At 34.9% G+C, this 72089-nt stretch overlaps 4 protein-coding genes across 5 annotated transcripts; 1 reads left to right on the forward strand and 3 right to left on the reverse strand.

Annotated features, from left to right (window-relative positions):
* Positions 1–7969: 7969 nt before the first annotated feature.
* Positions 7970–18666, reverse strand: LOC132551829 (U11/U12 small nuclear ribonucleoprotein 48 kDa protein-like). The gene is made up of 8 exons (XM_060215976.1): positions 18616–18666; positions 17361–17508; positions 17072–17188; positions 16547–16616; positions 10583–10636; positions 9828–10013; positions 8869–8999; positions 7970–8524 (listed from the first exon to the last, which is right to left on the reverse strand). Exons 2-8 carry the CDS (start codon positions 17481–17483, stop codon positions 8045–8047), a joined length of 1161 nt encoding a protein of 386 aa, XP_060071959.1. The 5' UTR covers positions 17484–17508; positions 18616–18666; the 3' UTR covers positions 7970–8044.
* A 3262-nt stretch (positions 18667–21928) lies between these two features.
* LOC132551819 (uncharacterized) lies at positions 21929–26825 on the reverse strand. Its single transcript, XM_060215963.1, has 4 exons — positions 26497–26825; positions 25434–25649; positions 24811–25017; positions 21929–24006 (listed from the first exon to the last, which is right to left on the reverse strand). Exons 1-4 carry the CDS (start codon positions 26773–26775, stop codon positions 23815–23817), a joined length of 894 nt encoding a protein of 297 aa, XP_060071946.1. The 5' UTR covers positions 26776–26825; the 3' UTR covers positions 21929–23814.
* Positions 26826–27022: 197 nt separating this feature from the next.
* Positions 27023–37093, forward strand: LOC132551822 (polypeptide N-acetylgalactosaminyltransferase 16-like). 2 transcript variants are annotated; one of them, XM_060215968.1, is made up of 15 exons: positions 27023–27204; positions 28257–28414; positions 28648–28743; positions 29292–29359; positions 29749–29814; positions 30404–30525; positions 30691–30784; positions 31734–31809; positions 32150–32253; positions 33219–33345; positions 33480–33572; positions 34964–35047; positions 35505–35631; positions 35814–35930; positions 36263–37093. In XM_060215968.1, exons 1-15 carry the CDS (start codon positions 27055–27057, stop codon positions 36425–36427), a joined length of 1647 nt encoding a protein of 548 aa, XP_060071951.1. In that variant the 5' UTR covers positions 27023–27054; the 3' UTR covers positions 36428–37093. The 2 variants fall into 2 exon arrangements, with proteins under 2 accessions (XP_060071951.1, XP_060071952.1); XM_060215969.1 differs by lacking the exons at positions 35505–35631; positions 35814–35930; positions 36263–37093 and having other exon boundaries at positions 34964–35051.
* Positions 37094–48860: 11767 nt separating this feature from the next.
* LOC132551827 (estrogen receptor gamma-like) lies at positions 48861–64762 on the reverse strand. The gene is made up of 9 exons (XM_060215973.1): positions 63669–64762; positions 59593–59819; positions 57612–57722; positions 52540–52653; positions 52294–52415; positions 51195–51375; positions 49924–50065; positions 49437–49567; positions 48861–49138 (listed from the first exon to the last, which is right to left on the reverse strand). The coding sequence occupies exons 1-9, from the start codon at positions 64760–64762 to the stop codon at positions 48861–48863; spliced, it is 2400 nt and encodes a 799-aa protein (XP_060071956.1).
* Positions 64763–72089: the final 7327 nt, after the last annotated feature.

A 72089-nucleotide genomic window follows, 5' to 3' on the forward strand; every position in this document is an offset into this window, starting at 1 on the left:
TATATATAGCACTACATTTTTTGTCCATTCATTGTCATTTTTTTGTCTTTCTTCTGATTAACTCATCTAGAACTAACACCTCTAAGATAGTTCAAAAGAAAAGAAAAAGTTTAAAAATAAAATTTAGCAAGCTGCAGGATAAGTATATGGCATGCAGCTTACCAGATGCAAGGTCATCAGGTGAACTTGGATAAATGACCATAACCTACTTTTGAGGTCATAGAAGTCTAACAGTTAAAAGCATTTTTTCTGCAGCTTCGATTTTCTTAAAATTGCCCCGACTTGCATAGTATCAAAATGATAAGGGTATTTCAAGTCTTCATATTCATTTTGCAATGACAAACACCAGTTGAAGTTATGGGTCGTTCAAGTTAAATCCTGATTTCATATCTTTAGTTTTTTGGACTTACATAAGTCGTTCAGTGTTAAGATATACTTTCAAATTACATGTACCATAAAACTGAACAATTCAGGCCCCTGATACCTTTCGTTCAGTCAGAACATGAACTACAGTTGCATAGTTAAGTACATATAGCATTATTTTTTCAAAATAACTGTTAAGAAGGGAAAAAAATTGCAAAGGGGTAAAAAGTTATGAAACATTTTCTGAAAATAGACAACTGGAGGTATGATTTTTTTCTTTTAAGAAATTTTCAAAGTGATATGAAAAGGTATGAAGTGTCATCAAATTTCATGTAAATTACTCTTGTGAATCAATACACATTCTTTTCACAACTCAGAACAGGACCTTAATTAAGCAATTATATTCTTAGCCAAATATAGAACACTGTCTTTTTTCTGTAGAGAATTTTTCAACATTCACTCAGGACAGAAAAAAAGTATGCAATTACATTGCATATGAGAGTAAGCTCATGAACTGGTACAAGCTTTTGTTTGAAGCAGATTTTTTCTTGATTTCACATGACACATTACGGAGTGGTAGAATCATTGTCTACATTGATATTATCTCACCGTAGGAGGGATTTGTCTCGTAGGACGTTGATGTCATCTGAAATTATCATCCACAACAAAATCCACCATTTGTTATGAAATTGTACATTTACATTTGCATTATATACATTATACTATACAAGTTAGAGAAATGGAGAAAGATGTACATGTTTGTATAAATGATCTTGCAATGCAAGTTTTTTTTTGTAAAAAAAAAATAAACCTATCAATCTCACCTAATTCGTTAATCAAAACATCAATTTTTTAAGTTCGGATGTAGTTCAGGAAATCCAACCCTGGAACAGCATTACATTTTATCAAAAAGGAAATTGTTGTTTCTATTCATTATTTTCCTTCGAGAATTTCATCATTTGTGTGCCTTTTTGTACTGTAATTACAAGAACCAATAATGTACTCTTGTCAAATAATTTAAAATATACCTATTTTACTGCCCATTTTTATTTGTATTTACACTGTAGTTCAAAAAGCATTCTCTATTTTATTTCTCAGTAGTTGTTTCAGATCCTTACATTGTTGTCTCCCTTCTCTTTTTTCAAACATTTCAGAGATATCAATATATGGATTGAATGTCTTCACTTTATCAGTCTTGTTAAGATATATTTGTTATTGTCTTGATTTGATTCCATGCATTGACACCATTTTTTTCCCTCCTCCTCCTCTTTTTTTTTTTTTTTTTGTTTAATATAAATTTCCATGTTTCCCTGCAATTGTGCATCATACAACGATTATTTAGCCAAACACTTATCTTGTAGAAAATGTTAATCAGTATTTAGCTCTCGACTTGTGAATCGATATGACAATATTATCTCATATTTACAGTATATATTTGGTGTTAGTATCATTAAGCATAGACAACTCTACAAGAGTATAGATTGTTTTCGCAGCCAGCTATTCCCTCAGTCTACAGACTGCTACTCAAAGAATCCTCGGTGTTCATCACTAAAGCTGGGATAAGGGGCGATTATCCAGTTGTGTTTCATTACAATTGGTATGTATAGGGCTTTTGACATAATCTCTCTAGGATAGTTCCTCACAGAGTTCAGTTTTTAAGGTGAAGTTTATACTGGTCTTACTTAACAAAATATTTATTCACTGTAAAGGCTTTGCAAATCATTAACCCAAATTGTTTCCCTGAACAGTCTAATATTATAAAAGTATGTCTTGGTTCAATCTGATGTCCTGTATGGGCCTTACTTAAGTTATACCATAATGTCCTGATTTAATGATATCAGCTTGTTGTAAGGTTGAGAACTGGTTGAACATATCAAATTGTAAAATTTGTTCTATATCATACAAAGAAAATGGAAAAAAGACATGATGCTTCAACAATGGCGTTGAAGTTGTTTCCTGTTGGTGTGGATTCCATAGAGCATTGCTATGTAAATTAATTATGAGAAATTGCTGATGTGTTACTGAATACTATCCATTAGAACAATTTCTATTTGTGTAAAATATATTGATTACATGTGGTCATTACTTAAGTCAGTTAAGAATTCTTAGACTTGCAACAAATATTTGTACTTATGATATTTTCATTAGTATGGATTTTTACAGTCAATGCTCAACTCTTGGAATGGAAAACAGCACTGTACTCTGTCCAGTGGGAAATTTGAACAGAGTAAAAACACTATCCAGTGAGAAATTTGTACCTGGTGAAACAATATTCTACACTCTACAGTGGGAAGTCTGTCATATTGATTACCCGGGGTAGTCATCACTTTATTTTCTGTAGGTTGTTTTTTCAATACCTGTATGAGATGATTTTAACTGGTAAATTCTGATAATACTGCAACAATTATACATATTTTTCAAATCTGGTTTTAATTACAGTAATGTGCAGAAACTTTTGCTGACTATTTTGACCTGAATACAAAATTATCCTTATCCTCAAACTTGTGCTTTTTACCATTTTTTGGCAACATAGTGAAAAAGATTTAGTTGGGAAAATTGACAGTGTGTCATGCCAAGTACTTCACATGTGATGTGTAGCTCTTGTATACCTTCCTTTTCCAGCAATGTAAAATTTGTTCAAAGTTTCACATACATAAGGATATAATCAATCCATCCATATTTCGTCGATTTTTGTCAAAGATGTTAGAAAGTAATGATGTGTAATCATTTGAATATAAATATGGAAGATTTCTGATTTATAAGATAAAGTTTCCGTACTGCATAATGCATTCCAGTGTGTTAACACTATAGAACCGTCAGTGATGATGACCTTGTCAACTCTCCTGTCTCTAGGTTCATTTCCCTTCATGCTAGAAAAAAAACCAATCAACATCTTTCTTTCAAGTTTCTGGCAAAACCTGTCCCTGGATGGAATGGGGGATGGAATGTAGAATTGCAAAAGTTTTATTTCAGATAAATAGGTGCAATGCTTGTTAAAATATGTAGTATCGTATTGTTTTAGATATATTGTAGCTCAAGTTATTGTTTATATTAAATTGTTATGAACAAACAGAAAATTCACTGTTAAAACCAACGAACAACTTGTGATAGGTATATGTGCCACATAATGTAGATACAGCAGTACCGCAATTAGACACAGAAAAATCTTGTGCCATGTAGTAATTGTCAACATTTAAAAAAGTGGGAAAAAAATACACAAATAACCTATGTTCAACTTTTTTTAGCCTAATGAATTTAAGTAGAAAGATTAGATATATGTTGTAAGATTTAAGAAATTATGATAATCACAACCACTTGGAACAATGCTGGAACTATCTTAATTTAGGCAATGAGAAAACATGTTTATAGTTTTATATTCTGAAAAGAAATGTACTCCATACTACAATGTTTTATATTCCTCGTCAAAAAGTTATATTAATTACTTTGGCAATTAGTTAAGTCTTCAAAAAAAATTGAATTCAATAGGAATGCAATACATTGTACTTAAAAATGAGAAAAATTATTTCCCATAGGGACATTTCAGACTTTGTGGTGCTTGGTTCAGATTTAATTGGTGCTGGTTTGAAATTAGCCACAAACAATCAGGGAAATAAGTACGATAAAACAAGACGAAGTAGGAAAAGTGGAAAAAGATGGATGTTTCCTCCAAAACATACATTTTAAGTTGGTGCTGATACTGACAATGTGTTGAAATGAATGTTTCTCTGTAAAATGTGGAAATGAAATATCACAGAGAAATTATCTGGAGTCTGACACCATTTAGAACAGAACAAAATGTTCAAACTGAATTTGAATAAGGAAGTATTTCATATCAAATTTTATCACAGTGCAAACTAAAAGTTTGGCATGTGTGATTTCTGTTATAGTATGTCATACGGGAAGAATGACAGTCCTTGTCACGAATAAAGTTGCATCATAAGCGTTTATCCAAACAGAACGCTGATCCAGATTCACATTTTCACAATAATGTTTGAATATTATAATGGACTTTGAGAGGGATGGCTGTTGTAGTTTTTTCTGTCCATATTTCTTTTATGATTAGAACAAAAATGAAGAAAAATCTTAACATGCTATGAAATCGACTTCTAAGCTTATTGTCTATAAGTTAACTTATTCATACTTTTCAATTCCTTATGAATGCTTTTGTCTGTTAGACATAATGTACATATCATTTCAGACCAAGTACTTATCATTGCTTGCTGTTTATATTGCTGCTATATTATTTTTTATTTGAAACCAATATCAGCAAATAGCACCGAGTCATTATGCTTTGTATATTGCAGATCTTTATCTAACCCACATTACAGGTCATATATTTTATGTATGTGGAAAGGGAAGAATTAAATATTAAATGCCAAAAATGTCAATAAATAAATAAAAAATATGTACAACAATAAATGTGTTTTTTGTTTTGTCGGATGGTTTCTGGAGGCAAAGGTTCTAGATGCAGATGTTAAATCCTAAGGTAAAGATTATAGACACAGATATTGTATTCTGAGGTGAAGGTTCTAGACACAGATATATTCTGAGGTGAAGGTTCTAGACACAGATATTGTATTCTGAGGTGAAGGTTCTAGACACAGATATTGTATTCTGAGGTAAAGGTTCTAGACACAGATATTGTATTCTGAGGTGAAGGTTCTAGACACAGATATTGTATTCTGAGGTGAAGGTTCTAGACACAGATATTGTATTCTGAGGTGAAGGTTCTAGACACAGATATATTCTGAGGTGAAGATTCGAGACACAGATATTGTATTCTGAGGTAAAGGTTCTAGACACAGACATTGTATTCTGAGGTGAAGGTTCTAGACACAGATATTGTATTCTGAGGTGAAGGTTCTAGACACAGATATTGTATTCTGAGGTGAAGGTTCTAGACACAGATATTGTATTCTGAGATGAAGGTTCTAGACAGAGATATTGTATTCTGAGATGAAGGTTCTAGACACAGATATTGTATTCTGAGGTGACCGTTCTAGACACAGATATTGTATTCTGAGGTGAAGGTTCTAGACACAGATATTGTATTCTGAGGTGAAGGTTCTAGACACAGATATTGTATTCTGAGGTGAAGGTTCTAGACACAGATATATTCTGAGGTGAAGGTTCTAGACACAGATATTGTATTTTGAGGTAACGATTCTAGACACAGATATTGTATTCTGAGGTGAAGGTTCTAGACAGAGATATTGTATTCTGAGGTGAAGGTTCTAGACACAGATATTGTATTTTGAGGTGAAGGTTCTAGACACAGATATTGTATTTTGAGGTAACGATTCTAGACACAGATATTGTATTCTGAGGTGAAGGTTCGAGACACAGATATTGTATTCTGAGGTGAAGGTTCTAGACACAGATATTGTATTCTGAGGTGAAGGTTCTAGACACAGATATTGTATTTTGAGGTGAAGGTTCTAGACACAGATATTGTATTCTGAGGTGACGATTCTAGACACAGATATTGTGTTCTGAGATGAAGGTTCTAGACACAGATATTGTATTCTGAGGTGACCGTTCTAGACACAGATATTGTATTCTGAGGTAAAGGTTCTAGACACAGATATTGTATTCTGAGGTGACGATTCTAGACACAGATATTGTATTCTGAGATGAAGGTTCTAGACAGAGATATTGTATTCTGAGATGAAGGTTCTAGACACAGATATTGTATTCTGAGGTGACGATTCTAGACACAGATATTGTATTCTGAGGTGAAGGTTCTAGACACAGATATATTCTGAGGTGAAGATTCAAGACACAGATATTGTATTCTGAGGTAATGGTTCTAGACACAGACATTGTATTCTGAGGTGAAGGTTCTAGACACAGATATTGTATTCTGAGGTGAAGGTTCTAGACACAGATATTGTATTCTGAGATGAAGGTTCTAGACACAGATATTGTATTCTGAGATGAAGGTTCTAGACACAGATATATTGTATTCTGAGATGAACGTTCTAGACACAGATATTGTATTCTGAGATGAAGGTTCTAGACACAGATATTGTATTCTGAGATGAAGGTTCTAGACACAGATATTGTATTCTGAGGTAAAGGTTCTAGACACAGATATTGTATTCTGAGGTAAAGGTTCTAGACACAGATATTGTATTCTGAGATGAAGGTTCTAGACACAGATATTGTATTCTGAGGTAAAGGTTCTAGACACAGATATTGTATTCTGAGATGAAGGTTCTAGACACAGATATTGTATTCTGAGGTAAAGGTTCTAGACACAGATATTGTATTCTGAGGTAAAGGTTCTAGACACAGATATTATATTCTGAGGTGAAGGTTCTAGACACAGATATTATATTCTGAGGTGAAAGTTCTAGACACAGATATTGTATTCTGAGGTGACGATTCTAGACACAGATATTGTATTCTGAGGTGAAGGTTCTAGACACAGATATTGTATTCTGAGGTGAAGGTTCTAGACACAGATATTGTATTCTGAGGTGAAGGTTCTAGACACAGATATATTCTGAGATGAACGTTCTAGACACAGATATTATATTCTGAGGTGAAGGTTCGAGACACAGATATTATATTCTGAGGTGAAAGTTCTAGACACAGATATTGTATTCTGAGGTGACGATTCTAGACACAGATATTGTATTCTGAGGTGACGATTCTAGACACAGATATTGTATTCTGAGGTAAAGGTTGTAGACACAGATATATTCTGAGGTGAAGGTTCTAGACACAGATATATTCTGAGATGAAGGTTCTAGACACAGATATTGTATTCGGAGATGAAGATTCTAGACAGAGATATTGTATTCCGAGGTGAAGGTTGTAGACACAGATATTGTATTCTGAGGTGAAGGTTCTAGACACACATGTGTCAAGAGTAGCTACATTGTAGTATCTGTTCCCTACAGTGGATTGAGCCGTCCATCTGTTGGTAGATACAGGGGAGAGGATTATGAACTATGGTAGTACCCTAGAATAACTGTTCAGTTGCCTTCTAATATATATCCTCATTAGGAAATTACCTGAATAATATCTTACAATATCAGAAAACAACAGCACTCACTTACTAGTAAGCTTTAGAATGAATTAAATGTGGACAAAACCTTTCATTATACATTTTTAACAAGAAAGTGAAATGTCACAGTATATTCTCTTCTACATATATTTTGTCTCCCAAGCACATATCGCTATCAAATTCATTAGGTCTAAGTGTTGTTTGATTTAGATAGAGTCAACAGAATGTCATGTAGTAAGGCTAAGGATCACTGGACACTGTGTCGTACTTGCCCATCCCATACATCACCTTACTATGGTAGATACCCTAGCAGTGAAACAAAGTGCTTCAATTCAATGTAAAATGGTTCGTAAGATCAGTTCTGTCCCCATTGCTAAATGTTGTACTTACAAAAGTGTAACAGTTGTAAGTTACAGTATATGTGATACGCTTAAAAATGTAACTCATAGTTAACAAAGGGCCACAACTTAGAGCATAACTGTTTTCAGAATGCAGCACATAAACTGAAGAGGAGCATGTGTTACAGAGGAGTTTGAAACCCACGTTGTACTTGGTTTTTTAGAAAATAACATAGATAAGAAAAAACACATGTAATGATACATTTATTGATTTATTTATTGGTTGACTTAATGTGTTCCATTGTGACTTACCCTACACAACATGGAACTATTTTGACTTATGTTTGTGTTTATGTTTATGCTTCTTGTGATGTTTTTTGTGTTTTTTGCTGGAGTCACTTTCACTGCTTTCTGTCACCGACTTTGACCTTTTTCTCCTCTTTGCTTGCTCCTCTTCTCGCAGACCTATTTCTCCTGAGCTTTCTCTCTCCAGTGATTGTTCTGTGAATCTTTCCCTAGATCTCCCCACCCTGTGATCTGAATTCCTTGACCGACGACTGTCTCGTTCTCTTGATCTAGCTAACTTTCTTTCTTTAGACCTGTCTACGCTTCTCTCTCGAGATCTATCTCTAGAAGAGGAATATCTCTTCTTTTTGTCTGTGGACATTTCTTTAGACCCAAAATCAATGCTAGTTCTTTCATGGCTTTGAGCCTTTGAAGTGTCTTCTTTATCTTCATTTTCTTGACTTCCCAGATTCATGAAAGATGCAAAAAGATCTGTTTGGTTTTCTATTACATCTCTGATCACCTGGAACAATCAACATTTTAAATGAAAAATTCAATAATTAACAAAGGCAGATTTTGATGATTTCTTACAAAGAATGTAAAATATGACAACGAATTACAAAATGGCACTGATCACTCATTCCTTGGTCCATTTAACAAAACAGGTAGTTATTCCTGAGTTAGACAATTCAGAAAATTAAAAAAAAAACATGTCTTAGAGAGTAAGCTGTCAACACATTAATATGTTGTCTAAGAACATAAATAATGGTGGCTTCAAGCCTTTTAAAACTATTAAATGGAAATAAAACAATTTTGCACATTAAACTGTATTAGAACAGATTATTTCGAAAGATGGCCTGTTTCTACCTCAGTGTAGGACTTTTTGGTCGTGTAAACATTCTTGGCTCTGTATGTCTGTCGGCGACGCTTGTAGTCTCGTTCAGATTTGATGTATTCTAAGTAGTTAGACGGTTTACTGTCGGAGGCATTGTCCTTTCCTGTGTGCAAATATACAGCAAAAGTTATGAATATTTTTTCCTTCATGATAGAGTGTTTATGAGGAATAATTAGTCATCTCTTTAATTTAAATCTTAACAGTTATACACACACAAAAGCGACTACAATCAATGCCTGCATATGAAATGTATCATTCTATCTATGAGCAACTAATCAGATACTTGTTTATATAAGACAGCAAATTTGTATGAATGTTGAGACCTGAATAAAAACAGTCCAGGTCTGCCAATTATAAGAAACACCAAGCTGGGTTGTTAGTGACAAATGATTTTTGAAAGTAGTCAAATATATCTAAATTATCCATAAAGAAACATTTTTTTACCCATTCACTGTCATGAAGTTCCACAAAAACTTCTTAAGAATAAATGGAAATTACATTAAAAAAATAGATCTTCAAGAGGCTCGAATTTTGATTTCATTAAAGCTTTGTTGGGATTCATAAAAACTAGAAAATGTCTGAAAGACGTAATTTCCTTCACTCTGATACAAATTATGTGCAGTAGTTGTCCAATGTGATTCATGAAGGTGTAGAATTTTATAATATTTGGGTTCATATAAACAAAATCTGTTACGAAATTTTCAATATATGAGATTGAGTCAGGTAGAATGGAAATGGACAGAAAGCAACAAGACATGAGGGAATGAAAGCATATGGGCAACACTTTATGATTCACATAAAATGACAGAATATATAGAGATATAAAGCTGTCCTCGTTTTGAGCAATGATAAGTTTACTCAAATCATACCCTATAACATGTTCCAGCTTTGTGTAATCTTCACCATCTTAAAAGATTCCCACATTACACACCTGATATTTTGTTCTTGACAAATTCCTCTAGATTCATGGTGAGGAACTCATCTTCTAGAGGTGTAAATTCTCGCTCCTCTTTTGCTTTTGTCACAACATACTCATAAAGGGCAGCTCTTTCTGCTGCAGTTAACTGGACTTCTTGGTCATCTCTGGTCAAGCAATCATCTTTGTGACCATAAAATACTACAAAAACACAAAGTTGAATTTTCAGTGACACTTGCTGGGCTTGTTAATACGTCTCCTGTAATGTCAGGATATCACAAAAGATCACAGCAAAGAAAGATATACACTGGAAATTTGTAATCTTGAGTTAATTTTTCATGGGAAATATTTCCAAACAAATAAGCTTGTCTCTGTTTGATATACTGCTAATTCAATTGAACAATTAAATTTCACTATCAAAAAATCTGTATTTGTGGTTTGTATTCTATGAACAAATAAAAAGATTTTTTCAAACAAGAAAATCACTTTTTGAAGAACAGTAGAAAACAACCAAACATTAATTCAAATACCAAATTTTGATATTAACTATCATACTACCCCTACACAATGATCCTCTTTACTGAAAGACTACAACAAACTATCAATAATCACTAATACTATCTTATATTTCTCCGTTTATCTTTTTTCAAAATTTGTCTGGATTCCTTCTCTTGTGTCATACTGTTTGGCTAGCCGAGCAACAGCCATCCAGTGCAGTATACAGTGAGAAATGATTCAATAAATACACATGTCTACAGTGGAATTCTTACTTGATCGGTTCTTTACGTGATGATCCCAAAGAATCTTATTCATCATTTCCTGATCTGAAATCAAAACAAGCAAAGAAATAGATCTAGATTTCTAACCTATCTATTTCAGCAATTTCTTACTATAATTGAGAAAATAAACTAGTTATATTTGAGTAAAATTTCATTCGGCCTTTGATCTCTTGTGTCCAAACATTGTTGACATCTATAATATAACAACTGACAAACTGCCTAGTGATGCTGTGTGTATGACATCTATAATATAATAACTTACGAACTGCCTGGTGATGCTGTGTGTATGACATCTATAATATAATAACTGACAAACTGCCTGGTGATGCTGTGTGTATGACATCTATAATATAACAACTGACAAACTGCCTGGTGATGCTGTGTGTATGACATCTATAATATAATAACTTACAAACTGCCTAGTGATGCTGTGTGTATGACATCTATAATAGAATAACTTACAAACTGCCTAGTGATGCTGTGAGTATGACATCTATAATATAACAACTGACAAACTGCCTAGTGATGCTGTGTGTATGACATCTATAATATAATAACTGACAAACTGCCTGGTGATGCTGTGTGTATGACATCTATAATATAACAACTGACAAACTGCCTGGTGATGCTGTGTGTATGACATCTATAATATAATAACTTACAAACTGCCTAGTGATGCTGTGTGTATGACATCTATAATATAATAACTGACAAACTGCCTAGTGATGCTGTGTGTATGACATCTATAATATAATAACTGACAAACTGCCTAGTGATGCTGTGTGTATGACATCTATAATATAATAACTGACAAACTGCCTTGTGATGCTGTGTGTATGACATCTATAATATAATAACTTACAAACTGCCTGGTGATGCTGTGTGTATGACATCTATAATATAATAACTGACAAACTGCCTGGTGATGCTGTGTGTATGACATCTATAATATAACAACTGACAAACTGCCTGGTGATGCTGTGTGTATGACATCTATAATATAACAACTGACAAACTGCCTGGTGATGCTGTGTGTATGACATCTATAATATAATAACTGACAAACTGCCTAGTGATGCTGTGTGTATGACATCTATAATATAATAACTGACAAACTGCCTAGTGATGCTGTGTGTATGACATCTATAATATAATAACTGACAAACTGCCTAGTGATGCTGTGTGTATGACATCTATAATATAATAACTGACAAACTGCCTAGTGATGCTGTGTGTATGACATCTATAATATAATAACTGACAAACTGCCTAGTGATGATGTGTGTATGACATCTATAATATAACTGACAAACTGCCTAGTGATGCTGTGTGTATGACATCTATAATATAATAACTGACAAACTGCCTAGTGATGCTGTGTGTATGACATCTATAATATAATAACTTACAAACTGCCTAGTGATGATGTGTGTATGACATCTATAATATAACTGACAAACTGCCTAGTGATGCTGTGAGTATGACATCTATAATATAATAACTGACAAACTGCCTAGTGATGCTGTGTGTATGACATCTATAATATAATAACTTACAAACTGCCTAGTGATGCTGTGTGTATGACATCTAAAATATAACAACTTACAAACTGTCTAGTGATGCTGTGTGTATGACATCTAAAATATAATAACTTACAAACTGCCTAGTGATGCTGTGTGTATGACATCTATAATATAATAACTGACAAACTGCCTAGTGATGCTGTGTGTATGACATCTAAAATATAACAACTTACAAACTGCCTAGTGATGCTGTGTGTATGACATCTATAATATAATAACTGACAAACTGCCTAGTGATGCTGTGTGTATGACATCTAAAATATAATAACTTACAAACTGCCTAGTGATGCTGTGTGTATGACATCTATAAGCTCACAACTGACAAACTGCCTAGTGATACTGTATGTATGACATCTATAATATAATAACTGACAAACTGCCTAGTGATGCTGTGTGTATGACATCTATAATATAATAACTGACAAACTGCCTAGTGATGATGTGTGTATGACATCTATAATATAATAACTGACAAACTGCCTAGTGATGCTGTGTGTATGACATCTATAATATAATAACTGACAAACTGCCTAGTGATGATGTGTGTATGACATCTATAATATAACTGACAAACTGCCTAGTGATGCTGTGTGTATGACATCTATAATATAATAACTGACAAACTGCCTAGTGATGCTGTGTGTATGACATCTATAATATAATAACTTACAAACTGCCTAGTGATGATGTGTGTATGACATCTATAATATAACTGACAAACTGCCTAGTGATGCTGTGAGTATGACATCTATAATATAATAACTGACAAACTGCCTAGTGATGCTGTGTGTATGACATCTATAATATAATAACTTACAAACTGCCTAGTGATGCTGTGTGTATGACATCTAAAATATAACAACTTACAAACTGCCTAGTGATGCTGTGTGTATGACATCTAAAATATAATAACTTACAAACTGCCTAGTGATGCTGTGTGTATCACATCTATAATATAATAACTGACAAACTGCCTAGTGATGCTGTGTGTATGACATCTAAAATATAACAACTGACAAACTGCCTAGTGATGCTGTGTGTATGACATCTATAATATAATAACTGACAAACTGCCTAGTGATGCTGTGTGTATGACATCTAAAATATAATAACTTACAAACTGCCAAACTGCCTAGTGATACTGTATGTATGACATCTATAATATAATAACTTACAAACTGCCTAGTGATGCTGTGAGTATGACATCTATAATATAACAACTGACAAACTGCCTAGTGATGCTGTGTGTATGACATCTATAAGCTCACAACTGACAAACTGCCTTGTGATGTTGTATTTATGACATCTATAATATAACAACTGACATACTGCCTGGTGATGCTGTGAGTATGACATCTATAATATAACAACTGACAAACTGCCTAGTGATGCTGTGTGTATGACATCTATAAGCTCACAACTGACAAACTGCCTTGTGATGTTGTATTTATGACATCTATAATATAACAACTGACATACTGCCTGGTGATGCTGTGAGTATGACATCTATAATATAACAACTGACAAACTGCCTAGTGATGCTGTGTGTATGACATCTATAAGCTCACAACTTACAAACTGCCTTGTGATGTTGTATTTATGACATCTATAATATAACAACTGACAAACCGCCTAGTGATGCTGTGTGTATGACATCTATAAGCTCACAACTGACAAACTGCCTTGTGATGCTGTGTGTATGACATCTATAAGCTCACAACTTACAAACTGCCTTGTGATGCTGTGTGTATGACATCTATAATACAATAACTGACAAACTGCCTAGTGATGCTGTGTGTATGACATCTATAATATAATAACTTACAAACTGCCTAGTGATGCTGTGTGTATGACATCTATAATAGAATAACTTACAAACTGCCTAGTGATGCTGTGAGTATGACATCTATAATATAACAACTGACAAACTGCCTAGTGATGCTGTGTGTATGACATCTAAAATATAATAACTTACAAACTGCCTAGTGATGCTGTGTGTATGACATCTATAAGCTCACAACTGACAAACTGCCTAGTGATACTGTATGTATGACATCTATAATATAATAACTTACAAACTGCCTAGTGATGCTGTGAGTATGACATCTATAATATAACAACTGACAAACTGCCTAGTGATGCTGTGTGTATGACATCTATAAGCTCACAACTGACAAACTGCCTTGTGATGTTGTATTTATGACATCTATAATATAACAACTGACATACTGCCTGGTGATGCTGTGAGTATGACATCTATAATATAACAACTGACAAACTGCCTAGTGATGCTGTGTGTATGACATCTATAAGCTCACAACTGACAAACTGCCTTGTGATGTTGTATTTATGACATCTATAATATAACAACTGACATACTGCCTGGTGATGCTGTGAGTATGACATCTATAATATAACAACTGACAAACTGCCTAGTGATGCTGTGTGTATGACATCTATAAGCTCACAACTTACAAACTGCCTTGTGATGTTGTATTTATGACATCTATAATATAACAACTGACAAACCGCCTAGTGATGCTGTGTGTATGACATCTATAAGCTCACAACTGACAAACTGCCTTGTGATGCTGTGTGTATGACATCTATAAGCTCACAACTTACAAACTGCCTTGTGATGCTGTGTGTATGACATCTATAATACAATAACTGACAAACTGCCTAGTGATGCTGTGTGTATGACATCTATAATATAATAACTTACAAACTGCCTAGTGATGCTGTGTGTATGACATCTATAATAGAATAACTTACAAACTGCCTAGTGATGCTGTGAGTATGACATCTATAATATAACAACTGACAAACTGCCTAGTGATGCTGTGTGTATGACATCTATAAGCTCACAACTGACAAACTGCCTAGTGATGCTGTGTGTATGACATCTAAAATATAATAACTTACAAACTGCCTAGTGATGCTGTGTGTATGACATCTATAAGCTCACAACTTACAAACTGCCTAGTGATGCTGTGAGTATGACATCTATAATATAACAACTGACAAACTGCCTAGTGATGCTGTGTGTATGACATCTATAATAGAATAACTTACAAACTGCCTAGTGATGCTGTGTGTATGACATCTATAAGCTCACAACTGACAAACTGCCTAGTGATGCTGTGAGTATGACATCTATAATATAACAACTGACAAACTGCCTAGTGATGCTGTGTGTATGACATCTATAATATAACAACTGACAAACTGCCTGGTGATGCTGTGTGTATGACATCTATAATATAATAACTGACAAACTGCCTAGTGATGCTGTGAGTATGACATCTATAATATAACAACTGACAAACTGCCTAGTGATGCTGTGTGTATGACATCTATAATATAATAACTTACAAACTGCCTAGTGATGCTGTGAGTATGACATCTATAATATAATAACTGACAAACTGCCTGGTGATGCTGTGTGTATGACATCTATAATATAATAACTGACAAACTGCCTAGTGATGCTGTGTGTATGACATCTATAATATAACAACTGACAAACTGCCTAGTGATGCTGTGTGTATGACATCTATAATATAATAACTGACAAACTGCCTAGTGATGATGTGTGTATGACATCTATAATATAACTGACAAACTGCCTAGTGATGCTGTGTGTATGACATCTATAATATAACAACTGACAAACTGCCTAGTGATGCTGTGTGTATGACATCTATACAATTAAGAAATCCTCTATGTATCTGATGCAAGACAAAAGCAATTGGACCTTTCATGAATTTGATCTTAAAAGGTCAAGAAAAGCCTGCACATCTTGTGCACAATGCCTTATACAATTGCATATGTATCTTATTCTTCCAAATAACATATTATGCTTTTTTCAACTGTTACCATCCATTTTGACCATAAAAATTGACCTTGAAAGTGACCTTGACAATATTAAGGTCTGTAAAATTCCAAACGCCAAAGAGCTTCTCAGTGATATTATGATATTATGATTATGTATAAATGTATTGCATGTGTATACACATTACAGCACAGTTTCCTGGTACAGAATCTAAGGGATGAGACAGTGTTTAGTAACCAGCACATGTCATATGATAATTGATATTAAAAAGATGATCTATGTGAGACTATGATCGGTAACATGTACCAGTATATACTTTGATATCACTGATATTGAATTAGCATTGGAATTCAGATGTGAACATTGAATGTATTTAAAACCCCACCACCTTGATATTGACGTCCAAGAATTTACATAATATTTGCTATAGGACATTTATACCTGATATTATCAATATCCATGGTTTCATCCTGTCCCTAGTTATATTAAATGCAGAATAATAGACATCTACCACTCAGTGAGAGTATACATACTCACCAATATTCACTGTTGGCACCTTGGCTTCGATCCCTTCATAGAAATATCTGTTGCTTTGTCTCTGTTGTATCTAAAACAAACAAAGTATCTCAAAATAACATTTCCTTAGTAAATTAGACGGAGAAATATCATCAGAAGTTCTGATAGAATGTGCATCAAATTGGATAATTAGATAATTTCATAAGTGAACATTATGTGAGCTTGGTTAAAGTAAAGTGTATGTTGGTGAGCTTGATTAATGTACTGTGTACATTGAATAGTTTGGTTAATATAAATTGGACATTGGTAAACTTGGTTAATGTAATGTGTACATTGAAAAGCATGGCTAATGTAAAGTGTATATGGTGAGCTTGGTTAATGTAAGTTATAAATTTGTGAGTTTGGGTAATGTAAAGTGTACATTGGTGAATTTGGTTATTGTAATGTGTACATTGTTGTACTTTGTTGATGTAAAGTGTACATTGTTGTACTTGGTTGATGTAAAGTGTACATCTGTCTTTTTATCAATATGAAAGGGATGCTTACTGCTTCTTCCTTGGTATAACCCTTCTTAAGCAATGGACATATGGCTGTATGTTTCTCCAGTGAGGCAGCAGGCATCACATGATTACTGTCGTGTGGACATAGACTTCGATCTCCATGCTGTGCACAAAAACGCCAAAATATCAAGTTTACCAGAATCTGAGCAACAAGTTATTAAGAAAAAAGATATCATATATTTCAGTAGAAAGTTGACAGTAAATATCCCCTTACTTCTGAAACTACTTGATGACAAATTGGTACTATAGATTACATATCCCAAACTGTATCTTACCTCTAAGATTTTTTCTGGTGTCCATCCTACTCTCTGGAGAACATTGTGGAGGTCATCTTGACACACATCCACAAACTGTTTGAGGTCATTGATAAATGACTCCTTCTTCATAGCAACATCCATTTTTCAGTCTACCATTTTTTCAAACCTGTAAAATACATTTTAACTATTTGTTACATAGTTACAGAACAGATGCATTTTACCATGACATGAAATCATTATATTATAAACTAATTACATATTTGTTTACTCACAACTTTATACCTGTCATTTTTATATTTTAAAAAAATACACTCAAAAAACCTATAAAATCTATATTCCAACATTCTGATGTTAGACTACAAGTATTTAATTAACAGGTATCATTCATAATTGCCATTTTAGTAAGATTCTTTCCCATGATAGAGAGTGGTGTCGCAGGCAGCCATGACTAGAATATGAAACATAACAGATTACCCAAAAGTACTTATCCAATCTGATTCATCTAATTGTACTTGAAATTGATCACTTACTGAAACTTAGCGAATACAGGAATTTGTGATAGCTACTAGTAATGTCAAACTGTGATCCCAGCAAGTTGTTCTATCAACAGTCTAAAGTTATGCAGATTGTAACAGTGTGTAAAAGTTAGAGAGGACAACGAAAATGCATTTTATAATGCAGATGACGTTTGTGAATATTTATTTTGAAATGCACATATCTTTTATAAACAAGACACTGGGCAATTTCAGCACACTGCTGAGGGTAAAAATCAAAGCACAATTAAATCCAAACAGTTAGTAAAAAATCATTTTCATGTTTAAAAAAAAGGGAAAAAATACTGTTCCATAGCAGTCACAGGCAGACGACAATATATTGAAGAAAGGTGTCTAATCAAACGCATTGTTCAGACAACAACATATTATGTGTATTGGTTGTAACCAAATTTGATTTATACTCAATACTGGACATACCACGAATATAATGGATCCTAATCCAGTTCATGATCTTCATAAGAAAAAACGGCAGATAGACATATATCGAACGAAAGATATTTAAAGCAGATATGTTCATGTGTATACTTTTGTGTAGGTTGCAGTATGTTGTCTGAAATGCGGGAACTTATTTCCCGTCAAAACTGGTCACGCTCACAATGACATCTACATCTTATCACACCTATTCATTTGATAGGTCTACTATAATATGACGATGTTTCTACATCTTCATTACCATTTGTGTGTAGTATATACCAAATATGTTCATAATGTTTGGTTACCTGCACCGGTATGGTCTTCTCTGTTTTCATCCGGGGAACTGTAAAGGCGCACTTCCGTAAGCGTTATGTATGCGCTATTCTGATTGGTCTGATTGGCCCAAGACAAGTTAAGAGCCAACAACCCATAATAAAAAATTTACCGAGTTGTCTTGAGTGAGCTGTCGAATCTCACTGACTATGATTGCACTGTAATTTAAGCCCACACATATGTTAATGGACAATTTTTATGATTTTAAGCAATCAACAGCACACACATTATTATATAAAGTGTACTACCAATTAACAAGTGCAGAGTATATGGACTTTTGGATCCTCGCCAGTGGCGTAGCAAAACATTTTTAAGAGTGTATGCTTTCAAGAGAGGATCCAAGGGCGAAGCCCCGGTTAAGGGGATCTAGGGGCGCAGTAAGGTTAAAAAAGTAGGGCAAATATATCTCAATGGAATTCGAGTGTATATTTAAGCATACAAGCATTCATTATTGCTACGCCTCTGCTCGCTCTCGGGTGAAAATCACCGACACTATCACTTATATAATAGATAGTGTTATTTTCACCCCCGCACCGAGGATGTAATTTGGAGGCCTTTCAAAAACTTACCCCAGAATATCACAAGAGAACTTGATATAAGAAATTCGACGTTCAAAACATCTAAATTTTGCCAAGGTATAGAAAAATCAACATCGGGTAAATTATAATGTCAAATGCCACATTTTAATTCACTCGAATGATTGCACGGTTCAAAATGTACACAAGACGTTCTAAAATAACTAGACATGAGGCCCTTAGTATTTGAATTTAAACCAACAACAGCAACAATAATAAGCATTTGATATGTTGTCATTACTGTGCAATTATACAGTAGAAATGATATTTGGTGGTGATGTCTGTATAACTCAGAATGCTCGACTTGAAACGCAGATCTTCAACGCGAAAATGGATGAACAAGTATATGACCACTTGCGATGTGAAGTGACTGTGAAAGTAAAGGTCATTCAGTTCAGGTACAGTTCCATATACATTGTACCTCCTGGTATGTTATCACAACCCTGGATCATCTTTCCTTAAAATATCTCAAAGACTATTCTCAAAAGTTTCAAGCACAACTCTGAACTAAAGAGGTCAATGTCATTTACAAATATGAACAAGTTAAAGAGCTATCTATCGCAGGTACCAGCTCGCAAAATATGTTGATGCCATATGTCTATTACCTGTAGAACTGGAGATTTTCAAACAGTTCTTATACTTTTTGACCACTGGGACCATGAAAGTAGGTCAAGGTCATTGATGTATTAATCAAAAATGGGGTGCGTATTATACGCAGGAACATGCCATTCTTGGGGTTATCATTACCGAGTTCTGCGTCCGCCATATTGGATTACCTCCCTTCACATAGTTATATGTAAAAGTCGTCGGTCTTATATGATAGTTTGGAGATAAAAACAACAAAAAAATAAAATTATATTAAATAAATTTCGAATGTTTTAATCATCGGCCATTCACGCCAGCATTACGGTGAATCTTTTTTTTTTTTTTTTTTCGTTTCCCGTCGTTCAAATAGTCGGGGCTATAGTAGCGTCTGAATTTCTGCCTCATTTTGATGATGTATCTGTGGAATTCAATGAGTCCGGAGGTTTTTAGGCAATTGTCGTTCTGTTCATAAATCGGACAGCCCATCCCACCGATCCGATCAAGTTGGTGACCCCATGACCTCTCTTGATGTGCATGGCCTGCACGCGCAGTTCTGTTGTACTGGCAGCGATGCCGGGATCTCGGCGATCGCATACAAAGTTGAACGGTGTTTCGCTGTCGCACCTATGTCAGCCCTTCTGGTCAGTGGTTGGGACTTTAGACGGTCTTTTCTTTCTTCCGTGCCTTGATGTTTCACTCTGGAATGTCGAAGTGGCGACCGGCGGCACGAAACTCAAGTCTCTCGGCGTAGTCAAATGGCGTTCGCAGTTTCCCCATGTCGAAGTCGGTGTAAACAATCTATAATAAAGTACCTTCGGATACCGCGGTAGGTACAGATATGGGGACAAGGTATGATTGAAACTTTTCAGACAGTTAAAACAACATCGTTTTCTGAGCATAGGACGCGTTCAGCCGAAGCCGGGTGTCATCAATCTCCTCATACTCAACGTGTTTGTTACCTGTTAAGAACCGTTAATTATCCAATTAGCCAAGCCTTTCACACTTGTTAAGTCAGGTACCTGTGTGAATTTGTTTATATAAGGTAATTAACTATGATAGGGTCACGTTGATTGTGGTTTCCTAATTATCAATGGATTAAACCACAACTGTTTCATCGCGGTAACCAGTAATCAATTAATCTTTCTGTAGAAAATCTTTTTTTTTTAATCTGACCCCAAAAAAGTACCTGCGCACTATACCTGAGTGCGCACTATACCCGCAAATTTACGGTATATCATCCCTGGTAAAGTACCAAATGTCACTAGCCTGTAACTTGAGTGTAACTTGAGCAGACGATGGAGACTCTTACATCTTTTAAGAACAATTCACTCCTGTGGTCTTTGAAAAAAGGTTAAGGCCATTTACATGACATTCTATATTAATTCATTTCAAAAACTGCATAGTATCTTAATCCCTGGTCTTCTAGAACTGGAAACAATTAGGCTTAGAACATATTTAACAACTGTGAGTTTTGAAAAAGGAGAAGTTCATCACATGAGAAAATGTCCAACACTCTAACCAAGGTACCTGCTGGCAAAATAACAGTAGCCTGGGTCTTTAGGAACTTATTGTGAAGAGAATTTAGAGACGGTTTTAGTATATTTGACCTCTGTGACCTACTAAATAGGTCAAAGTTATTTGAATGAGAAAATCTTGTGGTACTTCATGCCAGGTAACTTCTGGCAAAATGTATAGACCTGTGTCTTCTGGAAGTAGAGAGATTCTTCAAAGTTCTTAAGGATGTTAATGACTCAATGGTTATCGGCACTGGAGAAGAAGATTATTTAAAAATTTTATCCTATGTGACCATAATGAAAATAGGTTATGGCTGTTAATGGGGATATAAACCCAGCAAACAAACAAATTCTTAATCACGAAGCGTGACATAATTTTATGGCCATTTTTTGTGTCATTGTTATCAGGATGAAGGAACTTGTAAGCAAGATGGCATTAGCATATTCAATGATTATCATCTGATATGTTTTATATTCAATACATCAGAAACCTCTATTTTTGCTGCAAACTACCCTTAAAGGACTCAAAATGATGGCATCAATTGCTTAGGACCATGTCCAAAGGTTTGCACAACAAATTCAAACATTGTTTTTATTAATTCATTGTTTATTCAACATAAAAAAACTAGAAGCCAACATGGAATGAATATTTCAGTAAACTACACGTCTTTGGCAACTATTTTCTGCATAAATGCAACTGACAACAACAAAAGAATGTGGACAATATAACATAGAGAGCAAAACCGAGTGAATACCACAAACTTAAATATCCTTATATATATATGATAAATATTGGTACTACAAACAGTTCCATCATTACAATCACAGTTCCATCAAAAAATAATGTGAACAGAACTTCCAGGCACAAATTTGCACAGTGGAGTGTGTACAATTACACGAGGCACAAGCATATTAGTTTCAACAGTACATATCAAATGAAGTTACAATGTCAATAGCTTTCTCCATCCATCAGTTCAACATACATTAAAAATGTGACAATTATGTAAAAAAAATGTACGCTGTAAATATAGAATATTTTATATTGTCAAAATATAGTAGGAATATACTTTTTTCGATGATTTATCAATGTCCAAATCACAATTATTTCCACAACTGATATTGCAATAGTGTTGACTTATTGACAGACATATTTTCAATCTGCCATGTTTTCCTCTACAAGAAATATAAATATCTTCCCTAATATATTTCTGATTAATAGTGGGAGTATTAAAAAAACCAACAACAACAAATATAAATTCCTCATTCAAAAATACATTACCCTAAAGTATTTTGCAGGCAGTATTACAATTTTGCCATTTATAACATAACATTATGTAATGTGTCAAGTTGCTTTAGCTCATTTTGTACTTATTTTTAAAAGACAATAATCAAAAGACGAATGAAAGCAAAATTTCAATTCATTTAGGACTATGCTGATATATCGATTTTTAGTGCACATTGTCAAGATCAAGATGCAAGTTCTGCAAGAAATAAAAGCCTTTGAAAACCTTGATTTATCAAATTTGACTAATCATAAATAACAATCAATATATCACAAGGACATTAAATTACGCTAATATACAATTAATGACTCGTTTCGAGGTTAATATGAGGATTTATCAACCCTCGGAGGTGATATTTTCCAAGGCAAAAGTTGCAGCATATAATACAGGATTGTAATATTCACACGTGAGATGCCAAACAGGGTGTTGGACTGTTGTTTCTGTTATATTCACCTCACTTTCTGATTTTGTTTGCTTCATAATACATATTACATTAAGACCTACGAGAGATGTTTTGACGAATCAATGGGTAAGAAAATCCACAATCACATAATAAAGCTGGTTATTTTCATATGGATGATATTTTTGCTAATTCCTGGGGCATAAACATATAAACAAAAACACTGATTGTGATATATTATCATTGAAATAATATGACAATTGCAACCACCATCCATGATATAAACTACAAATTCAGACAGCTATAAAATAAGAATTGTCTTAGTAATCTACAATTACAAAAACAGAATTAGATACATGCTAAATTTACATTGTGCAGAACAACTTTATGTAGAAAATTCTATTAAATCTTGCAGAATCATACCAGCAGGTATTGCCCATACTCTACCATTGTTTGACTTTAATATACAAAAACTAGATATTTCCACATCTCAACTTCAAGGTATGCAGGAAAACTTCCAATTCATAGAAAAGGAATTTTCACATTTTAAATGAAAACTTCTAAAATTTACACCCACAAAAATAACAAGTTCTATGTTAATCTGTTTTTCTATTTTAATCTGTGTATATGGAATTCCTTAATTACAATCATAATTGGAGGGACAATTAGTAACAAAATATATCAATATTGCATCAATATTCATGATTTAGCCACAAGCTATAATGGGATAATGATATGTAAGGATTGCCTGGGTACATTTACCGGTACTACAGACATACACCATTCATCCATGACAAGTTTGATTAATGTCAAACTAGTTTGCTCTTCTCTTCCAGACAGTACAATGGGCAACTGTCCATTGATTTTTGCGAGCAGTTTCTCTAATAAAGAATGGCATATTCATAGCCTCCACCAGGTCAAAGTTTGGTCCAAATTCTTTCTTCAGAGTCTCAAATCCTGTCACTGGATTGCCGTCTTTGTCCTTATATCCCCCAAGCCAAATACTCTGCAAAAAGGTACAAGGTATTGGTTAAAAAAGCAATGTGAAACTTATCTTACATTAGGCATGATATGCCATGCATGTGGTAACCCTTCAAGCCTTTCAAAAATCTCTCTCTTTAATGAGCAAGGGATATTCTTCAAGGAACCCTCTGCTAGCCTTCCTATCCTGTTGATTTGTCACCTTCATTCACAAGACTTTCTCCTTGAATCCATAATTTCATTTACCATGTTGATACAAAGACAAGAATTAGCCATCAAACAAAACCTTAAAAGATGATTTGGCAAATTACAGTCTCCCAACATCACATCAAAGTGAACCAATAAATCAAGTATGAAATTTCACTGTTTGGTAGTGTAGGAGATAGGACCAGGACAAACTTTTCTTTGATGTAGATCAAGGTCAAAATGAAGGTCAGAGTGATCTACTTTTGAGACCGGACACACTGTCTCACCATTGTAAACCCATACCCCAATTCTGAAGTACCATTTACTACCAGTATAGATGATAAGGCTCATACAAACTTTCTTATGTTGATGATCAGACATCAAAATGTAGGTCAGATTAACCTACTTTTGTTATGGGACACACCATCTTACCAAGATGAAGCCATATGTTATGACCTGGACAAGATAAGAGAAGGACAAGGACGAAAGGATGAAGGACACAAAGCAAAACTGGTTCCTTGTTGGACACTGGTGGAGTTTGTCACAAATGCCACTGATTATTGTCTACAATTATGTACAATGTTTTATGAAATTTTCATCTCCATCTTAGAACTAAAAAGCTGGATATGATCAAAACAGTTACCTTGTCTGTAAATTCCTGCAGCCAAGTATAAGGTGAGGTAATGACAAGGATACCACCAGGTGCTACAAGATCCTTAAGTCTACGTAGGAAGTTGAATGGTTGGTGGAGACGGCATATCAAGTTTGCAGCAAGTACACATCCAAATTGGCCAAGGTCATTGGGAAGATTGCAGGCATCGCCTTGCTGAAAGCTGGTTCTGGATCGGTCCTAACAAAAGAAGCATACAGTATGTCTGAACTCTGTGATGTCCATGATAGACACACATATGGTCAAATCTTTACCATAGAACAACTCAATATTTCATCTTTACAATAATATTTCTTTTATTTAAATGAAATATTAGCCAATTTATTGTCATAGTAAATGTATCTAAACCTCTAACAGGTACCCATCAAAATACATACATGTACATTTTTTATGCCATCAAGCTAAATTGAAATTGTACACCCTGAAAGTACAAAGTCACTTTCTAGTCAAAAACATCTGTGACATCATAAAATACATTGAAAAGTTACATCTCAAATTAAATAATATAATACACTTTATGACTGAGAAATTAAATTCTCAGTGCAGAGAATGATGAATGTCTGGTTCTTGTTGAAAGGTCTGAACTGGGTACTTACAATATCATCAGCAACTTTAGCCAAATGAGGTGTAGTAAGATGTCCTTCGTCCTGAACAAAGTATACTCGTTCTTTGAGATCCTTCATGTAGATACAAGCATCCACAAATGACTGGCTGTAGTCTATACCGATCACCTCCTTAAACTTCCTGGCCAACTCAAAGCTTGATCTGCCCACAGCACAGCCAATATCTAATGCTCTGGATGGGATCCTTGACTGAAAACAATTTCACCTTAATTAGATTTCAAAATTTGATCAATCATTTGTAATTTGGTATAGAATAGACCTAAATATATTTATATATCTGGTTATCGTCACAACAAGGGTGAATTTCAGAACATTGTTAAATCACAAATCTGAAGGGTCAAAACAACTCTGAAGGGTTTCGACTATCTTAAATATGTACATGTAACCATGGATATATTAATAGTCTGAACTCTCAACCTCACTGGACAACAAACAAGTGCACACCTCTGCCCCTGACATTGGTCATTTTAATGAACCAAAGCAATTTGATGATCAGTTCAGACTCAACGTTGCCAGAACACTGATGTTCATTGGTGAGACAATACCCAGAAAACGAGAGGAGTCACAGACAGAAAACCTGTCAATCAATTAATCAATCAATCAAGTGAAGACCCAATTTTGTCCTTTTAAAATGTTTAGATGTACAAAAATATACACCAAAGATAAATTATCTAGCATACACTGTCTTTTCTTTATGTTTAAATCCCTCTTGTTTCTCTGTCTTATTCTTGTAGCAGACCTCGTGCGTTTCTAACTTTTCATCTGTTGGCATGGGAATAAACAGATGTACTCTTACATAATTACCATACATACATATTTAGTCACCGCCAGTTATGGGAGTGCTTTTACATAAATAAAACGGTGACCGCGTGTGCTAGATTTTTTCCTTAATACATAGTTTGGCTGCACTATTGTATAGAAAAAAATAAAAGTATATATATGTTAGTGTCGCAGCTGAGCGGCGATCTTGGACAAGCAGACGCCCGACGTTTTCGCCACACAGCATACTGCCCAATGTAACCATCAACCAATTTACCTCTAATCCGTCCGTATGCTTCAGACAGACATCTGCACATCGTTTGGGAAAGTCAAGGGCATCAACTGGGCCAAAGTCATAACGACATACTTCTTTCTGCGACCCATAGTGAAATACCAAATATTCGTTCAACAGCTTTTCTGATTCGTACACGTTGTCGGCGGCACTCCTTCTCCTCTCCGACAGCCATTTATACGTAGAGAAAGCTGCGACGCTTGTAGTTACAGCTATAGTCCCGACAGCAAGTGTCCGATGATCGAGGCCGAGCCAGCTAGGCATGCTTGTAATATTTATTTGTTAGCTAAATTTTGGTTTTACTGCAACATGCGGCTGACCCAAAATCTCACCGGTAGGTCAGATTTTTCTGCTGTTACGATAAAGTCCGAAACATTCCGAAGAAAGAAACCGGAACACTTACGCGTTTGTATTTAATGCATGAGGTAGTTGAAGGTAGCCCAAACACTTATCAGAAAGCGATTTGATGCAGATGCTGAGTGCGACGACGAAACTTTTCGAAACTTTTACACGAAGAAGATAAAGAGGCAATGCAAGTTGACCATGAAGAAATACCGACGTTTGTGTGCCCTTCTGATTATCTCAATGATTATCTTGTGTGTGATGCATTATTCAGGAGATCTGCATTTTCTTTATAAGATGTTCTTTATTCCAAGACATTGGATCACAAGCGATACAGATGAAGATGGAAAGGCGAGTATTGTTTACGTGTACACTCCAACCATTTTCTTAATAACGTGTCGAGAAAGAGACACATCGGAAGTTATCTTTTAAACTCAAAATACACAATCATGTATATTTATCAAGATAACTTGACACTTTATATTCTGGCCTAGGACAGTCTAATATAAAAGGAATCGATTTTCTTCTGCTAATGATTCAGAAATTAAATGAAAAAGTACACAAGTTTTTGTAAGGGACAGAATGTCTCACATTGTGGAACTTGAGGATTAAACCAATGTTTTAGTCCTTGCTGCTCATCAATATTATATTTTCCTCATGACCTTTTAATAATATTCTCAAGTAATATGATCATTTAACCAAGATTTAAATACAGTGTACATGTATGTGTACGGAGTTGCATTTGTTTATTATGAGCAAGGTAGAGTGATGGTTATTTTTGTTTTCTTCTATTTGTAATCAACAACTTCAGTTAAGGTTGGGCAAAGTGTCTTGAAAGTCCCAATTATTCTGACATTCTATTGATTTTTTTATATCGGGTTGGGTTTGTTGACTCCAGACAAATATAAAAGTCAAAAGAATATCAAAATAATTCAGACTAAGTGTCATGATGCATTGGGATTTGGAGATTCTGCCTGGTGCTGCATTATATGGATTCCTCGAAATTATTCATTATAAATAAATCTGTGATAGATATATAATAACTGGTCCTCCATTTTAAATTCTTACTTTTGAACAAGGTAGACTCATAACTTGTAATCTATGTACACTCAACCTGTAATTTGTAACAGATATGGATCAGAGCTATGTGGATGTCTCATAGGATAGTGGCGCTTCCCACTGAAAAAAGTTTTCCATTATTAATTATAAAGACATTTGATTGAATGAAAATGTTATATATTACAATTTGTATGTCTTCAGTTGCTGTGGTTTACAATGTTACATGTTTATTAAGACAAAGTGTCACCACCAGGGTTTGAATACAAGACATAAAGATTGTGTTTAGATAAGGCAGTATATAGATAATAGATACAGGTTTAAAAGTTATATCTGTTACATTTCAGACACACAGTGTGAGCCTTGGAACATTTAACCCATCCACTTACCTTCAGCCACCATCAGTATCAGATCAGAAGGATCCATTCCTGAACCATGCATTCAACATCCTCAAAAGTGATGATATACCGTTTGACCGCCCGCTACCAGACAGTAGGAATAAAAGGTACTGTTATTTCACACCCTTACCGCTATGCTGAAAACAAAATGTGCATACCAAGTAATAAATCTGTTTGATTGTGTGGTCATGCATCATTTGAGAAAAAAAGTGATATCTGATCTAACAGATTTTGCAAAAATATATGTGAAAAATTTGCAGCCTAAATTTTGTCACCAACAGTCATTTGAAGAAGTTAATGATTCTGCATATATTTATATATATCAACACTTCTTTTTCAGGTGCAAGCCAAGGCCATTTACAGACCTCCCAGCCACATCTGTGATTATTGCTTATTACAATGAAGCAAGGTCAACTTTGCTGAGAACTGTTGTGAGGTTTGTATATGTAGATCTTTCTTCTGTATTCAAAAAGTTTGAAAACGAGAATGTATTATAAGGACACAAATTCATTGTCATTATTTAGATGCCACAACTGTAGCTCAAAATTTTGATTATGTATTTTATTTAAATGAAACGATAAAAATAATCAGGCATTTTAGCCAGTTTCATCTGCTATAGGTCCAAATAGAATGAGACGTACATGCTCACATTTTCATCATCACATTAATCAAAAGTTATATGAAGAGGAAGTTGGTTTACTACTTTAAATGTATCTCTAAGAGAATTATTTCAGGGGTCATTTCAGACGAAGCAAATAAGTGGGCAATGGGCATACTTAAAAATGGATGCGATTTTCTAACTTGAATATTTCTGGTAAAGATGACATTCTGGTAAGAATGAACATCTATATACATAATTTTTCTAAGTAAATTTATGGAATTGTCAGCCATCTTGTCTCAACCTGTATTAATGGAAAAGCTAATCAAAGTGAATTTCAGTAATTCTGCTGATCTTTAATGTTCAGTTGAATTGTTGTGTTACAGTGTTTTGAGGAGAACACCACCAGAACTGATCAAAGAGATACTGCTGATTGATGACTTTAGTGATGATGGTAAGTAAACAAGATAATGGTAATTCAGTCTTTGAAGAGGCAAACTTACCAGATTACTTTGTAATGTAGCTTCTCAATCATTGTATATAAGTAACTGGTAGGTACTCTATAGTTAATGATATTCATGTCAGATTTAACTTCACTATAAATCATTAGAAATTGCACAAAATTAATTATACTCAGCAAATGTATTATAGTGAATCAAAATATAATGCAGTTCATGTTATATGGCTGTATATATATTCATATCTTGTATTGCTGAATGAGGAGTACATTTTTATTGGAGTTTCATTCATTCATTTTACTTGAATATATTGGAACCAGTAAAATTGTCCCTGATTTTACTTACCACACTTAAATTTATACTTTGTTCAATCTTTTTTTTTCAGCTGAAGTTGGTCGTTTACTTCCTGAGATACCAAAAGTTCAAGTTTACAGGAACAAAAAACGAGAAGGTAGGAATGAAAGAAATGCTGTTAGTATCTTCATATGTACAGAACATGTAAATATAGCTTTCTTTGATTATTACAAGCATATGTCATATTTAAATCTAAACATGTTCTGAAGCATAGTTAGGTATTGATCTATACTAATTATTGGTAGATATAGATGAAGGCTGTCTCACCTTATGAATTCTTCTAATACCCATGACTGAAAAAACTACATAAATACATTTGGTGAAAACTAAGAATTTCCAAGAGATATTTTAGGAGATATATTTAAATTAATCATTTTGTCCAAGGCCCTATGACCTCTTTCCTTTAATGTGATGTTATTTTTAACTTTTAGTGTGGAAATATAAGTTCCCTAGTTAAGTTTCTGGACTTTTAGGGTACATTTTATGAGATGTTTTGACATATTTGAAACCTTATAAGTAGTATCACATTTATTTTTGTGTCATGTTTTGTTGTTTTTTGTTGTAAATTGTTTATGTATTGAGTTTTGAATGATATTTTATGTTGTTTTTTTATTGTATTGTGTTGTAAAAACTTAATGAATTATTTTCAAATCTTTCCATTCCTAAGTTTATCATCTTTTTTACAGGCCTGATCAGATCACGAGTACGAGGTGCCAACTTAGCTGGGAGTGATGTATTGACCTTCTTGGACAGTCATTGTGAGGTCAACATTGGATGGTTGGAACCCCTTCTATTCCGGATAGCAGAGGTGATGTTTATTTACCATCATCTAGGAGTTTTCTTGAGAAAGTGCATTATAAACATTTTATACCTAAAGTGAAAAGTTTGATATCTGGAAACTTGTAACCAAAGTATTCACCAGATTTTGTTTTGTGTAACTTTTGATAACACTTAAATGAATCATCTTCTTCAGTCACCAAAGGCTGTGGTGTGTCCTGTTCTGGATGTGATCAACACTTCCACATTTGACTACGTTGCAGCCCCACACACACCTGTGGTTGTTGGAGGTGGGTTCACCGAATATGATAGATTGTACTGAAGTGTAATTTACATTTAAGATTGTTTAAGTTATGAATTGCTGATGATTACCTACACTGTATCAGCTTCAAATTTTCAAGTGAGTGCCTCACATTATAAAATTGTGTCTTATGTCCTCCCAGTATTCAGAGTTATGTCCCTTCGTTCATCAAGTGTTATTTTATCTTGTGTACTCGTTATATACCAAATTTCAAATGTGATAATCTCTCATGACAACAAAGGGTTTGGTGCTGAAATTGAATCCCTGTCTATAACAGAAAGTTTCACCTCCTTCCCCATCTCTGTTTTCTATTAAAAGTTTTGCATGAATGACCTTGGTACAGCTGTACTCTATCATGTATGTTTATATATAGTTACAAACTGTGATGAAGACAAAACTTTGTCAAATCTTCAGTGTTGAAATAAGTAAGAATACTGAATACAATGAATGTAGTGTTGGATCTAGGGTTTTGGAAAAAATGGTGTTTTAAAAAACATTTTTTTCTTTTAAACTTATTTTTCGATTGTTTCATTAAAAGCTGAATAAGAAAGGACAGTTGAAGAAACAATGGATCCACCACAGGAACAGTCCGAACATAGATAATGTCTTTTGCCATATTAAGGATATGTAAACGTCAATAGATACCGGTATTATGATACAATTGACACTGCAGCAACACACATTCAATTTTGTTATCTTACAGTTGATCATTAGGGTATAAGAAATTTTCTCAGTGACTTTAATATCAAAGCTTTTCCTTGATTACCTGAAATTTTCATCCATAACTCAACAGAGATTTGTGTTTTAAAATAATTAATTTTTTCTGGACAGTTACAAAGGAGCTGTTTTGGAGGCCATTTGATTATCATTCTGCATGTTATTCACACTTTTTTTCATAAAGGTTATAAAAAATGTACTTGACAAGAATTTATTTTTAGGGTTTGATTGGGGATTGAACTTTAAATGGGAACCTCCTCCTCAGTCGATGGTGTTTAGACCAGAAGATCCGCGCAGGTCTGTTTTATTATTCATTACAGTACTTGTACTTTAGTATATTATAAAGTTTCACTGGGAGAAGATTGTTGGTTATATTTAAATATGTAAATTGGCTAAAACTTTGATATATTAATTACGGGATTTGGCTAACAATATCTTCTTCATATATATGTACAGCTTCAATTTTTCTGTAAACATTATTTTCACCAAACTTAACAGATTTGTAATGTATCTAGCATGTGTTCAGTGAAAACATACGTGTGTTTTTATGTCTAGAACATGTACACTTTCATGTCTACAATGATATATATATGCATGTTCTCACTACTTACATATGTATGACTTGGTGTGTATTTAGAACAGCTGTGATGGCAGGAGGAGTTTTCAGTATCAGCAGAGCCTGGTTTAACAAACTGGGAAAGTACGACACTGGAATGAATATATGGGGTGGAGAAAACTTTGGTGAGTAATGTAGATCAGGGTATATTTAAATTATATTTACAATGATCTACAAGTTCAGTGTGCCCTTGTTTCCATTTTCTGTTATTTCTGTCTCACAGACTGCACTTTCTGTCTCATGGTAACTAGAACTCTAACAACACATTTTAGTTTCGATATAAGTGCATTACAATACACACCCATCAGTTTGATCATTTTCAACGCAATACAACTATTGTATATTGAGGTATCTAAAAAAAATTGCATTTTAAATATTTTCTTTCAGAATTAATAAGCCACAACTTTTTCCCTCGGCAATCAAACGTTTGGCTTAAATACCGGTTCAGCTTATTTATTGACAAAATTATAAAAAAAATTGACAGAACAAAAAAAAACAAAAATTGAAGCATATCATCTGGACATTGGTTCTGGACCATTATGTATTTTGGAATGGCCATCTTGTCAAGGTATATCACTTGCACTATACGCCTGAGTGACCTTGCACTCTGATAATTTTGGTACTAAAAGTTAACAAAATTTTTTTTAAAGTTTAAAAATTACAATAAAAGTAAAATCATTCATGATAAAACAATCAGTAGGCGATAATGTACTCATCTATTTGTTGTGACTTTACTGAACGATGTATGAAATAGCTAAGAAATATTGATGTGAGATGATAGGGAAAACACTCCTGTTGAGTGCCCTGACCAGGAATCAAACACGGTCTCTGTCAGCTGTCTCTACCAACTGAGCCAAAGAATCATGCTCCGTCAACAGAGATCATATTCGCTCCTGTACTGGTAACGGCCTCTTAGTTATAATTGACTATCACTGTAAATGTTACTTTCAGGGGAGTAATTTTCAGTAATTTTGGAGAGATTAAAGCCACTAATGATGAAATAAAATGAAAACAAAATTTGTATCTGTTCCCAAGTTAATGTTCCTAACTTAATATGTTTCCTTACATATATTTCTTGATATGCTTTCAGAATTGTCATTCAAAGTCTGGATGTGTGGAGGTCAGATTGAAATCGTGCCATGCAGTCGCGTTGGTCATGTGTTCAGGAAAAGACATCCATACGAATTCCCTGATGGTGATACAAACACTGTTATCAGGTAATAATATAAGAAATCACCCAAGGAAATTTGTAGTAATGAAGACTGTGTAAAAAGAATTCATGGGCCTTCATCTTTTAAATACAAAAAATTCTCTGTCAGTATCTTTAATGGTATTAATTTTTGTTTCACAGAAACAATCGCAGGGTGGCAGAGGTATGGATGGATGAATACAAAAAATATTTCTACAAAAAGAAGCCTTCAGCTAGAATGAAGCCATTTGGGAGGTATATGCAGCTTTCTCTTTCCCTGGTTATAAATAATCTGTGTTTATAAATAATCTGTGTTTATAAATAATCTGTGTTTATAAATAATCTGTGTTTATAAATAATCTGTGTTTATAAATGACCTGTTTATAAATGATCTGTGTTTATAAATGACCTGTTTATAAATTATCTGTGTTTATAAATGACCTGTGTTTATAAATAATCTGTGTTTATAAATGACCTGTGTTTATGAAAGATCTGTGTTTATAAATAATCTGTGTTTATAAATGATCTTTGTTTATAAATAATCTGTGTTTATAAATGATCTTTGTTTATAAAAGATCTGTGTTTATAAATAATCTGTGTTTATAAATGATCTTTGTTTATAAATAATCTGTGTTTATAAATGATCTTTGTTTATAAATGATCTTTGTTTATAAAAGATCTGTGTTTATAAATAATCTGTGTTTATAAATGATCTTTGTTTATAAATAATCTGTGTTTATAAATGATCTTTGTTTATAAATAATCTGTGTTTATAAATGATCTTTGTTTATAAAAGATCTGTGTTTATAAATAATCTGTGTTTATAAATGATCTTTGTTTATAAATAATCTGTGTTTATAAATGATCTTTGTTTATAAATAATCTGTGTTTATAAATGATCTTTGTTTATAAATGACCTGTGTATATAAATGATCTGTGTTTATAAATGACCCGTGTTTATAAATGATCCGTGTTTATAAATGACCTGTTTATAAATGATCAGTGTTTATAAATGACCTGTGTTTATAAATGATATGTGTTTATAAATGACAAGTGTTTATAAATGACCTTTGTTTATAAATGATCTGTGTTTATAAATGACCTGTGTTTATAACTTGTCTGAAGTATGATGAATTTATCATTAATTTTTGGTTAAATATCTTATTGTGATTGGTCACTTAAAAGGTTGTAATTGATATTAGCATTCTGTAGAATATTCGACACAGAAACTCTGAGATTTTTTCTTCATTGAAGTGTTAATTATTCTGTCCACTAATCATTTAGAATGAAACCTTGCCATATCAGACGACAGCTTTTTAACTGCATCTATAACAATATCTACCCTGTCAATAAATCAATCTTCATATCATTTGAATAGTTTACAACTAAATAATTTTCAAATGACAAACTATTTCCAAGGAGTCAAAATATTTGCAGGGGAGATAACTTTCACATTTTAAATACTGTTGTCATAGATTTAATGTAACAAGGAATCCAAAACACATGGCTGGTAAAGACACACTTGATGTGAGTCCACCAAAGTAAGTCTTATGACTTTTCCAAGTTTTTTGTATCGGTTTATCTGTCTTTAAATGGGTATTTCACATCATCAGGTCATCATGAAAAATTTGTTTTTGAAATTTCAGGATTTCTAATAGGAAGAAGCTAAGAAATCAATTAGAGTGTCGTTCATTTGGCTGGTACATCAACAATGTATATCCCGCACTAAAGTGAGTCATTTTTCTATACCAACAATGTATATCCCTCACTAGAATTGAGTCAATTTTCTCCCTCAACAATGTACATCCGACTGCACTAAAGTGGGTTAATCTTCTCAATGCATATCCCTCACCAAAGTGAGTCAATCTTCCATACCAACAATGCATATTTCTCACCAAAGTGAGTCAATCTTTTATACCAACAATGCATATTCCTCACCAAAGTGAGTCAATCTTCTATACCAACAATGCATATCCCTTACCAAAGTGAGTCAATCTTCTATACCAACAGTGCATATCCCTCACCAAAGTGAGTCAATCTTATATACCAACAATGCATATCCCTCACCAAAGTGAGTCAATCTTCTATACCAACAGTGCATATTCCTCACCAAAGTGAGTCAATCTTCTATACCAACAATGTAGATCCCACACTAAATTGCTAACTGCTATGTTTTCTTCACTTCAGGCCACCGGTCAGTGATGAGGTGATGTTTGGCCGTCTTAAGCAAGGAGACCTATGTCTCGATGTAGACTCTGGTCATGTACCTATCATCACTATCCTGCGTCCCTGTGATATTGATCGGCCAAGTCAGGTATGTCCCTGTCATTGCATCAAACGTCCCTTTGAAACTGATTTGGTTCAATTCAGCTATGTCATTGCTATCTTACATCCCTGTGTTAATGGTTGGTCAAGACTTGTAAAATGTATATTTAATTTTAAGATTGGTCATGAATATAGGAATTAATTTGTATGTCTTTGGTACAATGCAATTAGGAATGGTCATGGAAGAAAAGAGGTGACATCACAAATAACGGCCTTTGTCTGACAGCCCACCTGGAGACCACCCATAACTATGTTCTAGCTAAATTCTGCAGCCAGGACGAGTCACAAGTATTTATTTTTAAAGATAAATAAAGTCAGCAGATGTTTAGTTAATAAAAATTCTAACTCAATGTTTAGTGATAGTATTAATAGATTTATGAATCAACCTTCTGTAAATTTAAGTATACCCGGTAATGAACAAATGGTTAGACATGAACAAAAGGAAGATATAATATATTGAAAATGATGTCTAGATGAAGTGTTAAAGGAATTATAATCAGACAAAAGTATTTGTTTATTTCAATATTAATTCATTGGTAATATTGATTAACAAAACTCCAGTATTAATTGATCAATTGGAACGGGGGAAAAAAACATCTTTAATCTTTACTTCTTTACAGATTTGGGTGGCACATCAATCCCAGATTGTCCACAATCTCACTGGTCAGTGTATAGATGCTTATAAGGCTGACATAGGTCTGGTTCTAGCAGAGTGTGATCAGAAGAACGGTCAGCAGAAATGGACACTGCCGGTCAAAGATCATTTACACAGTAGAGATTTGTAATATGGACACAAGATGGACAACTTAACTGTGATCTATAGCTGGTTTCTTTATCAGATGGCACATGTCTGTTTAGTACATAATGTATGTATATGTCTTGCCTCTGTAGTTGAGTACTAGTGTTTCTATGTTGAGATACAGATTGTTTTCGGTCAGTTTAAACTTTAAGATTTCACTAAAATTAAAAGCAAAAAGATGAATTTGTTTGGAAAACATTAAACAGACAATATCGTTCTCTTTTAATTGAATTCTTGACATATCATTTAGATTTTTTTCTGTGTGTTCTAAGAAACAAATGGAGAATATGAGCCTTTGCAAACGTTAACAAAGTGCAATGTCAGTAAACAGAAGGAAATCTAGCATAGAAAATTTCATGATTTTCAAAGACTTGTAAAGCATATGTGTCATTTTTGTTTGATGTCGGTAATATTTTTAAGTATGTAATTGTGTTTTTGGTATATCTTATGAATTATGAAAAAATTGTCAGTGGGGTCAGTAATTGGAACAATTTACAGTTGGTATACACACCTTTTCAAAGAGAGATTACAATGTACTTTGTACAATCTATGTGATTGATTTCAAAGTATAATATTATGATCTACTTTCATTTTCAAGTTGTGTTATTTTTTTAATTCTTACTACATTGTGTCTGTAATTGTTTGATAGATAGCTAACTGATAAACTATACAAGATTAATACTATTGAATTTTTAGTACATGTATATGATTTTAATACATGTTTTCGTCTTGACTCTCCAACAGAGATAGATTTTAGATTTGATATACATCCTTACAATTTACTTCTTGTTATAGAAAATAATGTGATCTATTTTTAGAAGATATTATTTCATCATTTTTCATCTGTATTTTCGTCAGCTTGTATACATTTCATACATGGTCTTTAAAACATACCACTAAAACCTATAAATATCATCATATTCATTTTTCTTTTTATAATTGAGGTTGATACTAGATTGCTCAAATTTGTTCACACATTTCATATATATCCTTACTGCTTGCCATATACAAGTAATTGGTTAATAAGTAAGAGAGGATGTTAGGATTCCTGCTGGATCCTGTATCCATTTCATAGACAGCCTTAGAATTTATTATGCATATCAACTTTCTTATTTCTGGTACAGGGTTATATCATTGCAAGGTTTATATATCTTTATCTGTAGACATGACTATGGAAGTAGTGTCTACTTTTACTTTTTGAATGTATACACTTTACAAAATGACCAGTAAAAATGAATGTCGTTGTTATATTTTCATTATACATGTGTATATGATTAGTGCTTATTTTTAAAAACTTATATACAGCTTTATAGTATACGTTCTCTGCACACTATTTTAAGTTTTACTCTGAAGTTTATCATAATTTTTGTCATGTTTGTACCCAACCTTATAAAGTGTTATTTGTTTTATTTTTAGTAACAATTTACTATTGAAACATCAATTAGATTGTTTTCATTTTTTAATTAGTTTCAAAGATGTTCTAAATGCAAATGAATGAAGAATAAAAAAGTTTCATTAAGAAACAGTTGCTGTGATGCTGCGATGCTGTCGTTATGTCAGGTTTTTTCTATCTTCTTAAAATGACGGTTCGTTAAGTGCATTTATGTAAATTTTTGATGTATATTGTCTCTGCCTGGTTGGAATATAATTATTATCAATTGTCATCTTAAGAACTTATTTCATTCATAATTCATTTTCTCATTGTATACTGGTTGCCTATCTTTTCTTGCAAGATGCCAATGCTCGTCAGGTGTCACCAATACACATTATTCTACAGTTAGATCACAATATGTCTTCACACAAATTTTTCAAGGAAAAAAAACATCATAAGAGTCACTTGTTTTCCCAGTGTTTACTGGTCACACCACAACATATTCCTGAAAGGTTCGTAAATACACATTCTCCTTGGAAAGATCATGATATTTTGACAGATATTTCAAAAAAGTTAAATACTTTTTTAGAAAAAAAGATTGTTTTGAAAAATTCCAGAAAAAAATTGTCAAGCTGTGTTTAAATTATTAGATATTTCTTTAAGGGTTGGTGAGAAAAGGTCGATGACCAGGCTCCAGTTGTTCTAAGGCTTATTAGAAATGACCAGTGGTTAGTGAAAATTTTCAAACATGAATTGAACAAAATTTTCTATCATTTAGCATCAGTATATTTGTTGATACAGGTCATATTTATACATTTTGAATGTTGATTTTGTATTTAACAATCTTTTCTTTTCAATGGCATTTTCGTTTTTTCATTAACCTCTGATTAAGTCTAACTTTTGAACAACGTAGGCATCACAGTATTGTAATTATTTATATGTACCGTACTTAATAATCTGGTTTACATTTATAGCTGATTGAACAAATATGAATTGTTGTTTTTCATGTCAATTAAGGTCCCAATTGTTGATGAAGTAAACAAAGATCGTAATAAGTATTGATAGTTCTGGGTTTGTGTATATACTTAGTTTTTTGTAATACCTTAGCTCGTTAATGGTTAACAAAAATGTACAAGCACCTTACTTAGAGCATTTTGAGTTTCATTTCTTTTGACAAGAGTGTATGAATATCATCTTTTGAGGCAGACAGTGTCTTCCATATCTTTGTAAAAGTTATTTTTCAAATAAATCTACAATTTCTATCATTTTACTGAAAGTTTGAGGAAAATTTTTTCTCCACTTTTAGGAATCTGATTATAATTTTCTCTATCATGTTATTTCAGAATATTTATTATCTTGATTTTATTCCGTCTTTGAAATAATCAGAAATAGAATCTCATACGAAACAGGTTTACCTTACTTGATATAGTAAATAAAGATTAAAAAGTTTTTTCGCTACCACCTCTGGGTCGCTGGTTCGAGGCCTACAGGGAAGTCAATGGTTTAGGATAAAGTCTTAGCTTCCGTTTTAGTTGCAATTTCATATCTTTATCACTCTATTTCCCATCTAAATTTTCCTATTACTGTGCCAAAATGTTGAGGAACCATATACATATACAATGTCAAACATTGTGTAAAGATTGGTTGTCCTTTTATTAGTACATGGATGAGATATTTTCTTTATAGTAAAAAAACATACTCGGATACCCAACTATATAATCATAAACTTGACAATTTTACAACGATTGCGAAGCAAGTTTTTCCAATTTATATTAATCACTCTTGTTGGCCCGGATGGAAGTGCTCGAAGGGTCTTACTGTGGGAGGAAACTGGGGAAAACCCACGTGGTGGGTCAGGTGACTCCATGCCTTTTCACATCCATTCCGGAATCAAACCCCAGACAGCTAGGTGAAAGGCGAGTGCGTTACCACTGCGCCATCCAACCAGCCATATTTTCTTTGTGCTGCAACACAATATTGTTACTCCTTATATCATCATTTAATGAAATGTTGTCTAAAATAGTAATACATTCATGTTGAATGCTTGAGATTGTATATATAAGTAGATATGGTTGTATATAAGATCTTTGATGTACAATGATAGGTCTTAAAAAAAACATGTTATCATTATCTCATAATGTACATGATACTTGTGTATGTAAAGTTAACATTGCCAAGCAATGAAATAAAAATAATTACTGGAACTTTTTTTGTCTTTTTTAAAACAATATGACTTTAATTATTAATCCTTTTCAGTACCTGACTCGCCTATTCTTACCTCAGATCCTGTGCATTCTTACAAATATTTCACCTTTCGTCAAGTCTTGATGTTGTATACATGTTTTTCGTTCTATGAACTTTACGTCAATTGAATGAACCAAGATTAACATGGCAGCTATTGTCGATAAAGCAGAAGATGCTTACACTTCTAGAACACCTGGTCTTTCTCTCCGTCTGCTGTTTAAGAGTCACTAATTGATGTGAATTTATATACGCTTTCAAACTTGTGTCCTATACTATTATAATGTTAATGGCGTAATGTTTTTGAATCAATGTCGTTTAATCCTTATGACTGTTTATAAGTTTCTGTTTGTCAATTGAAAAATTGAAGTACGATTTTGTTGACAGGTCGGTACTCTCGTGATATTTTTGGGTAAGTTATACAAGATATTCCTGGTTTTGGTTATATGCCTGTAAAGCCTTATCCTATGGTCCAACTCCCAACACCCTCCCTCCCGCTCCGGTTCGTCAAGGATACGACTCCGTCACTATATGTTCAGTAGATTTAATGGGTTCTTTTGATCACACCTTAATAAAAAAAATTCTTCAAAGTTTTTTTTATTTCATGTTAGGCTTTTTGTCAGAAATTTGATAATCATGATTATAAATACAAACAATTATTTCGTATGAAGAAATAAACACCACTGATTTAAGTCTTTAGACGTTAGACCCATGAAGCCTTTCGCTCCTGTCAAATATTTATCATTGTAAATGAAATAAATATGCGATAAACAATTAAAACCTGGTAATATTTATTTTGTGGCAGATGTAGTGAAGGGTAGAATTAATTATTCAAACTTTGAAAGAGTGTCGGTATTCGTTTCTTCAGAAAGTTTTTTTGCATATTCAAACTGATTTTAAAATAAAGTAAGAGTTGTCTCCCATTGTTTATTTTGTTATTTGTTTTTGTAACTGAATATGTAGAGCTCCCACAAATAGTTTTCTTATTTTGATTTTGGATTAGATCGCGAGTTTGACAAAATATCTTTATTGATCCGAACTCTCAAAAGATCCTCGAAATTTCTATGGGGACAAACTGTGCTCATCTCTTGGCTGACTGATTTTTGTTTACAGGTCACAAAGACTTGCGAAGTCCTTCAATTTCACTTCCAGATATATTGATGTTGTATTGTATTTGATAACGAGAAATTCAATGACCGTGTCCGTCATATATACCCAACAAAACTGGAAATCAAGGACTCGGCACGCTTTTACAACGAAAACAACATGAACAGATTTCAGCCAAGCTGTATGATAAACTTCATGATTTCAATTTCCTTGTCATAAACTTTCCATTTATGGATACCAACACATCTGCATCACAACCTATGGTGTTTACGTGTCGCAGTCCAATTGAAATACAAGGACCAGCTCGCAATATCACATTTTAGGTCACTCGGGACAAAGTCTCATGACGATCTTTTGCGATCCCCTTTTGTTTGGCGTCGTGCGTTCTAAACTTCTAACATTTTTTACTTCTTCTGGTTAAAATTCCTCGACCGATTTTTGATGCGAGATGTCACCAACTGACAGACACAGGGTGTCGAGAGACATAGGTTGGCGAAGATGAAGAAGTTTTCTGGCCGTCACAATGATCTCACTAAGAAATATTACACATGCAAATATTTGTTGATATGAAGCTGGACGCTTACCTTGATCTCATTTGGGAACGTGACACTATCATCTTGGACTGACCAAGATTTACAATGCGGGTATCGTCGTTGAAGCAAAAGACGCTTACTCTTCCAGAATACCTGGTCTTGTTCTCCTTTTACTTAAACAGGAGTCTCTGTGTTAAATTGTCGCTCATATTTCGCCTTCGTTCCATATCATATGTCATAGTTGATTTTGTAGTTATATATGTCTGGTGGTTTAATTGTTGTAACTTTGTTCTCATATGGGAACCTGACATTATTCACTTGCATTGACCAAGATTTACATGGTGGGCGTCGTCGACGAAGAAAAACGCCTTGCTTTCTGGAATACCTGACTTTTTCCAGGAGTCTCCGTAGAAATATTTCTTTTGACGGACGGACGAAGAGTTCACTTGGAGGTGATTAGAAATATATAAAAGAAAATTTGATGTGCTAGAAAAATATTTTCATAAAAGTGTAACAGGTTTCTAATCTTGCATCTATCAAAACTTACCACTGGAAAAATATCTATTAGCATTCAGCAACGCTCTTGGAAATCAAGGTTCTCCGCCCAAGGCTGTATGTATTGACACAGTTTAGCAGAGGGTCAATGTATATAATGAAACATTAACTAGTGACACTTAGGAAGGCTTCAATGTGATGAGAAAACTGTATTGGAAATAAGGGAACGCATTCGAGTGTACTAGAAAAAGATGTACTCACATGTCGCAGAGACTTTAATGTAGTAAGAACACGAAAGCCAATGTCATATTAAAACGCAATCATTGTCAATTTTCTTTTGCGGCCAATATGAGAAAAGTAGGACGACAGTATTTGTTTCAAAACCGCGTCTTACAGTCGTGCTCCACAGTCTTATAGTAGTATCAGAAACGTTTTTTTTTTAATTCTTCGCAAAGACATTTCCAAAATAAATTGTACTGGTGGCGATTACGAAAATGTTCCTTAAGCTGGTTATATGAGGTATAGAAAGTTTATGGAAGTAATAGCTTGCAATCCTTCATATCTTTCGTTTTGTTACTGTGCCCTGTTTTTGAATTTATTTATTTATTTATTTATTCTAACTTTTGAAATGAATAAATTAAACTTTTCCAGACCTGTTAGATAATTTCGTTGTATAACTCGGAACAGGCAAAATTTTGGTTACATACAAATTTCACCACTTTTCTCTCGATTTCTAATTCATAATCTGGTCCTTTTTAAGTACAAGGAGTAATGTGCCCCAACAAAAATAATGCTAAGCAACAAAGTCACGGACCATTGAACCGAAGCTAGTCAGTGCAGATAACCTCATTTTGATAACTAACCAATTAAACACAAATAAACTGTAAGGAAATAATCAAGTGTTGGATCAATAAATAAGGACCAAAATGCAGTATTAACTATGGAAATAAAACTTCTAAGTTTAACCCGTACCATGGCGTTGGGTTTGAGGTACACGTGTTTGAAGGAAGTCATTATGGAATCGATCGAATTTGTTTACAGTAAAGGTCATCTTGAGGCACATATGTTGATAAATTTTGATGTTTTTTCCCTCGTAGCACTTTAGGAAACATGAATCAGATTTTATTTTTTATTTCAAAGAAATTGATTTAGAAGATAAGACATTATTTTATTCAGTCAAATTTTTCATTTTTATTATCAAATTTATTGAAGAGTTACGTTATTTTGGTTGAGTGCTCAGCTGACAATACTTTAATGACTGGCTTCTGACCGGTCTCTTAACGTACTGCAAAATCTCGTATTACATTAGCGAGGTAACGGGTGTGTTTACGTTACAATTTTTACATGTTCAGTGTGAGGTCATTGCTTGGTCACTCCACCGCGGGGTCACTACCGAGGTCAACATCCATTTAAATATAGAATTTTTCTTTGTGTGGTACTAATACAGGAATATTCCCACACTGCCTCGCGTTTAGCTTCAGAAGCCCAGATAAGATCACCGCCGTCCATATAATTATCTAGGGTATTCATTTGAATATCAGACATTTTATAGAAACCCGTGACTACTGTATTACATTAGCCATCTGAGACAACAATAGTTTTTTTTCTTTTCAGTCCAAACGGATATTATAAATGAAACACCAATTTCTGGCTGTAAATCTGTGTTATTTCGCTTGTCAGATTCGCTGTCCCAGTATTATACGATTAAATTGTTCCTGTCAAATTCAATGAGTGTTACATATAATAGAACAATTCATCCTTATTTGGAATATCGTAATTTTTTCACATTTACTTCACGATTGAAAACGAATTGATATTAATCAAACGTAGAAACAACATATATTTTCAGAAATCTATGACTGTAGTACGAGGGATGGTTGATGTGAGCCTCATATTCAAGTGTTTGACTTTTGGCGGACATATTGCATTATGTTTCAACATCTTCAGTATCTATACACTTTAGCCAGCGATGTTTAAGGGCCTCAATTCCACTTTTAAAGAAGTCCTATTCTTGACCGTTCAGATAGCTCGCCACTACATGTATGACGTCACAATCTGACTGAAAGTGGGTTCCGGAAATGGACGTTTTCAATTTAGGAAATACCGCTACCCATTCGACATAAGCTGACCAAATGACACCAGTCTTCGGGTAAACAGCCTTAAATAGTCAGAAAATAGTAGAGCTGGACAAAGACATCCTTGCTGAACTCCTTCCATACAATCTCACAACTTATCATTCAGCCCTCGTATGTACATGAATTGTACCAATTTTATACTTATAAAGACAAAAAAATATAAAAAGAATCCTGAGGTACATCGGTTCGAATCCCGTTAAGATGAGATTATAGTAAGTTTGTAAATTGTTTTTGCAACAGCGCTAATTAAAAAATTGAGGGTTTGTAAATTGCGCAAACGTTTAAGCAAATATGATGATAAGGCTGAAGATCGTTAATGTTTATATAGAGTATATCCGTCAAACTCATTCGACATACATAGATGTTTGTGTACAAAAAGGCAAATCATCGTTATTCGAAACCAAAATAATTTCATCTCGTCCGCACAACTCATACGTCTGATAGCACATAGTGTAATATCTATAGTCATCAGCTTTTGATGTTTGTAAGTGAAGTCATAAGATATTTTATCAAATGGGGTAAAAAATCCGGACATCGGTGTTGTTTTCGTATTTAGAATGCTGAGTCGTCTCCGTATATTACTGAGTACTATAATTCGGTTTTAATTTCCGCTGATTACGTGTCAGTTCTTTATCCAAGAATCAATAACTTGTAAAGATATGGACGATGGTTGTTAGTTCACATAATTATCCCAGAAATCATAACGACAAACCACGAAATTCGAGTCACACGAACATGATTTTACAGGGTATTTTAATGAATAAAATAAGTATTATCTCTGTGCAGTAGTTGAGCCCGCACCATCAGATTCACGATTGCCCAAAAAAGGAATGGCTCAAATAAGTTCTCAATTCCGTAAAGCTTGCCGTCATAAAAACAAAGAAAATGAATCCAACAACAGATCGATTTTATATTTTAATAAAATACATTCGCCTTTGAACATAAAAGAAAAAAACATTATAAAATACAATAGTGACATAACAGATAACCAGTATAAAGAACGGCCACGTGTCATCAACAGGTTTCTTCTGTTGTACATATTACTCTATTCATCATAATTGTGGTAAAAATAAGTATATAGAATTTAGTTTAAAGGATTCTGCTGAAAATTATATAATTTTGTATTTCATATTTTAAAATCATACAGGAAAAATAGAAAACATTTTTGGCAATTTAGATTAAGATATCGAAAAATTCCAGAATGAATTTTGCAGTGTTTAAAAAAACGTAAAAAAAAAAGAGAGAGAGAATAAATGAATATCTGATAGTTGTAACACCTGGCACATTTTCAAAGCACTTACTATAAACTGGTATACACATAATTATAGGTGAATTCCCTGCACCAGCTTGGCCTCTATCTACATCCAACTGACCAATCAATAGGTGTAGCTCTCTACCCCTTATAGTACGGCAGTTGAATGTCTATAAGCTTGCTAACATATACTATAGACTAAGCATGGAAATTCATGCACTATTCTTGATCTGTATAAGGAATACAGACAATTTTACATTGCAGTTAAAATATAGTGCACTTTTTACGTGGCCATATACAGATTATTTTCACTCCACGTGTGCTGTTTAACAGCTCCACAAATACCATATCAAACCAATTATAAAAGACGGATCTGCACTTAACAATACAAATAAAATTACTAGACACTAAAAATCTTTTAATTTTCGAGGAGTCATATTTTCGCTGAATTGGAGGTTCCAATTGAACTTTAAAATTGAAAGAAATCTAAAGGTGAAAATCGTTATAAGTTTCAGTACTTCCGTGAAAATTGCATCCATTTTGCATCCCACTTTTGACAAAACTGCGAAAATTTGAATCATTGAAAAAAAGAACCGTTATAGTATATGACATTGCTCTAACAAAATATCTTTAAGAAATATTAAATGTAGATGCAGCTGAGATAACAAATAAAAATCTGCTCGTCATTGAAACAATTACCGCGACAGCTTCATGGTAACTTTTATAACTTTAGAAAGATATCTTGTCGACCGTAGTCATGTTTTGTATTAAGATTTAATGATAACAAATGCACCAAGCGGCAAAAGGCGTGACATCCACCATCTTCTATACTCCTGGGGTTCACTCTCGCACTCTGCACCCTTGGAACATTTCATGGCAAAATTCAAGGTACAAACGAAGTAATTTGATTGGTTCCATGAGAAATAAATTGACCAATCACACGCTGATTACTTCCTTCCGACGATTACAACGGAGCAACACTCAATTTACATTACAATATCATGTTTTGCAACCTAGAGATTCGTTTCATATACATCAAAGGATCAGACTAGTATTTTCGTCTTGTCCACGAGGTGTCGCTCAAGGAACCTTCTATTTTGTCATAGGATGTTCCAAGGGTTCAGAAGGGTGATGGTAAGCCTTGGAGTATCGAGGATGGTCCTAAATGTAGTATTTTATATATCATATGTAAATATAAAGAGATGTTTTGTGTTGATAACTTCCAACCATTGAACATAACAAACAATATGAACAAAGAATGACATTTTTAAAAACCAATAAGCAAAATGTGACTGACCAAATATCAAAAAGCAGATTTACATCAAAACACACATTAAATAGAACTTCCGGGCATGTATGAGTGACATTTGGAAGGATATATTAGCATGTTTTATATATATATCTGTAGGTTTATAACCTACATCAGATGAGAACATTAAATAAAAACATCGGAGATTGAACTAATTACCGAAGGAGACAGCATTAAACATGGTAAAACGAATTTAATAATCTACTTAGTACGAATGTTAATCAATAAATCATACTTTTCCCTGGACATGAACAACTTGTATCATAGGTTGCCTGGGTAACTGTCATATTTGTGTAAAAAAAAGTGTCAGTGATACCTCTCCTAATTCTTCTCAACGTTTTGCATTAATTATGAAAAGATTATTTCTGAGTTTTAGAATTCACAAAATGGACAGAAACATACTGTTCTGCATACTACACGAGAAAAGAAATCCAAACTGGCTCCATTGTTTCTAATTCTAAATCTGAATTGAAAGGTGTAATTCATTTGTGTGTCTTTTGTAAAATCTCTAAATAAAGCCGCGGATATGTGAATACACACTGAAACATAATAACATTTCAAGTTGTTAAGGGGATAATTCTACTGTGGTATGAGAATTACAGATTCTCGTGTGTGTTGATAATTACGAGTTTTAATCAATAATAGATGCTGAATACTCATTCATCTATACCAAATTCCTCGTGTCATTATCTGGACAAAACAACTTTTTTCTTTACCATAAGACATCTTTCGGTCAAGAAAGCCACTAGGCAAAAAGTGAAATATCGGCCAAATTAAATGATAACCATAGCACATCAGATATAATCTATTAACCATGAACCTTATTAAGGTCAAGATAAACTCTTAACACATGTCATATCAAACAAATGTCAAAATACGGGCAAATATCGGTCAAATACATTCTACCCATAGCACATGTATCGGTCAAATACATTCTACCCATAACACATGTATCGGTCAAAAACATTCTACCCATAGCACATGTATACGTCAAATACATTCTACCCATAGCAAATGCATCGGTCAAATACATTCTACCCATAGCACGTGTATCGGTCAAATACATTCTACCTATAGCACATGTATCCGTCAAATATATTCTACCCATAGCACATGTATCGGTCTAATAAATTCTACCCATAGCACATGTATCCGTCAAATACATTCTACCCATAGCAAATGTATCAACCAAAAATAACTCTGACCATAGTGCACACATCGGTCAAAACTAATTCTGACCATGTTACATGCGATAGTGAAATAAAACTATGACCACGTGACATGGATCAGTAACATTAAACTCTAACCATTTGACATGAACCAGTTAAAGTAAACCATTTCTAGGTTAATACAACTTTTACCATTGGACATGTATTTACTTGGCACATAAAAATCCCAGGAATACGTCCTCTAAACTCGCTTCCCAGGAACTTTAAACAGATGGTGATGACGCTTTAAGCGATAGATTAAACAGACATGATGACGACACAAACAATTTGTTCAATATGTCTGCTAATAATTACAACATGTTAATATTGACCAGTACGGACACAAGGTGCCCACACTTTGACAGGTAACAAATATTAAAATCTTCTTCAGTAAGTCAAATCGTCGTCTTAAGTCACCATTCAGCAACTCCACATTTAGGCTGCACCAAATACAATATTATGATAATCTTGATCAACACAATTTAACATCCGAACGTTCACGAGTTCACAAACTCGTACATATAATTTTGGGGTCTTTATATAGTTACACCGACGTTACCAAGTTAGGTGCGAGTCCATGGGGTGTCATTATAATGTCCCAACACCAAGGTATCAGAGTCGGAGTCAAGTTGACTCGAAACTCACTCAACCAAATGCCCTATTAAAGTTCACTTTAAATGTTTAAACAGTATCAACATTAAATCCTTAAGACCGTGAAAACGCACCAACTTTGACGTGAAAATACCGAGAATAAATGATATTTTCTATCACTCTCCTTCATTACCTGTCCGCTTTTCAGAATAGTCCTGTGCATCCAACATTTCTTTTAATAAGTCACAGAAATACACAGTTTCCTCGTTTTTCAGTTTTTGAAAGTATGCGATACCCCTTTCGCCAGCTTGTCGTAGATGCGTGAGAAGCAGAAGAATGGACGGCACGTGTCTCAGGTTGTCTGGATGATATTTTTGAGCGGTGTCAACTAAGGCATCTAATATCGACTGTCTCATGTCGTGTATCTTACTACAGCTGGCCAGCTTTCGGACTTCTGTTTAAATAGATAATACGGATGTGTTAATTATAATACAGTGAAAGGTACGATTAGTATAGGTAAAACCTAATCGACAATGTTCACATACACGAGTCAAGTTTAACGTTATTTTCACCACTTTGTTATTTGCAAAATAATTCTGATAAATTCAGATATGTATTTTAGACATTTCAAAACAAATTTTTTAAAGAAAAAAATTAAATGTGTTGTCATTTTAAAATGTAAATTATCTAATTCATTCCAACATGAAGACTTTTTAAACATATTTTTTTCTAAAATGGGGAGAATAGCTCACCGGCGTTCACGAGAACTGTAGCCTGAAGCAGGAGAAGTTCATCCTTGTGAAGATGACATTGAACCATCTGTTCAGAGACAGCCGCAACTTGTTCAAATATTTCGGACATCCCAACCGTCTCCCAATGGGGCCTAGGAAGGGGAAACAGTACAAATGCTTGTCAGTTGTTTGTTCGTCATGTTTAAACCAGAAAGTGTTTTTAATCTTTTTTTTTTTTGTTTTTTATTTGCTTATGTACCATATATATGTATAATATATATATGAAAGGTGATTAGGCCTTGTTAAAGAGACACCTTAAGAATAACTGCTTCTGGCAAGGCAAAATCTTCATATGACCATTGTTTTAAATATCATCAACTCTCTTCCAACGTATTCTTAAGATGTTGTCTTTCGACCTTTCAGCCTTTAACGAAAGTGGATCAGGAATTCCATGTCATTATCCTATACAATAACCGCTGACTCGGTTTGTATGTCAGAGTATTGTTACCTCTCTAGTATAAGATCGGAAGCAAACGCCAGCCGTTTTCCACCATGGTCCATCGACCGATATGCACAGTTCAACAACAGGAGTTCCATCCAACAGCATTCGATAAGATGGACTTGATCACTTAGGGACAGATCGGTGTAGCCTAAGGACAGAGAATGACCAAGTATAAACAGTGTAGTGTCCAGCAGTGACCATGCCTGTGAGGCCTCGTCACCGGACAGAGATCTTAACCACCATTATTGGCTAAACTAACGACCTTTTATGACTTTGGGCAGGAATGATCCTCTTATAAATGACCATTTGATCAAAGGCGGTGTGCTCGGACAATAGTGTCTGGACTTGAATGACGCGTACAATGAAAGATGTATTGTGAACTGTTATAAGGCGAGTATGAAACATTTTAATTTAAGCGGACGTGATGGGAACCGATCAAGGGAATCGTTACAATTTTTTTATTTATACGTTCCATATTAAAATGAGAAAACATGGCCGGTTTGCGGATTACACCGATTTTAAAAAGGAATTTCTGAAATTATTTAAAATTTACAGTACATGCAAGTGATTACTCTTATTTTCTCTTCTCGTTTAATTACTAGTATTAGCAAACTGTATTTCTTTTTTAATTTGAAATACTTAGATATATTATTCAAGGCATAATAACACATATCTATTCGTAAATGATATGTGTTAAAGCTTATTGTAAATCCTGTCAAATCAAAATAAATAAAACATGTAACGGTACAACGACATGGAACATCTATAAAGATACTGCCATAAGGAATTACCATAAAATGGTTATAGATTCATAGAACGAAAAGTGAGAGTGAAACTGTATAAATAGGGTTCATGTACCGGGTGGAAATATCAATTAAATTATTATCATTACATATATTAACATTTCGCAACCATTATGAAAGATGTTATTCCAACAGAAACTAATCACTCTTGGTGGCCCGGATGTGAGCGCAAAAAGGGTCTTATTGTGGGAGGAAACCGGAGTACCCAGGGGGATCGAAAAAGGGGCAAGTTAAAGGCGAGTGTGTTACCACTTCGCCACCAGACCATTCGAGCGGAAATAGATCATATTAATTAATTCATGATATTTCCAAATGAAATCTTGGTCTCAGACATTTCTAAATACATGCGTGTTTTCTCGAGTCTGTCAGGTCACATGCATGCTAATATGCCAATTAAACAGTCAATGTTAAAACACAATAACATTTATCGACGTAAAATTGTCTTTTATTTGATATGGGTAGAAATAAATTTACCTGGAACATTCTTGGCCCAGTTGATAAGATGGACCAGCTCTCGTTCGGACAGCTTAGTAAGGGAGTTTAGTAAATGCACCTTCGTGGGTGGCACACTATGATTGTGGAAACTCTCAATCGTAGGCAAATCCGCCTTGGCCAAAATATCCAGTATAATAGATGTCTGCGATCGTCTCGGACTCTGAAAATGAAAGCAAAATTAAACTTCTTCGCCATAATTCACATAAATCTATTCAGTAGAATAGTATCATGTACCTATTGTCTTTGATCAGCATCTTTCGATTGTTCACCAGTCAGCAAAATTCAAAGTATTTACTAATCAAACGTTTTGGAAATATCGACCAACGAAAGGAATTCAAATACTAACCAATCAACGGGGTTTTCAATAATTGACGGATCAACAGATTTTACAGAAATGACCAATCGATGGATTTCAAAATATTGGCCAATCACTGGCGTTTAAAATATTTACTACAATTTCAAAGAATTGACCAAACAATGGAGTTCAAATCATCGACTAATCAACAGATTTACAAGATTTGTCAATTCATCATGTTTTAAAGTATTGACTCGATCAACAAACACTCTAACTTTACAGTTTAGAAATACAAACACTAAATATAGGTGGATGTTTGAAAACGTAAGAACGCTTTTCCTGAACTTCTGACCTCATCGTGTGGAAGAGAATGAATGATTTTTAGGGACGTCAGCCAACAAACTAGTGTATTACAAACAACAGGTTCCCCGTGTTGACAAGCAAACAATTGTCAACATCCTCTTTTTGTAACATAAACAGGAAGTTTGGATGTTTCTTACACATTCGCTGTTGGTCTTCCTGTTTACTGACATCAACAACGATTGTGTAAGAAAGTTCATAGCCATTAAACATATACTCTTATTCTTCATTTTCTTTCTTGAAAACGAAACTCAATTTGAGAAAACACTTTCCAATATCTATCCACACAAATCGATTTCCATAACACTAAAAAGCATTTTTTTTTTAAATTTCAAACCAATTTGTTTTTAAAACTCTTAGTTGTCTCAGAAAGATTTATTAAGGATCGCTATTTAGATTGCAAATTAAATTTGATTTCTTTACCTTTGCTGGATTTGGACTTCCACTTGTTGAGTTTACGGTATTGTCCATGGAATCCGCACGACTTCTCTTTGTCGTTTGCTTGCCCATGTTCAGACAGCTCTTTCTATCTTTCCTCTGACTCCCTGTCAACCGTCGGAAATTAATTCGTTAGAGACACTTTTTTCATGATTTCATTACTTTGCTTTGTACTATCATTTTTTTATGCGACGTTATTAGAATTTTCCGGTGGTGTACTATGTTTCCTACCTTTGTTCATGCCGACCTCATAACATTTACGCAGTCTGCACGCCTGGCAGCTCTTTCGTCTGTGTTTATCGATGGTGCAAGTGTTGGTTGCTGGACACACATAATCAACTGGCCCTGCAAAGCAAACTTTACTGTAATCACACGGTACTCAATGTAACTATACCTACGCTACTCGCCTACACTGTACTCACACGGTACTAAAACGATACCCGCACATTATTTCACACAATACTCAATGTAACTATACCTACGCTACTCGCCTACACTGTATTCACACGGTACTAAAACGATACCCGCACATTACTTCACACAAAACTCAATGTAACTATACCTACGCTACTCGCCTACACTGTATTCACACGGTACTAAAACGATACCCGCACATTATATTTCACACAATACTCAATGTAACTATACCTACGCTACTCGCCTACACTGTATTCACACGGTACTACAACGATACCCGCACATTATTTCACACGGAACTCAACGTAACTATACCTACGCTACTCGCCTACACTGTACTCGCACGGTACTACAACGATACCCGCACATTATTTCACACGGTACTCAACGTAACTATACCTACGCTACTCGCCTACACTGTACTCGCACGGTACTACAACGATACCCGCACATTATTTCACACGGTACTCAACGTAACTATACCTACGCTACTCGCCTACACTGTACTCGCACGGTACTAAAACGATACACGCACATTATTTCACACGGTACTCAACGTAACTTTACTGTGATATATACTCAGTAAAAACGCATATTGTGTACCCACATCGCAATTAGTACGGATATAGCACCCACACAATACCCACCTTGCTAACACTTTAACAACACAATAAACGGTACTCAAACGATACTCACATGGTACTAACACAATGCTACACTGTATTTACACGGTACTCCTACTGGCAGCTCCAACACTGTATTCGTACAGTATCCACTGATTAAGTACGTAGCACTAAGATACCCACACAGTTATTTATCTAACAACACGAATGTGCATGGTACTCAGTACTGGAGTGTATTGACACGGAAATACGGTACCCGCAAACAATTCCCAATATTTCCTCAACTGATGGAATACGTTTATCATATCGTACACCCTTGTCTGTGTGTTAACTCCAACGTTTTGGAGATATCCCTTAACAATCAACGAGTTTAACACGACTCGTGCTAATCCGATGCTTTCTCATTAAGTAAGTATATACGTAACGTAACGAACATGGCCTGTCGGTTTACCATACGAACGCGCCAACGCACGCAGACTTCATTTACGTATGTCACTGGATCAGAGAGTGCAATGTGTTCATCTACATCTGAAGCCAAGCCATCTTTTACCGAAAACAAGTTCAAAATATCTCGAAATAAAAAATGATACTTAATTACTGAAAAAAACAACAAACACTCTACTTTCTGTAGATTGCCGGATAATTTTCATTGATATATATTATTTTATCATGTTGTGTTATGAGTAAGAAAACTTACATATTTTCCGTGATATTTTTCCTAGCCCAATCTAACCATACACATTATACCCAGGTCTACATAGTTTAAATCGATACACAAGACCTCTATTCCCGGACCTCATCTTAGCAGTGCTACCGATCGGCTGCAAACGGCGCAGTAGGGTCACGTCAAACTCTAGGGGAGAGGGGAATCTTACACTAAAACATCCAGGATATACCGAATGACCCCACCTCAGCTAATCACGTGTTCGTTAGTCTGTGTTTACGAGGCGCTTTAATGATTTCCATAGAGTAATAATTAATGATGGTTCAAACAGACGTGGTTTACTGAAACATGTCTAGAGATTTAAATTTCAATCAGCGACGTTGGTTCACAGCATGTCTATAGGGTTGTTTCTTTTAATTTTTTTCCCTGGATTTCCTGGGATAATATTACATTCTGATAGCTGACATCTCGAAAACACTTGCAATTAGCCTGTTAAATATCAAATATTACCAGAAGTAGCTAAGATCGCAAAAAGAAAGTTTGAAATCGAGGATTGGATTGGATAAACAGGGACCATGGCGGCCATCTTGGATTTCACATTTGTCAAGGAAATAGCACTACCTGATAAGTAATAAATAATAAACGTTTATGTCACACATGACATAAATTTTAAAATGTCAAAGTCAAGGCGATTATCTTGGATTTTAAAGAATACTCTAAACCTAGCAAGCGCTCAAGTTCAAAGCCGGGAGAATATGATTTGTGGATGTCAAGGTCATAAATGGTGCAGCTTTAGAAACATCTACTACTTGACCGTGATTCCTATTTTTGACCTTTGTGCACTGATGGGACTGAGTCTACATTTGTAATGGAATGCCCAGTAGTCCGGCAGAGATATCCTAATTTAACTTCATTAATCGAGATGTCATTTTTTAAGCAGAGAAACTCGGAATTAATTCATAACCCATCCGTCGTTTAAAGTCCTCGTGAAAAAAATGGAATAAAAATTTTAAAAATACACACACAGGGACCTGAGAATTTGTCACAGAGTTGAAGATAAAATTCTCGAAATTGACATGCTATAATATGGAGACCACGGTAGATCCATATTGTAGTAGACCTCGGCTTTAAGATTCTACGCAACTCAAGGACACTGGCGTTCGCCAGTGACACAAAATCTAGAAATAAGAGACGGGAAACCAACCAACCAACCAGATTAGCAGGTGTCGGTTGACAACAGATTCAGAACTCACTATCTATTGATAAATTCTCACATGCTTCATATCGTAAAAAAATCTCTACGGACACTAATTCAAAAGGAACTCCATTGGTTGACCTTGACCTCGTTCTTGCGACCCATATTCTTTTTACAAGATACTATAGACTTGTATTGTTTCAATAGAGAACGCTCGATGTATCTAATCACTTCCTGTGACGATTTATTTCACTGTCGCGTACCCATTAAGGAATGGTCTTTACAAGATGGCGGACGTAGACAGTCACAAAATGTAGGTGCTCACTTCAAGCTACAAAGTTACTGGGTATGTAAATATCATCTGACCAGTACAAGTATCACGCGAAACTCAGAAATACTCGAGATTTGTGTTAGAATACTTTTATGGTACTGTTATGATCATAAATAATTATGAACCCTTCGCAAGGTTGAACCAAGTGTTGAATTCATCAACGAGGCGGTATTTGCTGCGAGAGATTTTGTTCGTATCGAGATATATAAACTATCGGATGTTTGTTTTTCTGATCAGGGAGACGTTTCAATAACGTCCGGTCTTAAGGGATGTGTTATTTATACTCAACGTCTTGTAATATTCACAACTAGGATTGGTAGTAACAGCTAGATCCAAAGGCTGTGATAATAGACTGAAACCGGAACTTCGTTACGTTCAGCTTCAGGGAGGGGGGAGGGGGGCAAGACGGGTTGTTAGTATATGACAAAACTTTGAAATTATAGCACTATTTGAGTAACATGAGAACAAGATTTGCTGCGTGAGTTTGTATTATGTTTTATTTTAAGGAATAAAAATACGGTTCCTTTCCGAAACCTGCGAATTTTAATGAAAGGCAAACCAAACTTGTAAATATTATGCAATTTATTCAAACATCATGTGATGTTATCAATTAACATGTGTCTGAGGTAACATTACTCAATATAGGTATAAGTGTATGCAAACTTCGTGGGAAATAGATCGGGCTTCTTTCGACCAAAAGTCACTGCGTTCGAGCTCCCACTAGGTAAAAATATCATGAAAACAAACAAGAGCAGAACACATCGTCAATAAATCACTCAAAAATTACCAAAGCCGTATAAACAACTGTAAGACAATATTAGGTAGAGTACCAGTTCAAGATTAGATCTATTATACCGCGTTTTGTGAGTCTTTTTCCCGTTTGACAGTGTCGCGAGCTTGGGTACTTTGTTGTTTCCATTTGTAGCTAATAGACGAGTTTCCCGATGTCGCTTTATTACCCACCGACAGAATTCCACAAAAACGAGGCACAAGGTGTCAGAACTTTGTTTTCGTAATGACTTCAACAGTGGAAGAGTGTGATATTGCCTTATAGGGTACTGTATACGAACATTAAGTGTCGTTGTTTTGAAAAGCGTATTACTAGAGTAAGCCGTCTGAAAGGAAATAGGATTTTGCTGGTTGTTATATGTATATGCGTCTGAAGTCCCGATTGGTTGACGGACCGGAGTCACAACATCCACAATCACTTGCTGATTTCGTAAGCAGAAACTTTGGAACTTGAGGATAAGCGGTACATTTGTATTTTTCCAGTGCGAGTTTCAATGTCAAGAACGATAACTAACTTCGGGATCACCGATTTTTCGTCCAAATTTCCCCAGCTATGGCTTAAACCAGAACATTTAAGCGAAACATTCGAGTTAACGAAGTTGATACGCACATCCCGACCAAACGATTTGAAACCAATGATATAAACTTTTATTAAGGTACTTGTATCTCATTCTATATCCTATTACAGTCATTAATTGGACCAATCCGTAACCGAAATGGGTTTATTTTTGGAACCAATCCGTAACTTTCTCTATCAATTTGTTATATATATATGTTTCTGAGGTAACGTAAGCAAGATTGTTCTCCTTCGTTTGGGGAATATTATAGGTCGATGAGCATAAATAATATATCGTTTAAAAGCTTATGTTATCGGAGTGTCTCCCGAACACCATTTCGATATGAGCAAAATTTTACAGCAAGTCCCGCCTCGATGCCGATTTCAACATTTCGCTCAGCTCTGCGAAAGACTCACAATTATTTATGACCATAACAGCATCATTCAAATATCATTTACAAAATTCGAGTATTTCTGAGTTTTGCGAGGAATTTGACCAAGTCGGACCTGTGTAGCTAAAGTTAGCAACTACCTTTGTGGCTGTTGGCGTCCGCCATCTTGAAAAGATCATTCCTCAACAGGGTACACCAGAGTATTTTCTTGGTGTAGACACACAATTGGCAATCCGATAAAACAGTAATTGTGATCAGTACCTCTGTAATTAATCAGATCTTCAGATAAAGTGGAATTAAGATATCGGTGGATAACAAGATGTTCAAGACACTCACCCTGTATACTCCTCTTAAAGAATGCCTTGCATCCCTCGCAGGACCACACACCGTAATGAAAGCCTGACGCATTGTCGTTACACACCTGGCATAACTTGTTTGTGTTAGCACCTGTTGAAAAACAATATAGTTTTCACACTGTTCTTCAAAATCTAGCTGCATCATAGCGATAATGACAATTAATCAATAAAGACAACATCACAGTATGGTAAAAAGATTAGGGAAACTTGCAATGTTACGCCTTCCCGGCCTTCACTTTAATTAGTATAGTACACCGACCTATTACTGACGTCATCAATATCATGATATGTTCAGATAAAAACTGAATATTGATGGTAGACACGGCAGTAATTATCTGATGTATGTTCTTTTAAGTCGTTACTTTATATGCATCAATGTAATTTTCCTGAAAAGTTTACAATAAGCAGACATATCAAAAGAGCTTGTTAAATAGACTAGGCATACACGTGTAAATGGGGAAAGCCGAACAAATACTCAGTCCATATACACACTGTATATTGTACACAATAATACAAATGTCTGTCCTAATACACACGTGTATATTGTACACAGTAATACAAATGTCTGTCCTAATACACAGGTGTATATTGTACACAGTAATACAAATGTCTGTCCTCATACACACTGTATATTGTACACAGTAATACAAATGTCTGTCCTCATACACACGTGTATATTGTACACAGTAATACAAATGTCTGTCCTAATACACACGTGTATATTGTACACAGTAATACAATTGTCTGTCCTAATACACACTGTATAGTGTACATAGTAGTACAAACGTCTGTCCTAATACACAGGTGTATATTGTACACAGTAATACAAATGTCTGTCCTCATACACACGTGTATATTGTACATAGTAATACAAATGTCTGTCCTAATACACACGTGTATATTGTACATAGTTTTACAAATGTCTGTCCTAATACACACGTGTATAGTGTGCATAGTAATACAAATGTCTGTCCTAATACACACGTGTATAGTGTACATAGTAATACTACTGTCAGTTCACTTGATTTTACCACGTGTTGTTTCTGTGTACTTGTTTCATTGTATAAACTTGTATACTAACGCATGTGTACTTTATAGATACAGACAACACACGTGTATGTGTACCCAGTCCCAGACGAAATTGACACTTGTCATCCGTCACTTGTCATCGATTACATATGTTATGTCCTTCGCCGTCAATCACGTCCCGCGTAAAGTCCTCGGGATACTGACGAGTGTTTAGCCTGTCTGGGACAACGTAACGGTACCGCGCTTAACTACTCTACATCACTTTAAACACCCTATGAAACATTCGTGTGTCCCTTTCTTTTCTTTCGTGAAGTTTTAGTTTTTTTTCGTTGTAATCTTTATCGTCTTTGTAAAGAATTTAAAGATTGCAGTACAAAAGTACAATTATTGTTCTTGGCCTAGAAAAAGCAGGATAAAATAAAAATGCAGATCGAACGGGTCAATATTTTTTATGGAGTCGGCGGGAAAACTTTTTGTTACCATTTTTCAAAAATAAGTTTTTGTGTCTTCCTTTCTAAAATTCTGGATCCGTCACCGAAGATGCAATTTAAAACGATTTGAATTTTCTTCCTGAACAATTACAATTGCTAACCTCTTATTAAAATGACATCTGACCATGACCTTCAAAATCATGAGTGAGATGATATTTCAAAGGTCCATCGGGTAAAAAAAACCCATAAAATTAAGTTCTTTGTATCGTTACCATATCCTGATGTATTTTTTGATGATATTCTACATTGTTTGAACATTATTTTGGCCAGATTAGATCCAAAAATTGCCAGGATAAATACTGATCAAAAGTAGATAAATATTAGCTTATTGTCTTCATGGTAGGAGCAGATCATGATAAGGCTAATATCTGGTTTGACCTGACGAAATCGTGTGAATTAGCGACACTGAGTTACATTATTTGTATACATCAAGTTACAAACCTGTTGGACTCGTGTGCTGCTTGAACTTCCTGCTTCCGGCGTAGGACATGGAGGCGTCGAGGAGGGGGAGAAGGGAACCTTCATGGTCCCTCATGTCGGAGGTCGTGGATGAAGGAACATGGCTCGATGGGGGCATCAGGTGCGAAACTGATAGGTAATTCCCAGGCGACATCATACTGCCTACCCCCGGGTGTTCGTCCTTGGGGGTCATCTTATCAAGGGAATCCCTACGAAAAAAAGTTAAGTAAAATTAAAGATTCATTGTGAGAGAAAAATGCATTTATAGAGACGTATATGCACTGAAAATCTCATTTCGTATGTCACTACTTCTAAATCCCATACGTATCCACGAAAACATGAATACAGGTGAAACATCGATATTGAAACATTTGTTTATCTCACTACAGCCCCATTATCCATCAGGGCTCCAACGTCAGTGCTGTAACAAAATAATAAAGTTGACCGTTCACTTCCTGTTGTCCGTCCATTTTTTGACCTCTGGTCAGCAACATCTCAGTTTACCTGTAAAAATGTGTGGGATCCTCCATCTGAAAACATCCCATCAACATTTTCCTTTCAATTGGGTATTTAATAATCCGATAGGTCGGTCATCTGAAAATCCGAGTTCCAGATGGTCAACTGGTCCGATTCATTAGTCCGGGAAAAGTTTGACCACAGCAATGGCCACCCCAATGAAACGAGAGCCACATACACTCAGCTCACAGGATGAAATAACACCACTACGTATGTGTGTAATATGTGTACTGGTCAGTTGGTCAGTGACTCCAGCCAGTACACGCATCGGTCAGTCTGACCTAGTCGGCCTGCCACAGCACTGCCCACTGGCTAACCATGTGTAGTTCCCACAGGTAAAGGGGATGTGAATGAGAAACTATTTCAGGACACTACAATATACATACACCATTTTTAATGATAAATTCTAATGTTTGAAATCGATAAATGGTCAACGATGGGCGACAGGTGGAGAGAAAAAGATCTGAACGTTCAGTCGTATTCTTTGTCACGTGTGCCGAGGTTTATCAGTGACAGGCAATGCTAACTTTACATAGCCATTCTAGAGTGATGTAACGTGTCATATACAGAGTTACTGAGGACCAGTGGTACTCAATACACAGATGCCACCTCAGACTTTTGAATTAACAAATTCCGTTGTACAACGGCAAATGTCGCCGAGTTGAATAGTAAGCAGTGTCATTCCAGTCTCTAGCGTATTATTTTCTAAACACTATGCCACAGACTAATGACACTTTCTACCGAAACCACTAACAAATAAAAAAAATTCCACTCCACACTCTCGTTTCAAAGTAATACTTCAAAACATATTGACTGTTTCACTATTCATTGATATTTTTCACCGAATCTATGCGAATTAGAGATAAATGTGTAAATTGCGATAAATTCCATTTTTTTCATAGTTGACCAATTCTGGTAAAAACGTACCCAAGCATATCTGATTTTTCGGCAAGGAGTTTCACTATGGACACGGCACCCCCAGGTTCGGTGATCCTACGTAATACAGTCAGCGCATCTTCAAAATCGGCATCCTGTACATTAAAGCGGGCTTCCATATCCTCGTAAACATGAGACATGTAAACAATATCATACCCACGATCCAAAAAAAATCCGTTATAGAGGCATTGGCTACACTACCATTTCAAGGGTTCCACTGGACACTGGTGATGGTCATCCATGGTGGTTTGACCATCGCTTAAATATTCCACTAAACTTGCTCCAGTGATCATCTGAAGTTTAACTGTTTAAAGCTATGATACACAAAAGACTGACCATTGGTCAGCAACTTCAGCCAGTTCAACAAAGGCCGGGAATCAATAATGTTATCCGCCTATACTCGGTCACATGGAGTTGACCGCTCGGACCTAATGTCTTGGTAACCCCGTGACCTGGCCGGAATAGCTGGGTATCGTAATACAATAAACACGACATGCACCGGCTCAACCGCTGGTCAAGCGCATACACGCAATACCGGGGATTACTCCACTGACCAATGGTCATCAGCAGGCGAAGCCAGCAGTAGCAGGTTTCTATTAGAGACAGGAGGGGGAGAGGAAGGGGAAATGGGGAGATAGCCAAGCGTGGTAAGATACTGAGAAAAGTTGACGTAAAATAACTTGCTACATAGTAGGTAGTTGGGATCTGAAATGAAAACCGTATCAGAGGTAGAAATGAAGGTGGAATGAAAATTTACAGGAAATATGACATACAGGCAGGAATATTGAAGGAAGGAAGGAAGGAAGGAAGGAAGAAGGAAGGAAGGAAGGAAGGAAGGAAGAAAGAAAGGAAGGAAGGAAGATACTATGTATTTATAGAGAATGAGATTTAATCGAAACCCTTGCATTCTGAAGATTGGATTGTGTAGTTATCTTAACTTAGTGTGTACTATTCGCCTCGTGCACTGAATCTCTCGGGGCTCTCTGTAGACCTCAATCAATCCATTTGTTTTTGTTACAACTACAGAATTGTTACACAATTCTATTCATATTCCTGTTGTTGAGTTGTTTTATTGTTTTTTTTTTTTTTTTTGTTTTTTTGTTTTTGTTTTTTTTGTTGTTGTTTTTTCAATAAACACTCGGCCGATTCAATTGTATTACTTTATAACTCTCTTCTGATATACTGTTTCAAAAATATATTTCTAATACATATTTTTCGAAGATATTTTTCTTGACATCCAGTCCAGAAACCCTGCATCCTCATTTTCCAAAGGAAAATCCGAACTAATCAGTTTATTAAAAATGATCTTTGGGTCATCGTTTGAATTTGTTCATCAAACGATCAACAATCATCAATTATATACACTCCAAAGTAAATAATTTTTATTCATCCAAGCTGGCCTATGTGATTTATTTAAAAGAAAAGAATCAAACCATTGTTGAACACTTTTTATATACATTGAAATATGTGATGTCACATAATCATTGATTAACATTTTAAAATACATCCTAACGAAATTTGCGTTCAAAAATCAACATAGGTATGTAAGAGTTATGCCCCCTAACATCGTTATCCGTAATAGTTGGAACGACATATCTGGTACGAGTTATCTCCCATGTGTCTAAGAGAACAAGGTTCTCAGTTTAGGTTACCAAGGAATAACTCCAATTGAACGCGAGTGTTATGTAAAATTTACCCGAGTTCAAATATAGTTATCCTGGATAACCTACATCAAATAGAAAGTCAATCCTTATCTCTATTTCTTTTTCAATGATTAAAAACAGTTGCGTTTAAATCGATTCCAAAGTTTACAGACACAAAATAACGAAAACGTGTAACAAGCCGGTCTGGAAATAACCATCATGGAACAGCCAATGGTTAAAATGTATGTAACAGCAACAAAACGAACATATATTCCAGCGTTGACTCTATTGAGATTCAGTATAAGAAAATTTCAAAAGTGTGACCAAGAATGACCACATTTCAAACGGACACTCGAGGATGCATTTCAAACCGCGCAGTGAAATTTAAGTCCAGTGTGTGAAATGTTGACATTACGTGGGAGTCCTTCATTCATAACGTCATATCACTAGGCGCGTGACAGACTTTCACATTATGTGTGACGATAATGATAATTAGCGAGTAGTAGGGTAACTACAGCGGTAACTGTCTATATAATTAGATACAAAAATAAAGTACAGTGAATTAAACTGATACAAACAGCTATCGTGTGACGTTTTTGGACTCGACAGTGATGCTGTGGGACTAACTTGTTCATGCCCACAAGATGACAGAGGTACACTGTATTTATTACAGAAGAAAATGTGCTTTTTATGTTTTTAGGTACGCGATAAAGATTTTTTTGTGGTTTATCTTCATAATAACAATTCCCTATCAGTTGATTTTTATCATGAGGGTGACATACATTTTTAACAATGTATATAGAAACAACAATATGCAAAAAATCAAATCTAACGAAATGTAAGCCACGAAAGACTGAAAAAAAGACACAAAGGACCCAAAAAATTAATATCTAAAGATTTAAAACACCAACCACACATCAGATTACAAATAATTAATACTCATGAAAATGGATTTTTACAAACCTGTGTAGATCGTAGCCGTTTACGAAGAAAGGGAACGCCCCACCAAACGTCACTTCCTTTTCTGCTGGCGGTGTAGGGTAGCCAACATGACCGGAACTGCTGAAACGGGGCTCCTTCAACATACCAACCAAGTTTTTTCTAGCCTCCAAATACTGTTTTTCGTTTGCTGTAGATACACTTTTATAAGGATTTATATTAAAGTGCATATACGGATGGATGTTACTATCACTTAGGCCTAAAGACAAACTATCGAAGTATCTTGCCTCCATGCTGTTCTCAGTCTTGGGCACCTTGCGCGATAAATCCCGTGGCTCCGTTTCCATGCCGTTGGTATACATTGATGAAATCAACGACGAGTGTCCGTAATAGTAAGGCGAGAGGTAACTTGGTACTGTCGTCACTGGCATACCGTTCGCACGTGACGTTATCAGCGATGACGCCACAAGATTATTTAGAAGTTTATCATCACTCTTCTTACCGAGAACGGAAGCATTGCTATTTTTGTTGGGCGATTTAGTTTTTTCCTCAATGGTCGGCACCACTAAAACTTCACGTTTTTCTGCGGCAGGTGGTAGCGGATCAGGAGTGGATTTCCGGTCAATTTTTTCTTCGTTTTCAAATTTCTCAACTTTTTCTATTTTATACTGGGGAGATTTCGCATCAACGTCGTGAATCTTTTCGGATGCATTTGAGTTCGTTGGTGACGCACTTCCGCTTACTGGAGATTGTTCGCCACAACTACTCCCAGGCACTCTTTGTTCTTCTGTTTCTTTTTTCTTTATTATCAATTCTCTTAACAGTTTTAATCCTGCTGTTCGACTTTCTCCGTTAAACGATGAACAATCCAAGTCAATGCTTTGTCGGGGGGAGCCCCGACTGATGTCAGATTCACCCGAATAGGAATTCGTACGATCCCGAATGTCGGAATCACCGGAAGTGGATCCACTTCGATTCCGAATACTGTCTGTGGAATCCCGACTAGAGTAGGACCAACATCGATCCCTACTGTATCCATTCCGAATCATCTGCTCCTCGTTAGAGAGAAACTGGTCGATAGACGTGCGGCCGGTTTTTGGTTTTTTGGGCGGAGGCATCTTAGCAAACTAGGTAAACCTTTTCATGTAATGAGCCAGATATAAAAACCGCACTTCTGGAAAGACGAAGGTGGTATCCGCACATGACCTGTAAAATAGATAAAATCTCGTTGATATTTAAATCATAACCAACTGCTATATTACATATGAAGCCTTTAAAACCACGAAAGGGTAAAGTAGCTATGTACAAAATATAATCGTGCGGTTCATTTTATAGATAACATACATTGTTTGCCAGAAATTGATAACCACAATGTTTGTCACACCGGCGATGTCGTACGTAATACATACAAACTGCCGAATGGTTATCACGGTCGATTTCCGGATAAAATTCCTGATATTACCATTCTGGTTTCCCAGTGGTGCTTCAGCTTCTTAAGCTTGACAGTCAGGATAAGGGGTGTGGCATGGGAGCGAGATAGTGGTACGAGGGGCGGGTAGAGGTTATAATAATAACAGCTGAATATAACAGTCTAGGTAATACATCAGATTGGTCGGCAAAGAATTAGGAGAGTGGATGATATTTACGTATATAGCGTTACATCAGCTAGACATAGAGATGACCCCTAGGAGAGAGGGAACGAGTTAGGATGATAGACGTAGAGGGGGTCCTTTGGAGAGAGGTAACGACTTAGGATGATAGACGTAGAGATGACCCCTAGGAGAGGGAACGACTTAGGATGATAGACGTAGAGGGGATCCCTAGGAGAGAGGGAACGACTTAGGATGATAGACGTAGAGGGGATCCCTTGGAGAGAGGGAACGACTTAGGATGATAGACGTAGAGGGGATCCCTTGGAGAGAGGGAACGACTTAGGATGATAGACGTAGAGGGGATCCCTTGGAGAGAGGTAACGACTTAGGATGATAGACGTAGAGGGGATCCCTTGGAGAGAGATAACGATTTAGGATGATAGACGTAGAGGGGATCCCTTGGAGAGAGGTAACGATTTATGATGATAGACGTAGAGGGGATATCCTAGGAGAGAGGTAACGACTTAGGATGATAGACGTAGAGGGGATCCCTTGGAGAGAGGTAACGATTTAGTATGATAGACGTAGAGGGAATCCCTTGGAGAGAGGGAACGACTTAGGATGATAGACGTAGAGGGGATCCCTTGGAGAGAGGTAACGATTTAGGATGATAGACGTAGAGGGGATCCTTTGGAGAGAGGTAACGATTTAAGTTGTTTCTGGGTAACGTTATGGATGTGGATTAAAAAATTCATTAATCCCTTGAATGAATATTTACAATGGTGTCATTCTGCAGGTTATCATCTTATCAAGATATCTTATTTTGATGCAAGACTCTATTATGCTTTGTTTTTCGCCTATTTGGGTTGCAGTTTTTGTTTCGCTGATTTTGTCGTACTGTCAGGGTTGATTCTGGTTTCTGCTTAATACAGGAGTGTAATGACTCGCTTGCTGTGGAGGTGGGGATCGTTCCGTCCGTACCTTAATGAAAATGTTACAATGGCGTCTCTGTCTGCACTATTCCTAAGTGCATTATATACAAAATTTAGTATATACATTTGTACAATTACAAAGATATTCGTTACTTCAGTTATTTACAATTACATATCTGCTATGGTATAAGTTTACGTTTATTTTCTTGATTACATTTACTTTCTTCTCAATTCCTTTATAATTTGAGAGAAATGTACAATTTTTATAAAATTATCTCTTGTGAGATTTCCTTGATTGCAATGTTAACATTTTTATTGTATTTCTTTATATTACTAGATATTCCAATTAACAATTATTCTTTAAGAAATCATTATGATATTTTGTAGTATATAAGGTTTATTATATCTTACCTTAATAAAAAATATTTCAAAAGCGTCTATGTCAGCACAATTCCAAAGTGAATTGTTTGACACGAAACTGCCTTTTTAAACCAGGTACCATTGAGATAATTCCATCTCAACTACTGACCAATGGTTGTGGCGTGACATACGCGAGTCGAGGTGACCCTGTTTTTATAATTTACATTTTGTACCAACAAAGGTAAGATTATTTTTCTCTCTTTGAGATGGGGCTATAATTCCGGTACCGTAACATTATATACGATGAACACTGGTCGTTTCCAATATCTGAAAGAAGTCAATCCCCTTATAATCCGCTAATAAGCGTTCGTAAGACTTTTATATACAATACTAACATGTATGGATTATGTACTTATAAAACTGTCCTGAGTTCTCTGAGTAAACTACACACCTGTATCAATATTTTCTTAGTACCAAATCGGTACAAATATTCTGACATAGTTGTAAGTTATATATACACTTGTAGGTTGATTATTAAATAAATATTCAAATATGATTACGATTATCATTGTTTATCAAACCACACAATTTTACTAAAAATAACATCGTAATATTTACCTTGGTGATATGGTGCTTTGGTATAAGAACCAAATCTGTTCATGGGTTCATAATAGCGTATAAAAAATGTGTCACGGACGCATCGCCTTGCAAGTGCGCATGCACGCACAAAGTGATCAATATGTAACCTCCTTATCTCAGTGGGGGTATGATATAATAGCAATACTTAGTCCATGTTTTATTTGTTCAAATATCCGATTTTAAGTGTCATTTTTTTGTGCAATAACCGTCTTTACAAATTCTTATACAAACACACTATGATTTGTATATTGAAATATATAATAAAACTACAAAATCGAAGCTGTGTGATACAAATATCACTTTGGGATTAAATGTTGGACAGATAAGACGAGAAAAAAAATGATGAGAAAATATGATATAGGCTATAACTGGAGTTTAATTATCGGGGAATCCGATTCGGAATATAACTGGGGATTTTCGGCTTCATTCATCAAGAGTCTCTATTGTTGTATGCACTGGTCAAACGGCAAATAACGTTGGTAACTTGTTGTCGAATATCAACTAACGGTGTTGACGTGTCAAATCAACTAACACTGTTGACGTGTCAAAAATCAATCAACGCTGTTGACGTGTCAAATCAACTAACACTGTTGACATGTCAAAAATCAATCAACGCTGTTGACGTGTCAAATCAACTAACGCTGTTGACGTGTCAAAAATCAACTAACACTGTTGACGTGTCAAAAATCAATCAACGCTGTTGACGTGTCAAAAATCAATCAATGCTGTTGACGTGTCAAATCAACTAACACTGTTGACATGTCAAAAATCAACGTACGGTGTTGACGTGTCAAAAATCAACTAACATTGTTGACGTGTTAAATCAACAAACGCTGTTGACGTGTCAAATCAAGTAACGCTGTTGACGTGTCAAATAAAAATGTTGACGGTTGTCAAATATCTTATAACATTATTTACTCATTGACAAATGTAAACCTAGATTGTCTACTTGTAGCCATTGTTTACTCGTTACCAGTGGTCAATTAACATAATTTACTTGTTCGCTCGTGTATAGAAGTAAACTAACATGTTTACTCGTTGTCAAAGTTCAGCGAATATTGTCTGCTTGCTTCCAAAAGACAGATTCGCTGCACCACGGTCTTAAACATCTAAGTTCGTGACTGTATATTAGCTGACGTCATACGTCAAGAAGGATCATTTGTTAGACGTTGAAGTTTAATGTCATAATCTGGTGTTGGTAGTCTACATATGTAAACAAAGACTGCCCCTTGTCAATTATTTATGCGTGATTGCTAGTTTATAGTAGTGATTAGCATTTCTTTGTAGCGACTCAGTGAAAAACATCAATTTTGCCTCATAACAATATAGATATTAGCCATGGACTCAGATATGTATCTATATCTTAGATCTTAGTGTTACTAATGTTAGTCTATCATTACCGTGGTTTCAGTAGAGATATATGAACTGTCCCAAATTAGGCCTAAGGTATAGTTAGAATTCCCATGTATTTTGTAACATGTATGTTGTTTTTTTTTTTTTTTTTTACAAAAATCCGTTCCTACCTGAGAGACGACATACGTTTCAATCGATGTGGTAGGTATATATGCAATACTATACCACATCAATCAAATAATATCGGACCTTATGGCTGACGGCAAACTTGACCAGGTACGTCACGGTCCAGTGAGTGCTGACAGCTACTTGTCATGTTGCACTGACTGACGTGGTTTCGGTATTGCCTGCCCAGAGATGACCGTCACTGACCGGGACTGACCGGGACATCTATCCATGACTATGTTGTACATAAATGAATCGGAAAGACCGAAAAGCCGGTAAAATTGTGTAGGCACCGTTCACAAGAACCGATCAAACAAATACGAAAATGGCGTGTACATTTCTGGCACACGTTACTTTTAATTAACTGTGTATCAAGCCATAAATACTTGGCCTGTTTTTATTTAATTCCTCGTGATTTCCACAACTCATTTCAAATACCAATCTCTCTACACACAACTTCTGTCTGACATTTGATAATTTGATATTCCCTTCTTCTGTAAACAAAAAGAACATTTTTTTCCATTTTAATAAAGTTAGCATCGTTTACTTTTCTAAACCAAACCAACATCTTTGGTTTTTGTAAACTATCCTAGCGTCCTTTTTCTGCCTTTCTTTTAACCAAACCGTAACTTAGTTTTTTGTAAACAAAACTAACGATTTTGTTTTTGCGAATCAAACTAGCATCGTTGATTTTTGTAAACCCGCCAAACCAGCATTTTTCACTGTTTTTTTTTTTTTTTTTGTAAACCAAACTGTTTGGTGTAACGTGAATAAGTGCAATGTTTGTTTTCTAGTCTGTTTGATGTAACGCTAATACGTACTTTATTTGTTTTCTAGTCTGTTTGGTGTAACGCTAATACGTACTTTATTTATTTTCTAGTCTGTTTGGTGTAACGCTAATACGTACTTTATTTGTTTTCTAGTCTGTTTGGTGTAACGCTAATACGTACTTTATTTGTTTTCTAGTCTGTTTGGTGTAACGCTAATACGTACTTTATTTATTTTAATCTGTTTGGTGTAACGCTAATACGTACTCAATTTGTTTTCTAGTCTGTTTGGTGTAACGCTAATACGTACTTTATTTATTTTCTAGTCTGTTTGGTGTAACGCTAATACGTACTTTATTTATTTTAATCTGTTTGGTGTAACGCTAATACGTACTTTATTTATTTTCTAGTCTGTTTGGTGTAACGCTAATACGTACTTTATTTATTTCAATCTGTTTGATGTAACGCTAATACGTACTTTATTTATTTTAATCTGTTTGGTGTAGCACTGGTACTTCCGACGCATCGATTAACGTGTAATATGGGTTGCAAAACGAATCTAAAGTCAAACACAAATTTCATAAACGTATGAAAAATAAAAAAAACAGGACAAAGAATCCCGAAATCGTTCAAAGGGAATTAGACCAAGTGTCCCGGAAGAAAAAGCGTCTTCTCTTTCAACGACAAAACATATCTTGTATGATATTCATAAACATGTACCAATAAATAGTTACTGTAACCTGATATATAGTTACGTGCCATTACATCGATAAAAAGTTGTATCGTAATATATTGATCATATTTACAGCAAATAATGTTGATTAGATATATAAATTATATAACACAAATATTATGTCACCAAATATGTCAGTCAGTTTATATGTGTGATATAACATTTATTACTTAATATATATGAAATAATAGTATACGATAAATTGGTGACTAGTTTGTGTAAGGGTAGGTAAACTTATAAAAAGGATAGTGATAGTTTTATGTGAGTTAAATAATATGTGTTTCGTTTTAACAATTATTCGTATAAATTTACGATACCAAAATTAATCATCATGAAAGTCATAGAAGCAATTTATATTTGTGAAGAAAATATAAGTATTCGTCTTAAAATAAAGAAAAACTTTGTGAGAGGTGTGATTAAACGATTATATCCTGGTAAGTTTCCTATAACAGCTTACTGCACTTGTTAAAACCAGAAAGGTTTGTCTCCCAAACAAACACTTAATCAATTTCCTTCTTCTTCAGTGAGAAAGAAACATCTTGGAAAACAAATTTTATATCATCATTTTTTTTTAAATTGATGAAAAAAATGAACTTCGATGTTTTTTCCTCCAGTAGAAAATTGAAAATAATCCGGAGCTATATACGCTCATTAAGATATAAAAAAAATCCATACACCTTATATATAATACAACAAGATACTACAAAATAACATAAAAAAACAATGAAACTACCAGCTTCAAAACATAGTATTATTGACAAGTAATACATTTTGTACAAATAATATGTCTCAATTCATAATATTTATACGCTTACAATTTTACTTACAAATATTTTCCAGATGAAATATGCAGAAAGGTGTCATGATGAAGTCCAATGATCCATTCTCTTTGTTTAAATAATGTTTTTACTGATTTTATACCAATACAAGCTAACGATCACTTCTTAATTAACAAGAAATTCGACCTCATCTGTCGTAGAAACTTAACCGACCGGTGTTGATGAAATTGCAATGTCATTTCAATCGGAGACACGGCCTACGTAAGAACATGCATTGTTTGCATAACCTATGTCAATCTCTCCCTCTGTACTCCATGTGACCTTGCAGAGCGAAAGCGAGGCATCGTCTGGTTCACTTCGACCAACCAAATAAGTGTTCGCCCTTGAAGAAACCAACCTCTACAATAATTGTAAACACGGACATCGAACTTAGGTAAAATTATTCAAGTTGAATACGATAATGAAATCTTTTCAATAACATCGGCAGTACTGGGCAGTAAATAGGCTTTGCCCTGTACTATTTTCCTGTTCAATGCGTAACCTGGGTCATCGACTGGTCACAGCTCTATGTTATTGCTATACAGCCTTATACTGTATATATATAGCAGCTTGACCGCAATGTGAACCCCGACTTTACCTCAGATGAACTTAGCCTGGCGTGACCCAGCCATTACGCTCAACGGAAGGTCGATCCACGCTGACAATTACTCGGCAAGCAATAGAGCCAAATACCAATACACAGGCTTCAAACCTTGACCACGTTTCAATATATGATCATAGCAAAAAGTACCTTGTTGGCTGATATGGTACGACTGTACACACAATCTTTAAGTATCAGGGAGTGTAAGGATTAAACAAGAACGATAATACTGTATTAATGTGTTATATGACATTGGGAAAGTCTTATATATCAAAACCCCACCTGTTGTCAACAGATTTAACATAACTCGGCATCATGGCAGCTTATTTTTAAGACTCCTTTTCTAAATAATTGGATGCGATCTACCACCATTGTGCATTTAAACAAGATATTTAGAATAATTTTACAAAATCAACCCATTTAAGATCCCTTGTGTAAGCAGGGGATGGTTTAATTGTTTTGTATCTGAATTTATAATTAATCTT

This window comes from Ylistrum balloti, unplaced genomic scaffold, assembly GCF_031769215.1.
Source record: "Ylistrum balloti isolate Yb309-2 unplaced genomic scaffold, AGI_CSIRO_Ybal_v1 Utg370220, whole genome shotgun sequence".
Lineage (NCBI taxonomy): Eukaryota > Metazoa > Mollusca > Bivalvia > Pectinida > Pectinidae > Ylistrum > Ylistrum balloti.

Excerpts from the sequence above, each read along its gene's own strand:
- LOC132551829 (XM_060215976.1), bottom strand. The coding sequence starts at position 17,483 with ATGGATGTTGCTATGAAGAAGGAGTCATTTATCAATGACCTCAAACAG. Across the intron at positions 16,617-17,071 it reads GTTATACCAAGGAAGAAGCA|ATACAACAGAGACAAAGCAA; the intron begins GTAAGCATCCCT and ends TGTTTGTTTTAG. Across the intron at positions 8,525-8,868 it reads CCAAAAAGTCCTACACTGAG|GTGATCAGAGATGTAATAGA; the intron begins GTAGAAACAGGC and ends TGATTGTTCCAG.
- LOC132551819 (XM_060215963.1), bottom strand. The coding sequence starts at position 26,775 with ATGCCTAGCTGGCTCGGCCTCGATCATCGGACACTTGCTGTCGGGACT. Across the intron at positions 25,650-26,496 it reads AGCATACGGACGGATTAGAG|TCAAGGATCCCATCCAGAGC; the intron begins GTAAATTGGTTG and ends AATTGTTTTCAG. Across the intron at positions 25,018-25,433 it reads CTAAAGTTGCTGATGATATT|GACCGATCCAGAACCAGCTT; the intron begins GTAAGTACCCAG and ends TTCTTTTGTTAG.
- LOC132551822 (XM_060215968.1), top strand. The coding sequence starts at position 27,055 with ATGAAGAAATACCGACGTTTGTGTGCCCTTCTGATTATCTCAATGATT. Across the intron at positions 27,205-28,256 it reads ATACAGATGAAGATGGAAAG|ACACACAGTGTGAGCCTTGG; the intron begins GCGAGTATTGTT and ends GTTACATTTCAG. Across the intron at positions 28,415-28,647 it reads CCAGACAGTAGGAATAAAAG|GTGCAAGCCAAGGCCATTTA; the intron begins GTACTGTTATTT and ends CTTCTTTTTCAG.
- LOC132551827 (XM_060215973.1), bottom strand. The coding sequence starts at position 64,762 with ATGCCTCCGCCCAAAAAACCAAAAACCGGCCGCACGTCTATCGACCAG. Across the intron at positions 51,376-52,293 it reads GAAGTCCAAATCCAGCAAAG|AGTCCGAGACGATCGCAGAC; the intron begins GTAAAGAAATCA and ends TTTCATTTTCAG. Across the intron at positions 49,568-49,923 it reads TCCGATCTTATACTAGAGAG|GCCCCATTGGGAGACGGTTG; the intron begins GTAACAATACTC and ends TCCCCTTCCTAG.